We start from the raw sequence: 72,089 nt of genomic DNA, 5'->3' as shown, positions 1-72,089 counted from the left end.
GTGGAAATATCCTGAGCGATAAAAAAAATCCACTCAATCCATATCTCCTCATTCATCCATTTAAGCTTCAATCAAATATCCGCAAAGGGGATCTCTCAATTGTTGTCAAGTTGAAGACGAATATGCAAGTTCAACCCCCGGAGCCAAAGAAGATTCAGATCATCTTCAAGATGAAGGAGTTTGTGATAGATCCTTCCAAGGAACGTTCAGATCACCATCAAGATGAAGGCGACTGCGCTGAGCCTCCTGAAAAACCCTAAAAGATATTTGATTGCCGCTACTATCTAGAAATTTTTACAACTGAGCCAATATAATTCCTGAGAAAAAGGAGGATCGGAGCATGTTCTTTTCTTGAAATTTTCTACATTTTTTTTGTATTTTTGAGAATAAACTCTAGAATTAGGGAAAATGAGAGATTAAACTATTTTTGGAATTTTTTGAGGAATATTTACAAAATAGGGGCTTTCAGAGAATTTTAACGTAGTTCCTTAAAAAATCCTTCAGAAAATGGGTTAGGAATAAAAAATGAGTTTGGATTCCAGCAAATCTGAGAAATGAATGGAATTTTTGATTAAAAATTGACCCGTTTATTCAGAGAATGTGAGTCGGGGCAAAGAAGGAATTTTTGGGTTTTTTGGAAAATTTGGGGTGTTTACAGATGCCCCTCTTTGCTACTAAGCCGGTTATAAGCCGAGCTTAGCGGCAAATAAGACACGCCAAAATTTCTTTAAAAATGCCCCAGTCAGAAGGTCTGAACTGGGTGTAGAAGAATTTTTGATAAAATCCATTTTAAAAAAGCCACATTTTGGAAATTTCGATAAATTGAAGGGTGTCCCTGAAAAAAGAAAAAAAGGAGAGAAAACTCTAAATCGGTTTTCTCAAGAGATGTCTCTCCCTCTTTCTCTCGTATGCTTACCCTCTCGCAAGCCCTCTCGATCCTCCATCGCCCTTCGATCATTTCCACCCTCGATTCATAATCGTTGCTCCCCTTCTCGAACCTCCTTCTCCCCCTTTAAAAGAGGCACGCAGAGGACCCCATGGCTCATCCGTTATCACCCCTCCATCCATGCCTCTCTTTCCTTCTCTCATTTGCCTTCTCTCCTTCTGTTTCCTTTCCATTATTTCCTTGAGTTTCTTCCATCTGACGGAAGGAAACCAACTATTCTAAAGCATCTGCATTTACAGGTAAGTAAATCTTTCCCCTCTGTTTTTTTTAGAAATTCCCCTTTTCCTCTATAGCATTGCCTGCTTTTCCTTTTTTTCAAAGCCTACGGTGGGATCGGCCTGCATATAGCAGTGTCGACCCACCTCTGCTATAGCAATTGGAATATTTCATTCCAACACAATTTTCTTTTCGTTTTTTTTTTCTTTTCTTTTCTTTTTTTTTAATCTATGTTTTGACCTTCTATTTTAGCTTGCGTTCTGCAAGCGAGAGATCTGTTATCACCTTCTTTCTTCTTTTGCACTTCGATTTCCTTCCCTTTGTTATGATTTGTATTTCAATGATGGGGTGATTTGTATTTTCAGAAATGTTAGTCTTGTGATTCGTGTTCTATAGACATCATTCAGTTCTTATTTATTTTCTTTTTTTCCGTGAAACTGTAATATGTACATATCCTGTTCCTTTTCTTATTTTGGTGTTTATGTTTGATTATTTGTTCGCAATTTTGATCCCCAGTCTTGATGATATCTGGTTATATATTGTTTACTACATTCGATGTATTTCCCTGTTAGTGGCATTTCCCTTATTTCTTGGTGTTTTACGGCATCTTCTCTCAAACGTGAGAGGTATCTCTGCGTGATCCATATTTAGCCTTTATCCATTAATATCACTGTTAACTTTATATGCATCACCCATTAACATATCTCTTTTCCGCTCATACAGTTTAGTTTCTGCTTGATCTAAGCTTTTCCATGAATTTTCTGTTGCAATCTATGTTTTTCATATTACATTATCACATTCTACTCATCTCATCCATGGTATTGATATCTCTGAACTCCTTGTGTTTCTAATTGTTAATATTCATTTCATGATCTTCTTTTCTTTTATTCCCGCATGTTGTTCTGGTTCACCTACTACATTTATTTCAATTCTAGTTGAATAATTAATGTCCCTGCTCTTGATCCAGCGTAGTCTTCTACAACTCCCCAATCTTCATAACTGTGTGTCCTGAATCAATATATAGTATCGTCTATCAATAGGGTATCTTAGACAGATGTCCAGCTACACCATCAGAGGTGTTTAATGGGAGTTTCAAGACTTTAGAGTGTAGCATTGTAGTCGCCCTCCACCCTCAAGTGGTAGGATCTACCCAAATATCCCAGGTGAAGGGGCGTAACAAACCCAGGAAGCGTAGGCCTAAACCCAGCATCCATACCAGAATTCCAAGGGGGTCTCAAAGAAACCCTGCCGCAGCATCATTTGAAGTTGTCTAGAGTTGGCTGGCAAATTTAGGTGTTCAGGAAATCAATTTATTTTGGGTAACCCACCCATTGCATGATCAGCTTGCTGCCATTGAGAGCAGGTCACTAACCCACAACGTTACGTTGATATGTGACCAGTTGTTCATCACGTATCTTGAACCAAGATCAACCAGGCGTTAGAAGTTTAAACCCATCAACCAGAAGAAAAATCACCTTTGATTTGCTTGATCTGCTGTGAAGTACCTCAAAGCACTGTGTAAAGTCGATTCATGGTATAACATAGTCACTAAAAAAAAAACTTGGCAAAGAAACTTATTTGCTTATTAATTCAGTGTTGATATGCGTTGCAGTATTGAATCTTTGTTGCTAAGATCAATATATTGGTTGGGATTATCTTGTTGTGATGAGATATTATAAGGTTGTACAAAATCCACTGATTAACTGGCTAAAATCAATGGTTAAAGATTCAAAATCCACCTACTAACCCCATTGCAACCCGTCTTGCCAATACTGTTATAAAATCGACCTCTGATTTATTGATCTACTGTATTGTGGTAGAAAGTGAAGGGCCATTTTGCTGCACATTATTAGTAATTTACAGATAACACCAGTCCACAGCAGGTTTGACACTTCCCAGAATTCACTTTTTATTGCTCGTTTGGCTCAATATGAATTCCCATCTTGAATTTGCAGTAACATTTTATTCACCTTGATTTGATGAAGAGAAGGTTGGTTTTACTGCAAAATTAGGTTGATACCCGTCATGGAATCTGCTGAAGCTATCGTCAATCAAGAATGTTTGGTATTATCTGCTATGATTTTCTGTGATTTCCTGTGTTTTTTTTTTACAGCATAGTAGCTCCATGGCTGCTGTAATCTCTTGTGTGTTCATGGCATAGTAGCTAAGGAAATCACTGCAAGCTCCTGCATATGTATATACCCATAATCCCACAATCACCATTTGCCCTTTCCCCTATTATCGCTACAGTGCTGTTTGCAGCAACCTGAGTGTATCTTGTTCCCCTACAACGGAATCCTTATGTCCAGCTCCAAACGTACCCATGCCTTGTACTAACATCACTACCTGCATGCTTTCTCAACTAATTTCCCTCTCCCTTTGCACATCAACCACCTATTTCAATATTCATCGCTGCATCCCACATATCCACCATATCCAACTTCCCATTGACACTATACCCTCCACCACAACCTTCAGTGTCCCGCCCCATCTACTGCGACCTCCCAATTTACTTAATCCACTTCCAGCATAACCCACTGTTACACAGCAGTATACACTAGCCATCCACCAGCATACAGCAGCAACTTGTTGTGTAACTACAACATTCCCTGTATTCCATGTTCTTCCGGCACTGATGGTACTTTCACCTTTGCGGCATGTGAATGTCATTTAGCTCCCATTGCACTTAGCTCCCCCCCCCCCCCCATTGCTATTACTATTTTCCCCTTTCATCCATACTAAAACACTTGCATCACTCACCTTCCAGCAACAACCTGCTATTTATCCCCTTCAGCCCCTACAAACACCATTAACCTCCAACCTCCACAGCACCAGTTGTTGTCTTCATTCGCCTTCATCAAAACCACTAGTTCACATTTCACCCATCCTCTACTTCAATGCATGCCGCCACTACATCTGTGCACATTCCATCTGCTGCCAACCTCACCACCAGTGTGTAAACTTGCAACACTTCAGCATAATTACCACATCAGCACCCACACCTTTGTCATATATCTTCACTAACTATACAGCAACATCCTGTTTTTAACATCCATAGCATTCTACCTCACACCTGTAGGTTACTAACAACCTATACCACTTCCCTGTACACACCTACTCATTACCCTCACCACTTACTTTTGCACCTACACAACATGTCCATTTATTTCCACCTCTTGATAGCATCTCCCTGTCTTTTCCACGATCACAATGTCTTTTTCATAAACACCCAGCATACCTTCCACCTATAGTAGCTGCAATACACTTACCAGCACTCTCACAATAGCTAAAACACTTCCATTTGCCTACAGCTAACAGCACCTCTGATCAATATTTATGCCTTTCACCCAATTACCATTTACTGTAGTCTGTCTCTTCATTATCATTCATATCCAGCACTTTCATCTGTTGTTTTCATTTTCCTGCATTTTACTTCATTATCATTCATATTCACCTGTTTTCATACTCACTCAATTAACCATTTACAAGTGTCATGCATGCATTTTTAGTTTATATGCAACACATAGGTGTTGATTACCTATGCATCTCTTATCAACTCATGCATAATTCTCAAATGTTACCTATGCATTTTTCCATTAACTCATATGTTGCATTTAGGTACTATAGGTGCATTTTCCCATTTGTTCATGTATTACACCCCATATATATTTTCTGATTTGGCATACACATCCTCCAGTGCTTTCCTATATGCATTTCTCATGTAAAATGAGAATAGTATTTTGTTTACGCATTCTCAATTAGAATTGGCATAACCATTTGCATTTGCATTTGCATTTTCAACCTAATTTCTTCCATTTTCTTTTATCTTTGCATTGTGATAACTTTGTTTTGCAGGAATATGTAAAAGGCTCGAATTTCTTTCTTAGATTAGGAATTTTTCTTATAAATTCAATTCAACCTTAATAGTTAGATATTAATGAGAATTTTATCTTTCCTGCATTAGATTAGAATGAATGAGCATGTAAATATCATGAATTATTCATTGCTATATCATTCTTCTCTTTTATTTCAAATTCTCATGAATGGAAACACGAATGGAACGTGCACCACACTGGATGATTTGCATCAATGGCCATAGTCAGGATGTGAACAAGACTTAAGATTTTCATCTCTTTTAGAATAACACTGGATCCTTTTCAAAATCCATCATATTTTCTTTAAATATTTTTTTTCTCTTTTATAAGAGTTTAGTTTAAAATTAATTCAATACATATATCAATGGCCATAGTCAGGATATATTGAGAATTAATTTCATTTTAAACTCTATAAAAGCACCAAAATATATTTTATTCTTCACCTGAATTCAAACATGATTGTTATATAATATACTCAATGACCATAGTCAGGGATATATTATATCTTCAATCTTATTTGCATTCACTTAAAGAATGAAATATGATTTTTAAAATCTAATTTACATTCTTTTAGATTCATTCATCATATAAAATAGAACTGCATCATATTTTCAAAATTCCCTTTCAAAACCCAAGTGATCTTGAATATCTTTCTTCAAGTTTCTATTTCAATTTCAAATTTTATCTTATTTCCAAAATCCAAAATTCGATTTCAAAGTCCAAATTGACTTTAAAATTCCAAATTCATGTTGTATTCAAAACTTCAATTTCCAAATCAAAATTCAAAGTTTAATTTAACTTTGAAGTTTCTGATTCATCTTCTGACTCAAAATCAAATTTATTTTCTTATCTCCAAATTCAAAACCAAAGTTTTGAGATTGATTCTGAATCTCAGAATTTGACCCTTCTTAAATTTTAAATCTGGGTTTTCAAAACTCAGACCCCTCTTCAAAAGTCCCATTTAGACTTTCAAAATCCAAACCCAAAGTTAGAACCCAATTTGGATCCAGATTCCCAAAAGCAATCTCCATCTTGGATCTCAGACTTCAGATCCAAATTCCATTTTAGGATCCTTAATCCAACTTCATCTTGGATCTCAGACTTCATATCCAAATTCCATTTTAGGATCCAGAATTCAACTCCATCTTGGATCTCAGACTTCATATCCAAATTCCATTTTAGGATCAAGTATCCAATTCCATCTTGGATCTCAGACTTCAGATCCAAAATTCCATTCCAAATTTCGGATCCAAATCCATTTAAGATGCCAAATTCCAAAATCCAAGTTTATCTTGATTTCCAAATTCCAAAAACCAATTCCATTTCTCTTAAATTTTGGATTCCTTAAAATCTCATTTTGATTTCATACTTCAAATCTGGAATTCAACTCCATTTCAAACATTCACTCGGGTTCAAAATTTTAAATTCAAAGCCCATCTCTGACTTTGAAAACTTCATTTCTTTTATCTCAGCTTCAAATCATTCTTTTCAAAATCCAGATTTATCTTCCCAAAACTCTGACTATTTCAAAGACTTAGAACTTCAAAATATCTTTTCTCGATCTATCTCAAAGCTCTAAGTCAGATTCAACCATTCAGAAAGCATTTCTTTATTCCATCATCACATTTTTACTTAGAAAATTCCATATTTCCAAAATCATTCTTTTCAAAAGAGCATATATCCTTGCATTTGCACAAGCATGATTCTTTATGCATCTAGACTTAGAATAAATTCTTAGATAATCTTTTAGCAAAGCAAAGAGGCATAAATTTGATCCTTGGTTTGATTACCCCTGGTAAAGGCGCCAAGAACGGTCGAACCTCGTACCGATGAGCGAATCCCGTCTCCCGATTTTCCCGCAAATATTTTAAAACGGAGGTGAGTAATTTTCTAAATATTTTCAAAATTAAGGTCAAGTGAGACCCTCGTAAAAGGGTTCTTCTCTCTCTTCTTCCTTTTCTCATTCTCTCTTCTTTTCTATCTTTTATTCTCCTTCAAAAAGGGAATAGAGGTTAGAAAGGAAAAAGAGAAGGAAGAGAGAGAAATATCAAGAGAGGAAAAAAATTGCGATGATCACACATCCACATCTTGATTCTGGCATGTTTCTCGTTGAATTTCCCATTGATTTCTTCCAACCTTGCTTGAAACAAACATATGTCTTTCTTACTATGACACCCTGTGGATTTTTTGACCAAGAAAACCTTCTCACACTGAAGCCAACTTTTAGGGCATAATCATTGTAAAATTTATATGCAGCTTCCTCATTATTAAACTGCATTCCTTCTACCGGAACATAGTCAAGTGTACTTCCATGTTCATTCGCAGTGCCTACACTTTTATTATGTGTACTGTCATGATAATCTACCTCATTATTGAATTGCATTTCTTCTACTGGAACATTCAAGTCAAGAGTGGGTCTAATGCTTGCACCCTTCTTATCATGTGCATCATTAGTGCAGATGTTCAATTCTTCAGTTGCGTCATTACTATAGATGTTCAATTCTCCATAACTTTCAATTGATTGTGCTACATCATCTTCATTACAACCTGATGATAAGCTCAACAATGTAATAAGCAATATATCAGTTTGTGTTGCCAATAAAATAGCAAACAAATTGATATAAACTAGCAAAACAATATCTCACAAATCGGTAGTATGTTACTAATACAACGGTTTGAGATACAAAGCATATAATGAGTGAATGTAGGATACCTGATGGGTTGGAGGCCCTTCCTAGCATTTGTAAACAAGCATTCTTGTCAACAGGTCCCAGTGTCTTACCAATATTGATAAGTTTCCAATCATCGTAAGAACAAGATCTACCTGCAGTAACAAAACAATGCCTTAATGACACACAAGACGACATGCGTCCTTCATTGATAGCATGATGAGATGGAAAGCTACTCACGACGCTTTAATGGCATTGGTCGGAATGTTTGTGCGTCATTGCTTTTTCCCGTAATGCCTAACGACAACACAAAAGAAGAGAAGACATGGGAATGTTTTGTAAGCAATATATCATATTGTGTTAGCAAGCGCATACGTTTACTACGATTTAATCAGGATGCATATAACAACGGATACCGATAAGGGTTAGCAAATCAAAGAATCGATTTAAAGAATGACAGTATAAAAGCAACTGCGATTTGATATCTACTTATACTGAGCATCGAGTTGTCACTTACCATGCCAATAAAAGACACAAAATGTCGTACATGTGTGTTGATGATAAGCCTGTGAGTAGATCCAGGAGGCTGTGAAACGAGTTCAATACAAATCGTTGGCAGAGCAGCGATTTGAATGCGTGTAATGATGTGTTTCTAGTGTGTTGACGATAAGCCTGTGAGTAGATCCAGGAGGTTGTGAAACGAGTTCAATACAAATCGCTGACAGAGTAGCGATTTGAATGTGTGTAACGATGTGTTTCTGCAGTTAAGCATTTTCAAAGTCTGTGTACAAATATCTTATGAATACATATTACAAAACATATAATATCTTACAAATCGATATACATATCGAATAATATATTAAAAATCGATACGGCAGTTAAGCACAATAACTTACAAATTGACAATACAAAACCATAATATCTAAAAGGTCGATAAATATATCGCATAATAAATTACAAATCGATACGGAAGAAATTGGGCATATTAGCAAACAAATCGATATTAACTAACAAAACAATATCTCACAAACCAGTAGTATGTTACTAATACAATGGTTTGAGATACAAAGCATATAATGAGTAAATGTAGGATACCTGATGGGTTGGAGGCCCTTCCTAGCATTTGCAAACAAGCATTCTTGTCAACAGGTCCCAGCGTCTTACAAATATCGATAAGTTTCCAACCGTCGTAAGAACAAGATCTACCTGCACTAACAAAACAATGCCTTAATGGCACACAAGATGACATGTGTTCTTAATCATAGCATGACGAGATGGAAAGCTACTCACGATGCATTAATGGCACTGGTTGGAATGTTTGTGCATCATTGATTTCCTCCATAATGCCTAACGACAACGAAAATGAAGAGAAGACATGGGAATGTTTTGTAACACAACGCAGGCACGAGAAGGCGACAATGTGTTGTAAAACAAGATACAAAACAAGGCGGAAACCTTGACTGGAGACGAAGGCAAAGCTTGCGTTGACAATGGGAGCTACTGTTACAGCAGATGGCGCAAGAGTTTAATGAATAGAGAACGTCTACAGCTTAAATAGTTAACATCAAACTTTCTGGATGGAGAACTTTTTTGTCCTTTTCTCAAACCGTAGTTTCACGACTTTTGAATGGAGGATATTTTTGTCATTTCCTCAAACCGTCATTTCAGGGCAAGAAAAGCAAGTAAGGGTGATTAAGTCTTTGCAACAGCACCAGAGTCCAATGCAAAGTTATGTCATCATACACGGGAATACGAGCCCCATGTGCATAAATATGTGGCGCTCATTCGCCCCCCCCCCCCCCCGAACATAGACGTGGGATTCAGTGAATCATCAGGGGAGAACATACACCACCCTCCCGCTTCTTGCTTCCCACTCGATTCTATCACCTTGATTTTGGCAAATTTCTGAGCAACAGATTACACGTGTTTGCACCCGGAAGTACCCAGTCGTACTGCTCAAGGGGTGCACCTTGTCACGGGCAAAAAGTCCTCCTTCCTCGTCGTGGGAAGAGTAAGCTTGGCAGACTCTTTGCACCGTGCTGCACGATCTTTAGAAAAAGCCTTGCCATTGCACTGCACATTTTGTATTTGGAAGAGACTTCTGTAAGAGCTGAAGGAATGGAAACATATACGGTCGTCTGAATTTTTACCAGAAATCGCTGATCGTGAATTATAGCATAGCCTCTAAAAAACTATTAAAATGAATAATGCAAGCTTTTATGTCATTTAAGGAATATTGTGCATCACTATCAAGTTCCACCCTTAGCTTTGCTGCAAAAGGTGTAAATGTTGTCAGATGCAAAGGCAGAGCTGTTGGGGGGGGGGCAGGACTTCAGTCCTGCCTCAGAACCCGAGTCGGACCTGACCCGGATCTGAAACCCAGTAGGGTTTAAAATCACCCCCATTCTCTTCCTCTTCCTCTTCCTCTTCCTCTTCCTCTTCCTCTTCCTCTTCCTCTTCTTTTTCAAGTCTCGTTACGTATTCCCTTTCTCCCCCATCTCTCGCTCCCTACTTGTAGCAGCCGACGACACCGGCGGAATCCAGTTACGGCGTCTCTCTGTCCCTCTCTCCCTCTATTTTCTCCCTCATCTTTCCCCCTCTATGCATGCATCGGGAGGCTGGCGGGGAGCCGACGGCCACTCTCTGCTGCGATTTCCCTCTGAATCGCTATCGCTGGGATGCCGGCAGGGAGCCGACGGGCCTCCTTGTGGCGATTCCCTCCTTTGTGCCTCTATGTGCTGCCTAGAGACCAACGAGAGGTCGATGCCTCCCTGTCGTGCCCCTTTTTTTATAAAACAAGTGATAGCTTACCTGGACGAAAAGGGATTCCTATAAATAGGAGGTGCAGTTCCCCTGTTCGAATCGTGCCCGGGAGAGTTGGAAGCGAGGCAGGAGAGTGAAGGAAAGCGAAAGAGATTGGCTCCCGAACTCCTGCCCTGAGTGAGTCTTTCCGGTTTGGGGATTCGATCCCCTGACCTTCTCCCATCGACAATCGCAACCATCCCATTTTTCGTCGTCTTGTTTGGCCAAAAATTGGCGTGGCTGTTCCGAGCGCGTCTGCTGCTATCTGCTTGACCGGATTTTGATTGTTCTTCTTTCAGGTTTTCCTACTTTCTGTCTCTGTTGGAGAGGAGAGGGAACAAGGAAGGAGGTGCTCTTCTTTCGTTTGCTTCAGGTTTCTTTGTTATTCCCTTCGTTCTTTTTCCACTTTAGGATAGGTGGTTTTCTTTCTTTTCCTTTTCTTTTAACGTTTTTAGTGTTTTTGTTCTCTTCGGTGGAGGGATTCTTGCTTACTTTGGTCAATTTTTTTATTGTTTTGTTGAATTCTCATGTGAATGAAGAGTTGATGTGAATTGTTATGGTTGTTTGTTTTTGTTAGTCGTTCTCGGATTACGAATGAAGCAATTTTTCTCTGGTTATCCAAAAACAAGAACTTCTGAGATTATCTCCTTGAAGGTTTTTGTTGGAGAGAGAGAGAGAGAGACTTTTGAGATTGTGTTACTAGTTCCAACCATTTAAAATTTCCATCTTTTTTATCAATTTAAAATTTTGGTTTAAGGTTTTGAATTTCTTGACATCTCTTCTTTTTTTCTATAAATCCTAAGAAATTTGTTTTCTTCTTCCGCAAATTGATGCAAATCATTTGTTGATGATCCAGGTTTTTCTGTATAACGTTCTTTATATAAGAAAATAAAATTTTAGTTTTGGCGATCTAATCGACGATTTCTCCAAAGCCAAACTACAATTCTCCCTTAATTTTCATATTTTATGGTTTTCGCGGTATTTAATTCATCGTCCGCCTTCCCCTTCTTCTTGACAGAATTTCTAGGATCCTGTTTTCCCTGTTTCCATGTTTTGCAAGGATCGAGTGAGAGAGAGAGAGAGTCTTCGAGTTGTGCCGTCTCTCTGTCCCTCTCTCCCTCTGTTTTCTCCCTCATCTTTCCCCCTCTATGCGTGCGTCGGGAGGCCGTCAAGCTTGGTTAGTTTTTTTTTAAAGATCATGTAATGATGATATTTGCATTATCAAGATAACTTTTCAGCCATCATATATAATAGTTAAGAGTTCTTGTTGTTGTGGGTACATGGTGTTGTAAATAGCATTCTTGCGAATAAGATTTACTTGTGCTTAGTTTTCATGTTAGACATTTGTTTAGGTACAAACTTTCTTAGAAAGAGTATGCTCTAGTAGGTCATGACACAAGATATACATTGACAATCTAATCTCTAAAGTGATGTGGTTGAAGCGTAATCCACACCTAAAATATTTTCCTCATCTAATGTGGACAAGGAGAAAAATGAAACTACTTATTGGCATTGGCTTCTTCGCTTTCTTGTATTGTTTTGTTCCCTTAGCTTCAATTGCATCATTTCAAGCTATTCCATTAGATTTTGGTATTGGAAAGTATAGGCTTTTATGGACTTATCCCTCTTGCTATTGCTTTTATGTTTCTGCATGCCTAGCACTTATAACCGTTGCATTAAAAAATCTTTAAATGTTATAAAATATCATACAGTTACGGATTGCTCATGTAGTATCTTATTTATTTATAGAATTTGAAATGGAAAGAGGACAATCTTCGAGCACTAAGAAAAGGAAAAACTTATTATCATTTTTTTCGAAGTTAGACAACTCTTCAGATGGACAAGTCGAGGAAACTCCAAGTCCTACTCCAACCATTCCTTTATCACTTGAGCATATTTCATCTCTGGATCCAACTTTCAAATCTGATTTTTATATTAAAAGAGATCTGGGTAAAAGAAAGCATATGTGTGATCACCCTGTTAATGAAATAGATTGAATTAGACAGGCTTATCTTAGGGCGGGACCTTTTCAACCAAAACTTACACAATACCCAAGTAGACAATGTGGTAAACAAGTGCATCGATGTCAATAACATTGGTATGATAAGTTTCATTGGCTAGAGTATTCTCCGATAGAAGATAAAGTATATTGTTTTTATTACTTTCTTTTTCTTGATAATAGTCATTCTTCGAATCTCTCATCACTGGCAACAGTTGGGTTTAATAATTGGAAGAGGGTTGGTCAAGGAGAAAAATGTGCTTTTCTTACCCATGTCGGTTCTTCACTGTCTTTATATCATAATGTATGTGTAAGAAATGCAGAGATTTTGATGAGACCGGGTCATCACATTGACAAAGTGATGAATGTTGTATCCCAAGAGGAACGTCAGAAAGCTCATTTGAAAGTAAGAACCTCAATGTTAGCTCTTCAGTGGTTAGCGCTCCAAGGATGCGCATTTAGGGGCCATGATGAATCTTTATCTTCATTGAATCATGGAAATTTTATTTTACTAGTTTATTATTCTGGAAAAATGAATGCAAATGTTGGTAAAGTTGTTTTGGCTAATGCTCCAAAAAATGCAACGTGCAGTTCTCCAGATATCCAGAGGAAGATTTTACACATTATGGCAAACCAAGTACAAGGTATGATTCATAATGAAGTTGGAGATGCACCATATTGTATCCTTGTTGATGAAGCACGAGATGCATCTAAACGAGAACAAATATGCATTGTATTGAGGTTTGTCAATGAAGAGGGAATTTTAAGTGAACGATTTTTTGCAATTAAAAGTGTTAGTGATACTACCTTGTTGAATCTGAAAAATCAAATTTCTGATATTCTTAGTAGTCACAACCTTCAAATTCAGAATATGCGAGGACAAGGGTACGACGGTGCTAGTAATATGCGGGGTGCTTGGAATGGGTTCCAAGCTTTATTTCTGAAGGATTGTCCTTATGCATATTATGTTCATTGTTTTGCGCATCATTTGCAATTAACATTGGTTTCTGCAGCTAAGGATGTTCGTGACATTTGGCAATTCTTTTCTTATTTGGATAATGTTGTTAACATTATTACTTCTTCGCCTAAGTGTGTTGGTGAGTTGAAAGCTGCACATAGAAAAGAAATTGAGCATTTGTTAGAAACTGGAGAATGGTCAACAGGAAGTGGGGCTAATCAGATTGGAAACTTGCATAGGACTGGAGCTACTCGTTGGAGTTCTCATTATGAATCTATAAAGAGCTTGATGGATATGTACGTTGCAACATGTAAAGTATTTGAGTGTCTGATTGAAAATTCTCCAAGTGCTAGATCTCAGGCTGAAGTTGATGGTGCATACACTTGCATTACAAGTTTCGAATTTGTATTTGTCTTGCATTTGATGAATCGAATATTTGCAGTTACTGATATTCTATGTCAGACCCTTCAGAAGAAAAATTAAGATATCTTGACTGCTATGAGATTTGTCTACACTACAAAGACCTTGCTTCAAGCTTTGAGAGAAGATGGTTGGGAAGAATTCCTTCAAGAGGTAACATTATTTTGTTCAACAAATGATATTTGCCTACCTGACTTCAGTGGTTCATATATGGTTGGTCGATCCCGTGGTCGTGAGTATTCCTCAGTTGAGCATCACTATCATTTTGATGTTTTCAATAAAGCTATAGATTTCTTGTTGGTGGAGTTAAATACTAGATTTAATGACACATCAGTCGAACTTCTTTCTCTCAGTGCGACAGTGGATCCTAGAAACTCATTTGAATCCTTTGATATAGTTGATATTTGCAAGCTTGCAGAGAAGTTCTATCCTCAAGATTTTACACCATAAGATATATTTTACTTGAAAGCAGAGTTACAACATTATCAGATTGATGTGGTTTCTGATCCTCGATTTCAAGTACCTACTCTACCTGATTTGTATCAAAAGTTGGTTGCAAGTGGAAGGTCAAAAAGTTATGTCATGCTAACTAGATTATTTCGTCTTGTATTGACATTACCAGTTTCTACGGCCACTACAGAACGAGCATTTTCAGTGATGAAGCATGTGAAGACAGAAATTCGTAACAAAATGGAGGACAATTTTCTTGCTGACTGTATGACATTATACATCGAACGAGAATATACTATGACTTTAGTTATAGATTCTCTTATAGATGAATTTTATGTTGCGGGTAACCGTCGGGGTCCATTTTAGTTGGTACTTTTGTATTTTGATTTATTTTGTCATAAATAAATTTTATGCATTGTTATGAACTTCAAATTATCGCACCAGTGTTATATATCGCCATTAGATAATGTTTAAGAACTTTCCGTTGAGGTTGAGAAAGACTGCAACATATAGTTTGATTTGTCCATATGAAATAGATTTTTATTAATAATTGTAGCCATTTTTTATTTTATCTCAAAAAAAAATTTCTGGGGGCGCTGCCCCCAAACCCCCAACTATCACACCGATTTTTTTTACACCCCTATTTGCGCCCCCCCCCCCCCTAGCATGAATCATAGCTACGCCACTGGTCAGATTGTTAAAATTGCACTCCCAGTTCAATGATTTTAATATAAAGATATGATTTTAATATAAAGATATGATTTTTATAGTCACAAATCTTGTTCTCTTGATATTCTCATCCAAGGAATATCTCTGGAGATAAAATGTAATACCCTGATATGGAACCTCACGAATTCGAGTTCGGTTGGTATTACTTTTCAGAGTAAAAACATAAAGAGTTTACACAAAGAAAACATGGTTAATTTTTTTTTCAATAACTTACTTTCTTTCATAATGTTCATCATTCATAACATAAGAAATAACAAATACATATTTAATGACAAGAAAAATAAAAACTACAAAATGCTCTACCGAAGAAGTAGTCGATCGTGTCATGCTTGTGCTAGTATGCCTGGAACCTACAGTTGTAATTATACATGAGGTAAATTTACAACCTAGTGAGAAATAATTATAAGCAAATAAACACTTTAACTTTCAACTATAGTGGACTCTAAGCCCCTAGTATGAGTTTAGTTTTTGACACACCACATAAGTATGTATGTTTTAATTATTTTCCCATTACTCTCTTAAATACTCTATCACACCAAACTAATCCTAAGTCGATTATACTAGTCATAGTGGTCTATGGGCGTAGCAATATGCGTAGAACACCCTAATTCTACATGTTAACCAGACAATGAACCATACACTCTCAGTGATTCCTGAACCACCAAGTACTGCAGTTAAACAAAAAGAAAACCTTACCGATAGCTAGCTAGAAGGTCAGGCTAAATCTTAATCTCGGTATGGTTTATGCTATATTCTAACCATGATATTTATCAATCATCCATGGTCATCTAGAGTCTTAAGCATTGTGTGAGTATAACCCTAAGTTATAAGCTAAGTTCAACACATTGAACCATATTCTCAAACTCATATTTTACTCGTTCTCTTATGAGTGATATTGTGAAATGATTATGATGGATCTCACTCTTTAATTTCAAGATGACATTAGGGTTTACATTTATCTCATACTAAGTACGCAACGATCTCCATATCGTTAAATCAACGGTGGCCCACTCTCCATGATGGATAAACTATAACTGCGAACCAGGTAGCCCTTATTACAGTTCACCACTTCCACGATTTAAGAGGTTATGTATGCTAATCTCAATATATTCATTCACATAACATGAATAGAATAAAGGAGACTCAGGTCTAAACGCAATCTCATCATAAATGTTATTAACAATTTATCACACAGATATGCTATCACAAAATAATCTCTTTCTAATATGCATGACATATCACAACTAACATATGTATTCAATCATCTCATAATATAATGCATGGTTATTTTATGCACATCATAATCATACTCAAAAGCTATCGTGCTAATCATGTCAATTCACAACATTACAATAACATGAAATTCAAAAAGGTTTATTCACATCTAAAATTATTTATAATATCCCTTACCTCGAATACAAATTTTATGTTTTAGTTGCAATCGAGTCTCAAGCGGCTCTAATAATAGGATCTTATCATTACATAAGTATATTTGTATTAATACACATCACCTCTTATATTTTAACAAAATTACTAAAATATCCTTCTCAAACTGACTCGTGAAACCTCAATTTTTGTGTCCCTAGTTTGACCAAAACCATACACTCTCAGTGATTCCTGAACCACCAAGTACTGCAGTTAAACAAAAAGAAAACCTTACCGATAGCTAGCTAGGAGGTCAGGCTAAATCTTAATCTCGGTATGGTTTATGCTATATTCTAACCATGATATTTATCAATCATCCATGGTCATCTAGAGTCTTAAGCATTGTGTGAGTATAACCCTAAGTTATAAGCTAAGTTCAACACATTGAACCATATTCTCAAACTCATATTTTACTCGTTCTCTTATGAGTGATATTGTGAAATGATTATGATGGATCTCACTCTTTAATTTCAAGATGACATTAGGGTTTACATTTATCTCATACTAAGTACGCAACGATCTCCATATCGTTAAATCAACGGTGGCCCACTCTCCATGATGGATAAACTATAACTGCGAACCAGGTAGCCCTTATTACAGGTCACCACTTCCACGATTTAAGAGGTTATGTATGTTAATCTCAATATATTCATTCACATAACATGAATAGAATAAAGGAGACTCAGGTCTAAACGCAATCTCATCATAAATGTTATTAACAATTTATCACACAGATATGCTATCACAAAATAATCTCTTTCTAATATGCATGACATATCACAACTAACATATGTATTCAATCATCTCATAATATAATGCATGGTTATTTTATGCACATCATAATCATACTCAAAAGCTATCGTGCTAATCATGTCAATTCACAACATTACAATAACATGAAATTCAAAAAGGTTTATTCACATCTAAAATTATTTATAATATCCCTTACCTCGAATACAAATTTTATGTTTTAGTTGCAATCGAGTCTCAAGCGGCTCTAATAATAGGATCTTATCATTACATAAGTATATTTGTATTAATACACATCACCTCTTATATTTTAACAAAATTACTAAAATATCCTTCTCAAACTGACTCGTGAAACCTCAATTTTTGTGTCCCTAGTTTGACCAAAACCAGAGAACACAAAGATTTGAAGTGCACTAAACCTCACCAAACCCCACTCGATTTCAAGTTTGAAGTGCAAAGTTATGCCCATTTTATCAAAACGGATTTTGGGTACACACAAGGGTACTTTGATCATTTTAATAATTATTTTCAATATTCGAAGTTAAATCATAACTCGATCCAAATCTATTTTTCATCTAGATCCAAAACTGTCCGACTGGATCCTAGCCCATTACTGATTTGGATCCAGATTGGTCGAATTGGATCCAGACCAAGTTTTGGTCTGGATTGAGAACTGATTCATTCAGTTGGATCTGTATCCATATTTGATCTAAATCCAGTACTGATCTGAACCAGATCCAGTTCTATTCTTAATCTAGAACAGTCAATCTATATCTAAATCAGATCTCTCTGGATCCAGTTTCATTTGGATAGGTTCAAGTTAACTAGATCCAGAATCGGTCTGATCCAGATCAAACTGGATCTGAATCGAGACTCGAGACCCAATCAGACCTGACTCAGTCTGGTTCAAACATAGACCAGGTCAGTCTATTTGACTCGATCCAAACGGGTTTGTTTTGAACCGATTTGAGTTAAACTGGTTCAGTTTGAACTTATACAATCAAAACTGATTCAGTCTGAACTGATTCAGTTAAAACCGATTTGGTCTAAAACAGTTCAACCCATTTTTTTTACTCACTTGGTTCGATCTGGGTGCGACCCAGACCCTGACCTGGTCCTATTTTTTTTAACTGGTTTGGGTGCAACCGACCTAGCCTTGATAAAAATAAAAAGTGGAAGGGGCTCTGCACCTTTTATCTTTTCTGTTGCAGAGGGGGGCGGCCTTTGAGCTGACCCTCTCCCCTTCTCTCTGCAACAGAGGGGTCGGCTGTCGGCGCCGACCGATCAACCCTCTCTGTCTTTTATTTTTTTTGTTTCTCTACAACTCGCTGGCAACAATGGTTGTTGGCCCTGGATCAATCGAAAAAACAAGAGGAAGGAGGAGGTGAATACTGGATGCCGAAGATCAGATAAGTCCCTCTAAACTCTTTTTTTTTCTGCATCGCTCGCTTAATCGATGGTGGAGGGGATGCACCATGAGATCTCACGATGGGGTGAAGATAACCTCACCTCCCGTCGATCGTGGGAGGTGAGGTTTATCCTCATTCTTATGATCTGTTACGAAGGAGGCGATTTTGAATCGCCTTTTTCTTTTCTTTTTCTTTTTTTTACTTTATCCCCTTCAGTAATTTTGTCGGAGGGGGGTTTTACATAAAAAATGAGCTTCTCTTGGGAAAAAAACCCAAAAAATCTGGCCACATGAAAACCTATTCTCTTGAAAAAATTATAGGGAATTTCTCAGCCAGATGGACAAGAAATGGAGGGCAAAATTTTGAGACAGGAGAAGGTGAAGACCTTATCCCCCACCTCAGCTCTGGTCTATTGTCATCCTTGGCAGCATTCAAAGTTGTCGACCAAGGTAGCTGCAATAACATTGCACAAATGCAATGTGCCACTTGATCACCCTCCTTCTGTTGTACAACCTGCTAGAGTGGGCCAAAACAACAAACCGATGGTGATCAAGTGCAGCAGTACATTGCATTTATAAAATGTGATTGCACCAGATCACATCACCGGTTGTTGCAGTATAGTATTCAATGTTGCTTTGCCAATGCAACATTGAATGCATGTCAAAAAGAAAAGTGGAGAATCACACCATCAAGAAGATTGTACCTGTGTTCTCACATTTAAAAAAAATGCGTTATAATTGCCAGATATTCAATATAGGCTATATGTTGAATATATTGCATTATATTCGTGAATATCTCATTTTGAATATTTATCATGTTTTTTTCATGAGATATTCAAAATATCGACAGGAATTCTGGCTATGATGATTTTATTCTTGCAACTGTAAAATCAATTTTGATGCATTGTGAACTATTGATTTTCATGAAGCTATGAAAAAATCTGCATACACACGATCTAAAACATGTTTCCAACTCAATGAACTGCGTGGATCATACTATAAGGTTTGATCCATAAAAAAGTCAAAAAAGTGTTGACCACAAGGTGGCTTTGACAATTGCATAAGGTACTAAAAAGTGTAGCAACAAAGATACATTCTCACCAAACACAAGCAATAGATTTTGTCCATTTTTAATTGACCCATACCATAAGAACCTAATTACAACCAAAATTAGGATCTAAATATGAGATATTCAAGCTAAATCCAAGTATAAAAATGGACTTGTTAAGGAGGGAGAGCAAATTTCTGTAATGACTTGTTAAGGGATAATGGTAGAGAATAGGTTATGGGGATCTTGTAGAACTGAGAGCATCATATAGAGACCAGATGGAGGAGGTTGAATTGTTGGGATCCACTCTTAAGTGTTGTGGCTAAAAGTGAACAATCAAGGGATTTTTTTTGTGAAAAATGGCATTTTGGTATGCAAATATTCAAAATTAGGATCCTATCCTCAATCCCCACGTTGCCTCATCCCCAACCTTTTTAGAGATAGCAGTGGACTGTGGGAATATGAGGCCCTGCTCCGCCTCTATAATATTGCATATTTTCACACAGCTAAATTTAAAGATTTTCAAAAATTTGGATAAGTTTGGAAGAAAAAACATTTGGAAATCGGCTTTTAGACTGATGTCTTTGAGTCTGGGCTTGGCCCAGGTCCCATCGACAAGGTCATAACAAGCCAATCGAAGCGAGATAAAGAGTTTTATTTTTTACTTTTAAATTTAAACGAAATTTGAGTTATTTTTAGGCAAAATTCAGAATTTGATATTTGTGTAATATGTCGTTGGACGCGTCTCAGAATTCTGAGCACAACGATATTTTAGTTTCCTGAATTCGAGTTCTGGTTGGCCCGAAAATTGCGGTTTTTTAAAAATTGATCAGTTTATCGAACTGGATTTGGATTTGGATCAGATTGGATCCAATAGATTTGATCTAAATTAATATGGATCTGGACTCTATCCAAGATCCATATTAATCTAGATTTGGTCCTGTCCAAAATTTATTTGGATTTTTTAAATAGATTTGGATCTTGGATCCAGATCCAGATCCAAATCCATCCCAATATTTTTCTAACTTTAAATTTTAATAAAAACATTAATTTGGAATTAAATAAGGTTAAGAAGCCTCCTAAGTTAATTTGGCTATTTTTGAAAGCTTTTGGATAATTATTAAATAATTAATATTTAATAATTATTTAATTAATTTTTATTAATTTCAAATTTTAATTAGTGTTGAGAAGGACTTCTAAATGGAGCCCTTGTATATGCCTAAAGAGACTTATGTTAGTTTTGGAAAAGACTTAGAAAATTTTGGAAACTTTGAAAAGTCAAGTTTTAAAAGAGTTGGAAAATTTTTGAAAAGAGAGAAAGAATCCTCAAAAGAGGAAACTCTCTTCTCCAGCCCATCTAAAAGGGAATGGAGAAAGGAGAGGGCATCACCTCCCTCTTGTCCTATTTAAACATCAAAAAAAAAAGGAAGGAAAGATTAAGTATATGTTTATTGGCACGATAAAACAGAAATTTTAATCATGTTAAAAGTTGTTTATTTTGTGTTTGTTCAATGGTAATTGGTTTCCATGATTTACTCCAAGTATAGGTTGTATAGTGTACATGATCCTCTTGCTGGTTTCAATATGTGGAAGATTGCACGAGTTAAATCAGGTGCACGAGATTCTCTCTCTATTCCGACAAGCAGAAGAATTTTTCATGGTCTGCATCAAATATGGGTTTGAGAGAAGAATTAAATTTGTATATATATAAATACAGATTTATTGATTCTGTCAAATCTGGAACTACGTTGGTTGGGTTGAATATTGATTTTGGATTCGGGTTTTGACGGGCCTGAGCATAAAAAAAACTTATAGCAGTTATAATATTAAGTAAGTTTGTTGTGATTATATGTGTTCGGATCAGATTTGTTTGGTTGATTTGTAAAATCTATGGTTATCGAATCGAGTTCACGTTGATCTATTAACCTATATTTAGGTTATGTTTGAGTCCATAAAATTGATTCATATACATGGTGTCAGGGTACACGTCAGTCCTGTATATGACATGACTGATATGGTGTGGTTGTGGGTATTAAAAAACTCATAAAAGAAAAGGGAAATATTTTTGACAGATGTCGTTAATCTGGGCTGAGAAATTGTAAAAGTATGGTGATAATAATACAAAATAAACTTGCTGGGATTTTTTTTGGATTAAATTTATTGGACTTAAATTTAATCTGGATTTTTTTTCCTGGTTGGGTTTAGTTTAATTGTTTCAACTGGTTTTTGGTTGGAAATTAATTTCTTGCTCACGTGGGTTAAAGGCATAAACAAGAACTCGTTGGGTATTATGTTGGATCTGAACCCTGTTGGAAGCACCCTAATGCACAAGGATCCAACAAGGTTTAGATCCTATTGACTGCAGCTAAGAATGACAGCAGATGCAACAAATTGGACATGGTTCAGTGGTATGCACTAATAAACCTAACATGATTAGATCTAGTTTTTTTCAGGTTCACTTACAAACAAAAAGGGTATTACCCATCAAATGGGGATCTAGTTGACATATATAGTTGTTTAGATACACTTTTATATGTATTTGGTTTCTACATTAGTTGAACATCACTATATATATAACCACACAGATCTCTAAAGAGTCCAGATCTGCGTTTCATGTCATATAAGACTAAGAATGGATTTGGCTCATTATTTGAACCTGGAATTCTGCGAGGAACGAGTGTTTAAAATGCAACAAAAATTGGTATGTATATAAATCAGAAACCTGATTTTGGTGGGTGTCGAGTAGTTCCTGTCATCTGATCAAAGCTTAATATATATATATATATATATATATATATATATATATATATATATATATATATAATGACAGCGAATTATAGAAGTTTTGTCCCTATTTAACAAATAAAATAAATATAGAATCCTTTAGTTATATGAAAACTTGTTTTGTTTGATTAAAAAAATGTTTTATTAAATCCTCTACAAGTGTTGAATACTTATATATATACTCATGTGTATTTTGCATGTACATAAATGCATAAATGGTTCACTTGTTCCAAATTGAGATGATCCATTAATGAAAGCATGCAATTAATATAAAGTTGTGAACTCATGCACATGCTTATGTAAATTGTTGTTTTATGCATATTTTTAAATGACGTATATGAATGTGCATTGTGAAGCATTCAAAAGTAATGCAATGTGGTATGCTATTCATGATTTTTGCATATGATGCATCGATGATCGAAATAAATCATCATTGTCGTGGTGGGCCTTGAGCTTTGGTTGGCGCTTTCCTTATTTATTTTAAATGCATCACAGAAATCACATTAATATTTTTTTGCACTGTATTGCATCGTTCTATGCTTTTTCACGGGCGATGGTCCTGTGATGGTTCCCGCAGAGGAATATGTGAGCTTGTGCTTTTGTTTGAGTGCTGATTTACAAATTAAAGAATTGATTATTAATAGTAAATAAAGATAAAAGAACAATGTAATATATGTTCTGAGATCTCTCATCGTTAGAATGAAAATCTTAGAGGTGGCGGACCACGAGGATACAAAAACTTCGTGTGCACTATTGTTACATCTGAACCCGATATTGAGGTTATTTCTCCTAGCCATGGTTTTAGGGAGAGTCTGTCACTTTGCCTGGGGGTGATGTGTAGACACAACTGTTGTTTTGGTATACCAAGAAGTGACACTTGTGGATATTGTTTCCCCTGGTGTTCTAGCATTAGATATTGTTTTCTAATGTTCTGATGGATGATGTTATTTCTTGATATCGGTCGAGAGCTAAGTTTGGAACCTAGCAATAAAATACAAATTATGTGTTAAGATACCCTATAAACCTAACTTGACCTCGAAGATTTTTACCCGTTTAGTGTATCTGTGAGCAGCGATAATTTAAAAGATGAACTTAAATTGTGTGCATTTAATAGGGACATGCATATAAAAAAAAACTACAATGAAAGATAATAATTTACTCATGCATTGCATTGAAGTCATTCATATTCTTGCTATGCATTAAATCATGCATATTTACATATTCTTTTAACTTTTAAATATTGATGAATGCATAATGTTGTTTTCTAAAGCATGTTAGATTGTTGTTTTGCTTAAATGGTGATCTTTGTTGTTTATTAAATGTTCTCGCATGCTTAATAATTGTTCCCTATTACATGAATGCTTAATTCAATTATGTAAATATTATAATTGTATTCCTCTAAATTATTGCATGAAATCTTATTTTTATTCTTTATGCTCGTTTATTTCATTAGAGGTACTTGTATGTAGAATTCCTCAAATTTCTGAAACCCTTACTTTTATGATTTTTGCAGCCACAGAACATCAGTGAAGCGACTAGCTTCTGATAGAGCTATGAGTGTCACACTTTTGCTGGACAGTTTACAAAATGACAGCGTAACTCAGTTTTTTCTTATTTACTTTTATGTCACTTAAATAACTCTGATATGTCACTTGCAACTATTGTTTAAACACTCTTTCTTTCATAATTAATAAATAATGAGTTGCTATGGTTTGAGATCATAAATGTAAGATCTCTTTTAGTGTGTTTGGTTATCCAATTAAGAGTTGAACTGTAAAGGTCAAAATACATATTTTTAAGGGGGTATGAGTTGGGGTCGTTACAGGTTTCGTATCAAAGCAACCACAAAATCTTACACTTTTATCATCTTTTTAGCATTAAGTTTTTAAATTTTGGTAAGGGAGCATTGTCCTAAAGTATCAGCAAGTCGTGCCTCGTGCTCCAGAGCGATCACTTTCACTAGTGAGGTTATTTAACACTTTTATTTGAAGCATGTGATTTTTTTATGTTTGATCGCATTTATGGTTAAATTCTTTTTTCTTGATGTGTGAATTAATAACCTCTAGTGTGATTATATGAATGATTGTGTTCGGGAACAATCCTAAGGGAGTAGGACCGATCAGGGTATAACTTTGCAAAATTTTCATATTTTAAATGTATATCCACACCTATTTAGTACGTTATAATTTCGATGACGAAATTCTTTTAAAGGGGTAGGGATGTAATATCGCATATTTTTACACTTAGCTAAATTTGATGATTTTCAAAAATTTGTTTAAGAAAAATTATTTGGGGACCGATTTTTAGACTGATATCTTTGAGTCTGGGCTTGGCCACGTCTCATCGACAAGGTCGTAATGAGCCAATCAAAGCGACATAAAGAGTTTTATTTTTTACTTTTAAATTCAAGCAAAATTCATGTTATTTTTTGGCAAAATTCAGAATTTGATATTCGTGTAATATGTATTTGGATGAGTCTCAGGATTCTGAGCGCAACGATATTTTACTTTCCTGAATTCGAGTTCTAGTTGGCCCGAAAATTGCGGTTTTTCAAAAATTGAGCAGTTTATCGAACTGAATCCGGATTTGGATTGGATTGGATCCAATAAATTTGATCCAAATTAATATAGATCTGGACTCTGTCCAAGACCCATATTAATCAAGATTTGGTCGAGTCCAAAATTTATTTAGATTTTTTAAAATAGATTTGGATCTTGGATCGAGATCCAGATCCAAATCTATGCCCAATATTTTTCTAGCTTTAAATTTAATAAAGAACTTTAATTTAGAGTTAAATAAGGTTAAGAAGCCTCCTAAGTTAATTTGGCTATTTTTGGAAGCTTTTGGATAATTAATAATTAATTAATAATTAATTAATTAATTTTTATTAATCTCAAATTTTAATTGTGGTTGAGAAGGACTTCTAAATGGAATCCTTGTATATTCCTAAAGAGACTTATGTTAGTTTTGGAAAAGATTTGAAAATTTTGAAAACTTTGAAAAGTGAAGTTTTAAAAGAGTTGGAAATTTTTTGGAAAGAGAGAGAGAATCCTCAAAAGAGGAAACTCTCTTCTCGAGAAGGGAGAGGGCATCACCTCCCTCTTGGCCTATTTAAACATAAAAAAAAAGGCAAGAAAGAGAAAAGAGAGAGGAAAGAAAGGTAGAGGAGAGAGAAAGAGAGGAAGAGGAGGAGGAGAAGAGCTATTTTCCTCCATCCACATTTTTGAGCTTTCAGCACTATTTTTTGGGTGATCTACATCAAAGGTATGGGTTTTCTCTCTTGAATCAAGTGAGAAATTAATATAGATTAGATTTTCATGCAATAATTTGATGAAAATCCATGAAAAAAAGTCTTTAAAATTACGTTTTCGTAAAAATATGTGAAGGAGGATGCATAGATCTTCCTCCATGGTGGTATTCTTGACTCTTCTATCCTTTCAATGAAATAAAAAAAAATTGTACGTATTAAAATAGATTTTTTTTTTGTGGTAAAAATCTTTTTTTAAAAGGTTTCTTTTGCTAGTTTTTTATTTCCATGGATGTTTTGGTTTTATTCATCTTTTCATAAAATAGATTAAGTATATGTTTATTGGCACGATAAAACAGAAATTTTAATCTTGTTAAAAGCGGTTTATTTTATGTTTGTTCAATGGTAAGTTGGTTTCCATGATTTACTCCAAGTATAGGTTGTTTAGTGTACATTATTCTCATGTTGGTTTCAATAAGTGGAAGATTGCACGAGTTAAATAAGGTGCATGGGATTCTCTCTCTATTCCGACAAGCAGAAGAATTTTCATGGTCTGAATCAAATATGGGTTTGAGAGAAGAATTAAATTTGTATATATATAAATGCAGATTTATCGATTCTGTCAAATCTGAAACTATGTTGGCTAGGTTGAATATTGATTCTGGATTCGGGTTTTGACGGACCTAAGCATAAAAAAAAACTTTTAGCAGTCATAATATTAAGTAAGTTTGTTGTGATTATCTGTGTTTGGATCAGATTTATTTGACTGATCTGTTAAACCTATGGTGATCAAATCGAGTTCACATTGATCTATTAACCTATACTTAGGTTATGTTTGAGTCCATAAAATTGATTCCTATACATGGCGCCATGGTACACGTCAGCCCTGTATATGACATGATTGATATGGTGTGGTTGTGCGTATTACAAAACTCACAAAGGAAAAGGAAAATATTTTTGACAGATGTAGTTAATCTGGGCCTAGAAAATTTTAAAGTATGTTGATAATAATATAAAAGAAACTTGTTGGGATTTTTTTATTAAATTTATTGGACTTAAATTTAATCTGGAATTTTTTTCCTGGTTGGATTTAGTTTATTTGTTTCAACTGGTTTTTGGTTGGAAATTAATTTTTTGCTCACGTGGGTTAAAGTCATAAACAAGAACCCGTTGGGTATTATGTTGGATCTGAACCCTGTTGGAAGCACCCTAATGCACAAGGATCCAACAAGGTTTAGATCCTATTGACTGCAGCTAAGAATGACAGCAGATGCAACAGATTGGACACGGTTCAGTGGTATGCACTAATAAACCTAACATGATTGGATCTAGTTTTTTTTCAGGTTCACTTACAGACAAAAAGGGTACTACCAATCAAATGGGGATCTAGTTGACATATATAGTTGTTTAGATACACTTTTATATGTACTTGGTTTCTACATTAGTTTAACATCACTGTATATATAACCACACGGATCTCTAAAGGGTCCAGATCTGCATTTCATGTCTTGTAAGACTAAGAATGGATTTGGCTCATTATTTGAATCTGGATTTTTGTGAGGAACGAGTGTTTGAGATGCAACCAAAATTGGTATGTATGTAAATCAGAAACCTAATTTTGGCGGGTGTCGAGTAGTTCCTGCCATCTGATCAAAACTTAAGATATATATAATGACAACGAATTATAGAAGTTTTGTCCCTGTTTAACAAATAAAATAAGTATAGAATCCTTTAGTTATATGAAAACTAGTTTTGTTTGATAAAAAAACTGTTTTATTAAATCCTCTATAAGTGTTGAATAATTATATATATAAATATATACATATATATATATATATATATATATACTCATGTGTATTTTGCATGTACATAAATGCATAAATGGTTCACTTGTTCCAAATTGAGACGATTCATGAATGAAAGCATGCAATTTATATGAAGTTGTGAACTCATGCACATGCTTATGTATATTATTGTTTTATGCACATTTTTAAATGACATATATGAATGTGCATTCACTACAAAAAAAATGCGACGTAGCAACGGATATTAGCGATGGATTTTTTTCGTCGCAACTTTGTGTCGGATTAGCGAGAGAATCTAATTTGTCGCTAAGATTTGTAATATTGATGGATGTAGCGACCGAAAACCTTTTGTCGCTAAATCTGTCGCTACATAGCGACGGCACATTTTTGTCGCAACACACGCGATGATTAGCGACGGATTTGGCGATGGAAGGTTTTCTGTCGCTACTTAGCGACGACGTCAGCGACGGAAATATTCCGTCGCTAACGGCTCCTGTAAATTTATGATGGCTTGGTGACAGAATAATTCAGTCGCCAAAGTCATCGCTAATTTTTGCGTAAATCCCTAACTAAAGCCCTTTTCCCTCTTTTCCTGTTTTCTCTCTTCCGCCCTTCCGATGTCGCCCTCCGCCGCCTGGCCAGTCGCCCCGCCGCCCGGCGCACTCCCTGACCTGTCGCCCCGTCGTCCCTCATTCCGCCCGGCCCGACGCCTTCCTCTGCCGCCCGACGCACTCCTCGGCCTGTCGCCCCTCGTTCCGCCCGACCCGTCACCCCGCCGACCGACGCACTCCCTGGCTTGCCGACCGTCGCTCCCCGGTCTGTCGCCCGTCACCCTCCGTTCTGTCGCCGGTCGTACCCCGCCCCCCGCAGGTAAAGTGTTCTTTTTTTCAGCAGGGGGGTCGCCCTATGCCTGCCCCTTCTATTTTTTTCCGGCAGGGGGGTCGCTCCCTGCCGCGTTCTATTTTTTTCGGCAAGGGGTCGCCCCTGCCGCGTTCGTTCTATTTTTTCGGCAGGGGGTCGCCCCCTACCGCATTTGGTTTTTTTCGGCAGGGGGTCGCCCCTTGCCATATTTTGTTTTTTCCGGCAGGGGGTCGACCCTCCTGCCTCATTTTTTTTTTGGAAGGGGGGCGACCTCTGCAGCATTTTGTTTTTATCAACAGGGGGTGTGGACCCTCTGGCTCGTTGTTTTATTTGGACAGGGGTCGACCCCCCTGCCTCATTGTTTTATTCGGGCAGTGGGGCGACCCCCTGCCTCGTTTTTTTTTTCTGCAGGGGGTCACCCCCCTGCCTCATTTTTTTTATTCGTGTAGAGGGTTGCCCCCATGACTCTCTTTTTTTCAACAGAGGGGCGACCCCTGCCTCATTTGTCTTTTCGGTAGGGGTCGCTCTCATGCCTCATTTTTGTATTCGATAGGGGGACGCCCTCCTGCCGTTTTTTTATTCGAGCAGGGGGTTGCCCCTCAACCCCCTGTTTTTCCGGCAAGAGGGCGACCTTGCCTCAGTTTTTTTTTTTCGACAGGTGGTGACTTCATTTTAACACAGTGTCTCTTGCAGATTTCTCAACGGAACCCGCTTGTGCCCTGCCACCCATGGTAAGTAAGTGACAAAAATAATGTAAATCGGGTAAATACCCATGGTGAGTAAGTGATGCAAGTGCATCACATGCTATTTAATTTATTGGATGTAACACTTTATTGTTCACACACTCACTTAGTTGTTGATATCTAGAACTGCTTTATTGGAGTTTGGAGATAATGTTGAGCATGATTTTAATATATGAGAATAGAAGTGTTCTTATTTTTGGAGTACGGATTCCATGCTAGGCATGGTAATAATTAGCGGGATATTGAAGTGTGTTTGCTGCAGGTACATGTTTGACATTTGTTTGATATGAATGATTTTGATGTATTGCAATGTTTGATGTGATTGTATTCATGCTTGCATGTAGTTACTTTCAATTTGATTATGACTTCCATGTGAAATTGTATAATGAAAGCATGCTTCAAATGAATGTATCGTGTCATAAATAGTTTGCACATAAAAATATTAAGTTATTAATACATGCATCATAATTCTTGTGATTGTATGACATCATATATTGCATGATAAATTTGATATTTTCTTCATCATAGCATTCTGATGGTTCTATTTTAACTGGTTAGGATACTATTCGTAACATCATACGACAAAATGACTGCAAACCGTGAATGGATGTACCGTAGGATAGTTGACAATGGGTTATTGCATGAGTTACTTAATTGGTCGTGATCACAATCATTGTTTATGTTTGTGTGTAGGTCTGCCATGGTGATGTTAAAGATCAAGGAATATGTGATTTGGAAAATGGTCTCACCAAAGTTGTGCAATGTTACAGTGGGTACATCGTAAATGGTTATCTATTCCATACAAAAGATTACGATATAAACAAATCAATGATGAATAGTGACATGTGTGTCAAGGGTAGCAGCTACGGTGAAAATGAACATGATTACTACAGTGTTATAGAGGAAATAATGGAGTTGACTTACTTAGGCATAAATAATAGGGTAACTTTATTCAAGTGTCATTGGTTTGATCCAACTGCAACAAGACTCGACAAAGCCTCAGGCATTGTGGAGGTGAATCATAAATCAAGGTTTGGAATATATGAACCATTCATATTAGCCTCGCAAGCTCAACAAGTTTATTATACTTTATATATGAGTACAAAAAAGTCAGATAGAAATGAATGGTGGGTAGTTTGCAAGGTGAAGTCCAAATTATACCCTGAGTATGATCAGTTACATGAAGACAAGTTAGCTGAAGACAGTGATTACTATCAATGAGATGATATATATGACTTCTCTTATGGTCACGATGTTGCGCATGATATGCATGTCATATCTCCATTGGTCGATGAAACATTCATAGAAGAATGTGATCCAAATGATATACAAAATGGATGGACAAACAATGAAGAAGAAGATAAAGAAGAAGAAGAAGAATATGAAAGTCAAACAAGTGATGAGAAAGAATTTTGAAGCTAGTGAGCAAAATCTTGTAATACAAACCTCTAGTTGAATGTATTGCAATACTCGATGTGAATGGTTTGAATTATTTGAATGTATTGTAATACTTGATGTGAATGAATGGGTTATATTGCAATACTTGAAGTGAATGATTTGAATTATTTGAATGTATTATAATACTTGATGCGGATGATTTGAATGTATTGCAATACTTGATGTGAATTATTTGAATTATTTGAATATATTGTAATACTTGATGCAAATGATTTGAATGTATTGCAATACTTGATGTGAATAATTTGAATGTATTGCAATGATGTAAATGATTTGCAAGTATTCCAATGATTTGAATTATTTGAATGTATTGTAATACTTGATGCGAATTATTTGAATGTATTGTATGACATTTTTTATTTGTTAGAATATGGTTCGTGGAGCTTACAGTGGTCGTTCATCCAGTAGTAGCCAGGTTCAACCTTCATCTTCATGGGCTCCTGTGATAGGTATATCATTTAACTAATTGGATGATTGATTAGTTAAAATGCACATTCTGAGATTTTCTAACGTATTTTTTTACAGATGATGTTTCGCCTGTACATGACCCACCTACACCAGTTGATCATACAAGTTAGGAGCCAACACAGGATGCAGAGTCTTTTCAGTCTGACACAAGAAGACTCATTCGAATAGTGTATATGGATAATCGACCGTAAGTATTTCATTTTCACTTATTGCATATCTTATAAATATTTTATATTGATAGTTACTGTATACCAATTCATGTGCAGCACGAGGTTTGAGCTACAAGAAGTAGTACGCGAGATTAGGAATTCACTTCTTCAACATCTACCAGGATCGGTCGCTCAATAGAAAGAGATTCCAAAAGAGGTGATAGACAGATTGTGATCATCATTCACAGTATATATTTGTTTGTCATAGTTAATGTGTTTCATATTTAATTTTTTTTATAGTCATGTCTACTAACTTTCTCAAAATATATATAGGCTTCGAATCACTTCGCGACTACGGTGGAGGAACGTGATGCAATGAAGGTGTGGCAGAGGGTGGTTGTCAATCGATTTGCAGACATGCTGCACAATATAAAGACTGCAGCAAAAAAAACATCTGGCGGAATAGATGATCCACTACAGTGGAAGGGTCATGGACCTATTACTATCAGGAGACATTATTGGGAGAGAATGTGCGACAAGTGGGCGGGGGATGCATTTCAAAACCGCTCTGCAAAGGTTGTACAAAATCGAGCGAAAATGCCCGAAGCCCATCTACACACAGGTGGATCTAAGACTTTTGGGAGTCACCTGAAGAAAATGGCAACTCATTAATATATATATATATATATATATATATATATATATATATTATCAATTTTATAAGTATTGTTGCAAACCTGTTAACTAAATCTTTTATTATTTAACTTTGCAGGAAGCAAAAAAAAGAGGCATTGTACCATATAAGTATGTGTTTATTGAAACACATAAACGGAAGACCACGGGAGACTTCGTATCAGAGAACGCAAGAACGACAACGGTATGTATTTATTCTATTAATAATTATTATAATATACAAGTTATCATAAACATTGTAATTCTTAATTATTAATGCATACTGTAAACATTATTTTGTAGGAGGCATATGAGCAACAGATGGTAGAGCGATATGGCGATGACTCTACCTAGCATCCATCATTTGATCCTGCAGCATGGGTGACTGCAGCAAGTGAACCAAAAAAGGGTCATGTGTTCGGGTTTGGGAGTAATATAAACACCTTACCTGTCATTGCTTCCTCCAATCACGGCTCACAGACTTCTTCCATCGACATAAGCTCCAAGCATCCTGTTTTTTCCGATGATGATGTACGCCAAATCGTTAAGGACACAATGTGTGACTACTTCCATGAAACCATCGTCGACGTTCTCTGAGCTGAGTTCAACAGTTTTTTGCTGAACAGGGGAACTTTGATTGCAGGTGCCTCTTAGGTATGAAAGTTTCATGCGATATATTGCATGTCGTTAGATTTCATATAACTTTGATTGCCTTAACTTAGGTGCATTGGATATAATTTATTTCAGTATAATATTTTTACTGCCTTTGAACACATATACAGCACGAGCATGGTAGAATCACATATACAGCTTTTTACTGCCTTAGAGCACATATGAGCATGGTAGAATCACATATAGAGTTTTTTTTACTGCTTTAGAACACATATGAGCATAATATAATCACATATACAGTTTTTTGTTTGCCTTAGAACACATATGAACATGATAGAATCACATATAAAGTTTTTACTTGCCTTACAACACATATGAGCATGATAGAATCACATACACAGTTTTTTTGACTGCCTTAGAACACATATGAGCATGCTATAATCACATGTTCAGTTTTTTGACTGCCTTAGAACACATATGAGCATGACAAAATCACATATACAGCTTTTTTCTGCCTTAGAGCACATATGAGCATGGTAGAATCACATATAGATTTTTTTGACTGCCTTAGAACACATATGAGCATGATATAATCACATATAGAGTTTTTTACTGCCTTAGAACACATATGAGCATGATAGAATCACATATAAAGTTTTTTGCCTGCCTTAGAGCACATATGAGCATGATAGAATCACATATAAAGCTTTTTTGACTGCCTTAAAACATATATGAGCATGCTATAATCACATATTCAGTTTTTTGACTGCCTTAGAACACATATGAGCATGATAGAATCACATATACAACTTTTTGTCTGCCTTAGAGCACATATGAGCATGGTAGAATCACATATAGAGTTTTTCTGACTGCCTTAGAACACATATAAGCATGATATAATCACATATAGAGTTGTTTTACTGCCTAAGAACACATATGAGCATGATAGAATCACATATAAAGTTTTTTGCCTGCCTTAGAGCACATATGAGCATGATAGAATCACATATAAAGTTTTTTTGACTGCCTTAGAACACATATGAGCATGCTATAATCACATATTCAGTTTTTTGACTCTCTTAGAACACATATGAGCATGATAGAATCACTTATACAGCTTTTTGTTTGCCTTGGAGCACATATGAGCATGGTAGAATCACATATAGAGTTTTTTTTACTGCTTTAGAACACATATGAGCATAATATATTCACATATACAGTTTTTTGCCTGCCTTAGAACACATATGAACATGATAGAATCACATATAAAGTTTTTGCTTGCCTTACAGCACATATGAGCATGATAGAATCACATACACAGTTTTTTTGACTGCCTTAGAACACATATGAGCATGCTATAATCACATGTTCAGTTTTTTGACTGCCTTAGAACACATATGAGCAGGACAGAATCACATATACAGCTTTTTTCTACCTTAGAGCACATATGAGCATGGTAGAATCACATATAGAGTTTTTCTTACTGCCTTAGAACACATATGAGCATGTTATAATCACATATAGAGTTTTTTACTGCCTTAGAACACATATGTGCATGATAGAATCATATATAAAGTTTTTTGTCTGCCTTAGAGCACATATGAGCATGATAGAATCACATATAAAAATTTTTTGACTGCCTTAGAACACATATGAGCATGCTATAATCATATATTCAGTTTTTTGACTACCTTAGAGCACATATGAGCATGATAGAATCACATATACAGCTTTTTGCCTGCCTTAGAGCATATATGGGCATGGTAGAATCATATATAGAGTTTTTCTGACTGCCTTAGAACACATATGAGCATGATATAATCACATATTCAGTTTTTTGACTGCGTTAGAACACATATGAGCATGATAGAATCACATATAAAGTTTTTTGCCTGCCTTAGAGCATATATGAGCATGATAGAATCACATATAAAGTTTTTTTGACTGCCTTAGAACACATATGAGCATGCTATAATCACATATTCAGTTTTTTGACTGCCTTAGACATATGAGCATGATAGAATCACATATACAACTTTTTGCATGCCTTAGAGCACATATGAGCATGGTAGAATCACATATAGAGTTTTTCTGACTGCCTTAAAACACATATGAGCATGATATAATCACATATAGAGTTTTTTTACTGCCTTAGAACACATATCATTCATGATAGAATCACATATAGTGTATAATTTATTTCAATATATTTTGTTTATCAATACTGACCTTTGTTTTCTTCTGTAGGTTGCTGGTGATAATTAGCGTAGTGGAGCTGAAGAGACAGATCAAGGCAATGAACAAGAAGACGCACAAAATCTTGGCGATGATTAGATTAATGTGTTGAATTTGTTCTACTTTCTTTTTGTTTCGAAAATATAAATGTTGAATTGTAAATAATTAAAACTTGTGAATTTTAAAGTAGAACGATTAATTGTTTTAGTTTTCTTTTATATGTATTTTTATGTGTACTTTGTTTTTTATTCACAGGAAATATAAATTGTAGCATGAGAAATTTTTTCTTGATATTTAATTTTCAAATATTTTTTTTAATTGTTTCCTTGTTTGTGATGGATTAGCGACGGATATATTCATCGCTATTTATTATTACCGTTAAAGTTAGCGATGGATTAGCAACGACAGTAAATCCGTTGCCAAACTGAAGTTGCTGTTTAGTAACGACGGCCTTGCGACGGAAGTTGTCATTCGTTATTCCGTCATAACTTAGCGACGGAACTGGCAACAAATACAGTATGTCTCTACTTAGCGATGGATATATGCCATCGCTTATTAGCATCAAAAAATTTGTGATGGAAGATATTCGTCGCTACTTCGATGCTAAGCCATCGCTAATCTAGTTAGCGGCAGATTAGCGATAGATTTAGGTCATCGCTAATCCACTGGTTTGTTGTAGTGATCGTGAAGCATTCAAAAGTAATGCAATGTGGTATGCTATTCCTGATTTTTTCATATGATGCATCGATGATCAAAATAAATCATCGTTGGCCTGGTGGTTCTTGAGCTTTGGTTGGCTCTTTCCTTGTTTATTTTAAATGCATTGCAGACATCACATTAATATTTTTTTGTATTATATTGCAATGTTCTATGCTTTTTTACGGGCGGTGGTCCCGTGATGGTTCTCGCAGAGGAATATGCGAGCTTGTGCTTTTATGTGTATGTTGATTTACAAATTAAAGAATTGATTATTAATAGTAAATAAAGATAAAAGAATAGTGTAATATACGTTCTGATATCTCTTATCATTAGAATGAGAATCTTAGAGTTTTAGTTTTGGGGGACCACGAGGTTACAAAAACTCTATGCACTATTATTATCCCTGAACCCGATATTGAGGTTTTTTCTCCTAGCCATGGTTTTAGAGAGTCTGTCATTTTGTCTGGGGGTGGTGTGTAGATACAGCTGTTGTTTGGGTATACTAAGAAGTGACATTTATGAATTTTTGTTTCCTTGGTGTCCCGATATTAGATATTTTTTTCTAATATTTCGATGGATGATGTTGTTTTCTGATATCGGTTGAGGGCTAAGTTTGAAACCCAGTAATAAAATACAAATTATGTGCTAAGCTACTCTACGAACCTAACTTGACCTCAGGGATTTTTACCCGTTTAGTGTATCTGTGAGCAACGGTAATTCAAAAGAGGAACTTAAATTGTATGCATTTAATAGAGACATGCATATAAAAGAAAAATATAATGAAAGATAATAATTTACTCATGCATTGCACTGAAGTAATTCATATTCCTGCTATGCATTAAATCATGCATATTTATATGTTCTCTTAACTATTAAATATTGATGAATGCATAATGTTGTTCCCTAAAACATGTTAGATGGTTGTTTTGCTTAAATGGTGATCTTTGTTGTTTATTAAATGTTCTCTCATACTTAATAATTGTTCCCTATTGCATGAATGCTTAATTGAATTATGTAAATATCATAATTGTATTCCTCTAAATTATTGCATAAAATTTTATTTGTATTCTTTATACTCATTTATTTCATTAGAGGTACATGTACGTAGAATTCCTCAAATTTCTGAAACCCTTAATTTTGTGGTTTTTGCAGCCGCAGGAAATCAGTGAAGCGACTAACTTCTGGTAGAGCTGCGAGTGTCACACTTTTGCTGGACAGTTCACAGAAGGATAATGTAACTCGATTTTTTCTTATTTACTTTTATGTCACTTAAATAACTCTGATATGTCATTTACAACTATTGTTTAAACACTCTTTCTTTCATAATTAATGAATAATGAGTTGCTATGGTTTGGGATGATAAATGTAAGATCTCTTATGATGTGTTTGGTTATCCAATAGGAAGTGGAACTGTAAAGACCTCGGATCTCTGAAAATATTTTCTCAATTGATTTAAAAAAAAAACTGTATTTTTAAGAGGTATGAGTTGGAGTCGTTACAACATCTCCTTGTTTGGACCAGAGATGAAGGACATGAAACGAGGATGAAGGCAAGGATGGAGGTTAAAATCAAAACCCATGCAGTGATAAAGACAGAAATGGAGGGTAGGATTTTGAGACGGAGCGGGGGTGAAGACCTTGTTCCCTGCCCTCGTCCCTACCTCGGTCCACTGCCATCCCTAGGAAGGACCAATGATGTCAATATCGGTATCAGCCCTGGATCGTTTGGCCACCGATTCAGTTGTATCCGCCAATGCCAATGCCAATGCCAATGCCCATACCAATATTCAAGTGAATTGTTCTATATCAGCCAAAAAATAATTAAAAAATATTAATTGTCAATCATAAAGTGACACATGTTAAAACCATTAAAATAATATTAAAAAAAATAAATGTTAGTATATCGATATTTATTAAAAAAATAGTTGATTCAAAGATGCCGATACTGATAACATTGGGAAGGACCACTCCCCCGGATTCGCAACCCCAATGGAGAAATATGTAGTTTGAAAGCTGGTAGGGGTCAGCCTAAACCCAACTTGCCTATCGAAAAAAAAATGGTTTAAGATATTGGTTCATATTAAATATTACCGAATCGCTTTCAATGAAGTGATGAACCTTTATATTTGATTGTGTGCGGTGCATCTAGCACTTAATTTGACCAAAAACCCAAACCCATTTTGTAGTTGTTTTGGATAAAAAGAAATTTCACAAGATAGATTTCTTTTTACATAATCTAAATGAAAAAGATAAAAAAAAAAATGGATAATATAAAGGAAAACCCTATCATCACCCACAACACATTGGCCTTTGTGGCCAGCTCTACTCTGCATTGGCAGATTGAGAGAAGGCCATGAGTCAAGAGAATTGATCGTGCCTCCAATGTCCATTGGGAAGGAGCCATGAATACCACCACGCAACAGGCTGCTTTCAAAATTAGAAAATATATATGAGAAGGTAATTCCAAGCAGTACTTTTCCTTTTTTTTATAATTATAATGAACCAGTCTTAAACCTATTATTTCAGCGCACACCCATTAAACCAATGTCATAAGTATTGTGGTGAGAGGAGCGGACGCGTGGACACTGACAGCGATGGTGAATATTTTATTGTTTTAATGATTTTTAGTTTTATTTTAATAAAATTTTGCATTTTTAATATTAAAATATCAAAGAATAAATTTTTATTGATTAAAATTTTTTAAAAATATCTGTGTCCTCACCTTATTTTCCAAAAAGAAAAATCGAACTTTCGAGTCGAATCTGTGTCCTCGTGTCCACATATCTTTGTGACATAGATTATGGGTTAAAATATTTTATTTTTATATCATATTTTACATGAAAAATAACGATTACGCTTTTGGTGAACGAAGAAATAAGAGAGAGAGAGAGAGATGGCGTTCATGAGAGGCGAGCCCTTGTTGGCGAAGCTAGCGAACATAGCACGTTTCGTCGTGTTCCCGGCGGCCATGGTGGCCTCTCTCCTGTACGTTCCTCCCGTTAGCTCCAAGAAGAAGAAGGAGGAAGAAAAGAAGTAGAGAGCTACTACTCTCTCTCTCTCTTCATTTCCCCTATTTTCTCTGAGGTACCCATCTTTTCTTCTTGCCACCCATTTTATCGTAATTCGGTCTTCCTTTTCATCTTCAGATTGGATTCTTCTTTCTCTTTAGTACTTGGATTTTTTTTCTTTTTCTTTTTCTTTTTTCATTCAAAACCAGTTTACTTTTGCCTGACCTTATTGTTTGTAAGCAGTGTCTGAGACCTTTTACATGTTCTTTGGCAAGCCTGCCTGCATGCTGTTGTTTGCTTTCGAGTACTCTTTTTGTGATGCCTCCATTTACTTGAACAACTTCTCTGACAACAGAAAACATGCAGTTAAGATTATAGCAAATGTTGCTGCTCTTGCAATTTCCTGCTTTCTCAATTCCTTTATGATTCAGTGATACCAAGATGGTGACCTTGTGACTCCTGGTTGCAATTCTCCATCTTTTCAGTTGTGATATGCTATTGCAGTTTGTGGTTATCTTAGTTGCTATCATTAAGGGAGGAGAATGAAGTTCTCAAGGCACCGCGAAATCAACAGAGATTTTGCAAAAAAAAAAAGTTTCCTTTAGGAAAGTTTGATCTTGCCTGCAATGTTCAAATGTTCAGCTATTGAACATGATAACTTTCTCTATATACCAAACGATGACCCTTGTCTTTACTGTTGCCAACAAAATTCGTTTTCAAGAGACACCTAAAACTTATCCTATTCATTGTGTTACAGGTATTCAGTAGCACAGTTTCCACATAGGTAACTAATATTGGGAGCTTATATCAAATCTATAGCATGTATTAAAGCACTTGAGGGTGTTTTGTGCACCAAAATATTTTCCTTTTAAAAGGCAGTCTAACGTGGTTCGTGGTGTAAAATTTGCTGCAAGAAACCTTTTTATCATTCTAGGGGCAATAACAAGGAGAAAGAATATGTGTGCATGCATTGTTTTTTGTAAAGTGCTCATGCAAAGGTTTCGAAGTGAGCTATTGATGCAACTTAGGCATCTTTGATTTGCCGAAGTGTTAAACACTTGCCAGTAATCTTATACATCAAAATGGTATATTTTCCTTTTGGGCAGAACATAAAGTTGGTTTTACTTTTACCTTATTTGTGTGTATCCTTTATTGATACGTTACGTTGTATTTCTTGCTCCGCATTCATTTATATATTGAGACAGTCAGTTTTCTTTTCTTATGGAAAAAATTGGCTTGGCTTTTGCCTTATTTCTTTAAATCCTTTATCGGTTTCTTGGGTTGCATGTACTTGATGTATAGAGGCACTTTTAACTTTTGAGCCCATCGTTTGGGTTGGGCATTTCTGCTTGTGATTTACAATGATGACTTTGACAGTGATCGTTTTCCTTTTGCACCGTTTCTTTGGTGCTTGGTGAAAAAAAAACAGAGGTCATTTTTTATGCAGTGGCGCTGCATGCATGCTTATCATGCAGCTCCACTTCTGATGACCATCTATCTCAGCATTTCTCGAGATGGACACCACACCCATCTTGAGAAATGCCAAGATGGGGGTGGTTGTCAGGCAGGTTGCTGCATGCCCACCATGCAGCAACGCTGCATATAATGTGAAGACAAAAAATAAATGAAAAAACTAAAAATACTTTATGATGGTCTACTGGGGGAAAACGTTGATGAAAGAATATAGATAGCATAAGTACCATGTAGTGCACATCCAAAGGATTTATATGTGGTACATCCCCTTGCTGTGTAATTTTCGATGTATCTAATAACATTCTCAGAGATTATCTTAAAGGTCATCTTTTCATGAATAATCTAACATTCTAAATGAATGTAACATTTCCAATTTTCCCCCTCAAGTTTGTTAGTTCAAATCTTCTATTGTTCTCCATGCATGGTTGTGGAGATGAATTGTTTCTGGGTGTGCCTTCTCCAAAGCATCATCATCCATGGAGGAATAGTCCACAAAGTAAATGCAGCCATGGTGAATGTACAATGATCCTGGAATCCATAGCATGACTCTATCCCCTGCTCTGCTTGTAAACATGATGACTTGTGTCAAATTTGGAGTAGACTTCAAATAAATCATTCCTACACTGCTATTGTTGACATTGATCTTAACAATTTTAGAGACTTTCTGCTACACCATATTAGTGGTCGCTAAGGAATAAATTATATTCCATTCAAACTTGGAGACTGCATGTATTGATGAGAAATGTTTGTAGCCTACAGAGAAGACGTGGCTGTTAGAAGATCCACCTATTGGTATCTTAGTTTTTTAGTGCCTTTTATATCCTCTTCAGCATGAACTCCAGGTTTTTCTGTTATCAATGACGATGACTGTTAAAATACATGTAATCAATATATATATATATATTCAATCACACCCGATAGGGGTATTTTAGTCATTTCACATGTACCTAATAGGGGTACTTGTTTTTCTCCTCTTTTTATTTTTTGCATTTTTTTTTTCTTTTTTATTTTCTTCCTTTTTACCCACTTAAGGGGGGCCCACCATTGAGTCGTTGGGGGCTCCCAACGACTCCATGGGAGCCCTCTTTGTGGCTCTTCTTTTGAGGCCATTTGGCATCCCCCTTCTCTCATTTTATTTGTATAAATAGGGGTGAACCCCTTTGTATATTTTCATTCTTGAGAGCTCCCTCTCTTTCAATAAAGAGGCATTTATATTTTGTGTTGTGTTGTCCCTTTGTGGACTTGGCTATTATCTCTTTTGTTTGTCCGTTGGTGGACATTGTAAGTGCTTATAGCACTATTTGTACTTCCGCATATCTCATTACATGGTATTAGAGCCTCGTGTGTGCTCTTGGTTTTTTATATAACTAGTTGACTAGTTATATTTTTTATTTTGTATCTCTCTTTCTTGGTTTATCTTCTTGAGAGAGGTTTAAATGGAAGGAGAACAAAAGATTGATCTCTCTTTCAAACTTAATGGTTCCAACTACATGATGTGGGCCGCCGCCATGGAGAACAACCTCAAGGGTAAAAAACTTTGGGGATACGTTATGGGCACCATTCCGGAACCGCAACTCCAACTCACCAAGATGGATGGTGATCAAGAAAAAACTCTTGAAGGAAATGCACGCATGAAGGCCATTAAAGATCACCATTCTAAAGTGGAAGATTGGGAAAACAAGCATGCAAAGATTCTTGCTTGATTCATGAACAATGTGGAGCTCAAAATTTGCGCCAACATCGCTAAATTTCGGATGGCTAATGAAGCATGGTTCTTTATGAAAGGTATGTATACTAAAAAAGACCTTGCTCGTCAATTCTTTCTCCAAGAAAAAATCCGGACTATTAAGCAAGGGGAAATGAGTGTAAGAGATTACTTTAGCACTCTTGGACCCTTATGGGATGTGTTATCTTTACTAGAACCAAAGTGGGTTTCTAGTGTAGATGTGAAATTAAGAAGAGAACAAATGAAAAAAATAACACTTTTTCCAATTTCTACATGGGCTTAGGCCCGAATACGAACAAGTTAGATCTTCCCTTCTTCATAGATCTAAGTCTCTTCTTTTGGAAGATGCCATAGCCGAAATATGCCAAAAAGAAGCTCGTCTTGGCATGGTTAAGGGAGGAGATGAAGTTTTGGCCGTGTCTAAACCCGACAATCATGTGAAAACCTATAAGCCTTCACACTTTGGGAGGCAAAATAACTATAATGGCAATTATTGAAAAGTCATTTGCCATCATTGCCAAGAACTGGGTCATATAAGATCGAATTGCCCTAAGCTAAATGAAGCACTAAAGAATAAGGTTGCCTCCGTTGAAGAAATTACTCAAAAGGAGGAAACTATCAAAGGGAAGGAGTCCTTCTCTCTTGCTCGACTATCGGAAGCACTTCAAATTCTACTCAAATTGCCATCAACCTCGGGTGCCGCCATAGCTTCTTCTTCTCCTCCAGGTATGTCTTCTTGAATTCTTGATTCTGGAGCTTCCTTTCATATGACCCCTCTTGAAAATGGGCTTTCCGATTTGTGTAATAACTCTAAAAACTCTTATGTTTCAACCGCCGATGGTACATCTTTACAAGTAAAAAGTTTTGGAACTTTAAATTTTTCCAAAGATTTCTTTGTGCCAAACATAAGAGTGGTACCTCAACTTAATTTAAATCTTCTCTCTGTTTCTCAAATATGTGATCATGGATGTGAAATCTCCTTCTCAACTAAGGATTGCTCTATACAGGATCTCTGGTCTGGGAAGCAGATTGGGCAAGGCCATAGGAGGGGGGATCTCTATTATATGAGCATTTTGAAACTTCCCACTAACTCTTTTTGTAATCATGTCCAAGATAAAAATATTGAAACTTAGCATCAAAGACTTGGACATCCAAGTTTCTCAAAAATGTACTCCTTTCCTTTTGGAAAGAAATTTTGTAATAAGAAACATTTTGTTTGCAAAAATTGTATTTTTGGAAAAATGAAATCCACTCATTTTCCAAATCGAACTTTTGTGTCCAAAAGACCTTTTGAGTTAGTCCATTCGGACGTTTAGGGCCCTTCTCCGGTCATATCGAAAGGAGGATACTCCTATTATGTTACTTTCATTGATGACTACACTAGATATGTGTGGATCTATTTTTTCAATTTAAAATCCAAAGTCTTTGACTTCTTCAAGAAATTTCATATGATAGTCAAAAATCAATTTTCAAGTAATATCTCTACTCTTAGATCCGATTCGGGTGGAGAGTATCTATCAAATGAATTTCAAAATTATTTGGAAACAAATGGAATTTGTCATCAAAGATCATGTCCTAAGACTCCTCAACAAAATGATCTAGCCAAAAGAAAGCATAGACACATTTTGGAAACCACTAGGACACTTCTTATTTCCAAAGAAATTCCAAAAAGTTTTTGGGCCGAAGCTGCTTTAACTTCAACTTACTTGATAAATAGAATGATATCTTCGTCCTTACAAAATACATCTCCATATGAAAAACTATTTGAAAGAACACCCAATTTAAATAGATTAAGATTTTTTTGGTGTAAATGTTTTGCCCTTACACATAAAAGAGATAAATTATCTCCTAAAGCTATTGAATGTGGTTTCTTAAGATATGAAGAAAATCAAAAGGGTTTTAGATGTTTTGACCTTAAAAATAACAAACTTTGTGTATCCAAAGATGTAACCTTTTTAGAAAATGAAAATGGTTTTGAGAAAACTAAAGATATTGACGAAAGCGAATATGCTTTCTTTGATCTTCTCTTTCAAGAAGATGGGACTCCTCAAGAAGAGGGAATCTCTAATGATTTGTTGAATGATCTAGAGGATATTCCTCTTAACAATGTTGAAAATGAAAGTGATAGAACCATCCAAACCTATGTTAGGCGTGGTCAACAAGCTCTAATGAGTGCCTTAGAAAAATACTCTCAAGGCTCCAACATAGAAGAAACCTCTTTAAGGAGATCCGGACGAATCTCCAATCCTCCTAATGGGTTTGTTTCCTATGAGTCTCTAACCCCAAAGTATAGAGTGTGTCTAATTGCGTTACACTCTTTTCATGAACCTTCACATTATCATGAAGCCAAAAACATTCCCCAATGGGTTGAAGCCATGAACTTAGTGTTAAAATATAGTATGTGTATGGATCTGGATCCAGATCCATACGCACGTTAATAGAACATGCAGAATGATGTTTCATTAATGGTAATGTTGTAATATCATCCCATTGTATTCTTGCTTATGTTTATATAAGAATTAGGGCTTGGAGGTCGTGTGAGTCCTGCCGCCCCAGTTTTGTGCTTCTCTCTTTCTCTATGTTTCCTGTGCAGGTGAGGCGTGAAGCAAACCTATCTCTCACTTGTTTTCTTATATGGTATCAGAGCCACGACTGTGGAACCCTACCAGCCACACATTCAACGAGATCTGAAAAGGCAGTCGTGAAGACTCCTTCAGCCGTGAAGACTCCTTCATCTTGTTCTTCGGCTGCATCTCTTCCTTCTTTCATCAACATCGTCTTTCAATATCTTCAACATCGGCATCTCTTCTTCTTCACCATTGTATGTCAATATCGTCTGTCAATATCTTCTTCAACATCGGCTGCATCTCCTTCTTCTTCTTCAACATCGGCATCAACTTCCTCTGTCCTTCTTCTTCAACATCGGCATCGACTTCTTCTGAAATCTTCAACATCATCATCTGATTGTATCTCCTTCTTCGATATCACTTCCTTTATCCCCAACTGCACTTACTGTGTTCTATTTAACGTGCATTAATATTTTCCTAAGTCTGTGCTGTGAATACTCCTTGATTCATACTATTTTGTTTATTTTTGATTGCCATAGTCTAGCATTCACCATCGTATCAGATTTTCTCGAATTTGTTTTGATGTTTTCCATCTTTTTCAATCAGCAGTGAAATCAGAGTTTTCTGTGCAACATCTATAGGTAGACTGTAACAGATTACATTCTCGTTCTCAAAAAAAAAAAAGGAATTCTCTTTCATGGTATTGGTTGCACAAGTACATATTCTTATTGCAGCCCCGTTGATTGATTAAGTGATCTCAACTCAGTTTGCTTTCTTCAATCCTTTTTTGTTCGCCTATTCATTGTTGCCATTGATATGGATTCATTCTCGTCATCCAGTCCCTCTGCAAGTTTCTTAAATCAGCTTGTTACAGAAAAACTTACTCATTCTAATTTCTTAACATGGAAGAGACAAATACTTCCGTTTATACGAAGTCAGGATCTCGATGAACATCTGGATGGTTCCATTCATGTACCACCATAGCTTATTTTGCAGGAAACCAAGGATGAAAGGGGTGATGCATTTACCAAATCTATTAAGAATCCGAAGTATACCACTTGGAGAAAACGGGATCAATCTTTGGTTGCGTATATTACGTCCACACTCTCTCAAGAAGTGTTGGCTACTTTTTCAGATGATTGCACTGCGGCAGATTTATGGAGTAAGCTCTCTCAGATATACTCTCAGATATCAGAAACCTGAGTTATGTATTTAAAGAATGAGTTTTCAAAGTTTAAAGAAAGACTCCATGACAGTTATGGAATACATAGGCCGCTTGAAGCGTATTACTGACCAATTGACTGTTATTGGGAGTGCTATTTTAGATAAAGACAAAGTACAACAACTCCTTAATGGGTTGGGCTCTGATTTTGACATGTTTACCACAACTTTGACATGTCTTCCTCACTTGCCCAATTTTGACGATCTTCAAGCGAAACTTCTTTGGCATGAGATGATTATGAAACAAAGGGCAGAAGGAAATGAATCAACTCGTTTTCATTCAGTTTTGGCTATAGAGACTTCTGTAGGTTTTGGACGAGGGAATGCAGGGCATCAAGGGGGCAGAGGCCGAGGCCGCTTTGGACACGGAGGACGTGGTATCTTACCTACACCTAATATTTCGGGTGTCTCTAATGCAGGGAATGAGAGGAGAGTGCCCACTTGTTTCTTATGTAACAAAAGATGACATGTGAAAGCCGATTGTTGGTTTAACCTGCAGAATAGAGGAAAAATAAACAAAATTGAAAATAAAACTTCTACTGTGGACATGAAAGTGACATCTACAGATGTGCAACAACTTTTGTTATCGGCATTGTCACAGATAACGATCAAGCAAAATGAGCAAAGCGAGTGGTACGTTGATTATGGTGCTGCTACTCATGTCACGGGTAATGCAGGTAAGTTATCTCACTTATTGCCTTATTTTGAAAAGGTAGTATAGTTACGGGAGATGGAACTTATCACTCCATTAGTCATACTGGCAGTGCACATATCCCTATGTCAAAGTCCTCACTTCATTTGTCTGATGTCCTCCTTGCCCCCAATATTAAAAAGAACATTGTTTCTGAGGCTAAAGGAGGAGGGTTGCGGTAGTTATACACTGCCGGTCCCAAGCCCGGATAAAGGAGGAGGGTTGCGGTAGGCCTGTGACAGCCAGCATAAAAACTTTGTCATATCCTATGAAAATGAACCAATATGAGAATTTAGTTGGGGCGTTCCCTACTGAGCGACGCGTTGTACTCTCTAGGCCCGGAGGCAGTGATAAATGTGCAAGGGTTGCTAGGTCGTCGCCCAGAAGCGACGCGTCACACCGGCGCCCGGGTGTGGTGTCAAATAGGCAAGGGTTCCCTCGCTTTGTTGGACGGGTGGGGGTAAAGAAGTTAGTCCAAGACCATAAAATTAGGTTAGCCACTTGGAACATAGGGTCTTTAACTGGTAAGTTGGTAGAGTTAGTAGATGTTATGTGTAGGAGAAAGATTGATATTTTATGTCTTCAAGAGACCAAATGGGTAGGTGAGAAAGCTAAAGTGATAGAACCTTGGGGATATAAGATTTGGTATACAGGAATAAATAGGAATAGGAATGGTGTAGGGATTGTTATGAGTCGTCAGTTTATAGATAATGTAGTTGAGGTCCGTAGGAAGGGTGATAGAATTTTACTTATTAAATTAGTATTAGGTACGGATATTATTAATATTATTAGTGTTTATGCACCTCAAGTAGGTTTAGATGATTCCATTAAGCATCAATTTTGGGAAGATTTAGATGGAGTAGTACAAGAGACATCTTATGGAGAAAAGCTTTTCATCGGCGGTGACCTTAATGGACATGTAGGCATTAGTAGGGATGGATTTGAGAATATCCATGGAGGCTATGGTATAGGAGAAAGAAATGAAAGTGGAGAAAGGATTTTAGATTTTTGTTTGTCCTATGATATGATCTTAGCAAACACTTGGTTTAGGAAGAGGGAGTCTCACCTAGTAACATTTAAAAGTGGGGTTAATACGAGTCAGATAGATTTTTTCCTACTTAGAAAGAGAGATAGGGGTTGTTGCATCGATTGTAAGGTTATACCAGGAGAAAGTGTAGCTACACAACATAGAGTCTTAATTTTAGATCTTAGAATTAGACAATGCCGCAAAAGGGATAGACATAGGATAGATCCTAGAATTAAGTGGTGGGCACTGAAAGGAGCTAAACAAGGAATGTTTGTAGAGCAGGTAGTTAAGGAAGTTGATTGGTGTCTCGAGGAGGATTCAGAATCAATGTGGAATAAGATAGCGGGTGGTATGAGAAAAGTAGCTAAGGAGGTATTGGGTGAGTCTAAAGGCGGTGCACCACTAGGTAAGGATACATCATGGTGGAACGAGGATGTCAAATTAGCTATTAAGGTTAAAAGAGAGTGTTATAGAAATCTAAGTAAGAGTCGTGATAATGAGAATTTGGAGAAGTATATGATAGCAAAGAAGGAAGCTAAAAAAGTTGTTCGAAACGCGAGGGCTAAGGTATATAAGGAGGTTTATGACAAGTTGGATACCAAAGAAGGCGAGAAGGATATTTATAGGCTTGCAAAGATGAGAGATAGGAAATCGAAGGATTTGGGTATGGTTAGATGTATCAAAGATGAAACGCAAAGGGTTTTAGTCAAAGATGAGGAGATTAAGGAGAGATGGAAAGATTATTTTGATAAGCTATTTAATGATAGTCATGCTCAAGATCTTGGAGACTTCTCCATTCCTTTTCATGAGATAAATCGTGACTTCATGCGCAAGATTCAAAAGAAAGAAATTGCAGAGGCTTTGAAGAAAATGAAATCAAGAAGGGCAGTTGGCCCAGATGGTATACCTATCGAGGCTTGGAAATGCTTGGGAGAGAAAGGTTTAGAATGGTTGACAAATCTTTTTAACTTGATTTGGCGAACAAATAAGATGCCTAATGAGTGGAGGAAGAGTACTTTGGTGCCTTTATATAAGAATAAGGGTGATATACAAGATTGCACAAACTATCGTGGTATAAAACTCATGAGTCATACTATGAAACTTTGGGAGAGGGTGATTGAGTCTAGGTTGAGGAAGGTTGTCATGATATCGGAGAATCAATTTGGTTTTATGACTGGAAGATCAACTATGGAAGCTATACATCTTCTTAGACAACTTATTGAAAGATATAGAGAGAGGAACAAAGATTTGCATATGGTTTTTATTGATTTAGAGAAGGCATACGATAGAGTACCTAGGGACGTTCTCTGGTGGACAATGATGAAGAAAGGTGTTTCTCTCAAGTACATTAGTATAATTAAAGATATGTATGAAGGAGTAGTAACCAATGTCCGCACTTGTGGAGGGGTGACAACCAATTTTCCGATAACGGTTGGGTTACATCAAGGATCTGCTTTAAGCCCTTTCCTATTTGCGATAGTGATGGATGAGCTTACGAGATCAATTCAAGAAAATGTACCGTGGTGTATGTTGTTTGCTGATGATATTGTTTTGATTGATGAGTCTAGAGCTGGGGTTAATGCTAAGTTAGAATTATGGAGACAGACATTGGAAGCTAGAGGTTTTAAGTTGAGTAAGAGTAAGACTGAATATATGGAATGTCGGTTTAGTAAGCAACGAAGTAGTGATGGGAGTGTAGTGAAGCTTGGTGAGCAAGATATACCGGTAAATGATTATTTCAAATATTTGGGATCCATCATTCAAAAGTATGGAGAAATTGATGGAGATGTAAATCATAGGATAAAGGTTGGGTGGATGAAATGGAAAAGTGCTACTGGAGTGTTGTGCGATCGTAGAATGCCATTGCGGTTGAAGGGAAAGTTTTATAGGACGACTATTAGACCCGCTTTACTTTATGGTACGGAATGTTGGGCTGCCAAGAGACATCATATTCAAAAAATGAGTGTAGCTGAGATGCGGATGCTTAGATGGATGTGTGGAAATACAATAAAAGATAAGATTCGGAACGAAGAGATACGTAAGAAGGTAGGTGTTGCACCCATTGAAAATAAGATGCGAGAGAATCGTTTACGGTGGTTTGGACATATTCGGCGAAGGCCTAATGATGCTCCAGTTAGAAGGTTGGAGAAATGGGAAAATATATTAGTTAAAAGAGGTCGGGGTAGGCCTAGGAAGACTTGGATGGAGATGATAGGAAAGGATATGAATGCTTTGAACCTCACCGAGGACATGGCGTTGGATAGAAATGATTGGAGGAAAAGGATTCATGTGGAAGACCCAAAATGAATTTCTTTTTTGGTTCATATCGCTGACCCCAATTGTTTTGGGATGAAGGCGTAGTTGTTGTTTGTTTGTTTGTATTGTTTCTGAGGCTAAACTTGTTGATGATATGAATTCTTCCGTCGAATTTACTCCCTCTTCTGTTTATGTTAAGGATCTACGAACGAAGGAGACGTTCGCTAAGGGGGAGCGTCAAGGAAACATGTACGTCTTCAAGGAGATTCCCTCAGTGTCTTCGTCTTCAGTCTCAGTTCTCCAATTGAAGTCGTCCAAGCATTCTTCAGTGTCTTCGCCTTCAGAGCCTTTGTTTTTTCCTTCATTGAAAGTTTTTAATTCATCATATCATTGTAATAAGCCAGACATTTGGCACAGTCGCTTGGGACATTGTAGTCGGGGCTTTGTTGAAAATCTTGTATCTGATGGTCTTCTTCTAGAGTCTAGTTTATGTTCATTTTTAGAAAGTAATAAATGTTCCTCATGTGAACTCTGCAAAAGTCATGTTCTTCTGTTTCATATCATTAATAAAAGAGCTTCAAGGCCATTTGAGATTATTTGTTCCGATGTTTGGGGACCTGCACCTATTCCTTCTCTTTCTGGCAGTCGTTACTATGTTATCTTTGTTGATTCTTATTCTTGTTATACTTGGATATATTTCTTGAAACATAAGCATGAAGTTTTCCAAATATTTTGGGAATTTCATTTGATGGTCAAAACCAAGTTTTCCTGTGATATTGTGCACCTACAATGTGATGGTGGAGGAGAATATTCATCGAACGAATTTATTGCCTTTCTTCGGGATAAAGGAATAAGTCGACAGGTTTCTTGCCCTCATACCCCTCAACAAAATGGGGTTGCGGAGAGGAAACACATGCATATTGTCGAGAGTGCGATGAGCATGTTACATGATAGCAATGTGCCCGTTAGTCTCTGGACAGAAGTTTTTCACACATCTGTTCATGTCATAAATCGTCTTCCTTCGGAAATCTCCCTATTATACTTTATTTGGGCAACATCCCTCTTATGATGAGCTACGTGTTTTTGGTTGTGTATGTTACGTACATATTGATTCATCACTACGAAATAAGTTTCAGGATAAGGCCGCTAAGTGCAGATTTGTTGGGTATGTGGATGAATACAAAGGCTATCGATGTTATGACCTTACTACAAAACGTATTAGGACCTCCAGGAATGTTGTTTTCGATGAACAAAATTTTCAGATCAATGACTCTGATGAGTTGCCATCTCGAGAATTAGAGGTATATGATCCATGGATGAGCGCAGATCTTGTTGCTAATACAGGAGAATCATGTCAGGCGAATTGTCCTTCATTCGGCTTGAGTAGAGAGTTGGATGACTCACAGATACATATTGAACCATCTTCAGTTGAGCCACCTCCAGTAGAACGCTTTTCTGGACAGATATACACTAGGAGGGACAAAAATACAGGGCCAAGGAATGTGGAAAGCATCGCCAATGATCCGGCTCAAAGGTTGTCACGCATTAGGCATCTTATTCAACGATGGGTGAGTTATGGGACCTTTTCCCTTGACTTTCAGTTGTTTATGTCTCAACTCACAAAACAGGAGGAACCCACTTGTTTTAATCAAGCCCTTCAATCCCGTCATTGCACTGAAGCTATGAATGAAGAAATGGAAGCACTTTATGAGTGCCAGACTTGAGAAATATTACCTCGACCGGAAGAAAAGAATGTTGTTGGCTCAAAATGGGTTTATAAAACAAAGTATAAACCCGAAGGTAGTATTGACAAATATAAGGCGCGACTTGTTGCTCGAGGGTTCACACAACAATATGGTGAAGATTACGATGAGACCTTTAGTCTGGTAGTCAAAATGGGTACAATTCGTGTCATCATATCCCTAGCAGTCGATCGAGGATGGAGGCTTAGCCAGATGGATGTTAAAAATGCATTCTTGCATGGAACTTTAAAGGAGGAAGTATATATGGAGCAACCACCTGGATATGCCAAAAAGGATCCTACTGCCTGGGTGTGCAAACTAAGGAAATCTCTGTATGGGTTGAAACCATGGTTGCCAGTTGAGGAAGCGGGAGCGGGAGCGGGAAGCGATACGAGAAGCGGGAGCGGGAAGCGAGGCACTTTCAAAATTTTAGGAAGCGGGGAAGCGTGGGACCACTTAGGAGCGATTCGGGAAGTGTCTCGGAAGCGACCTAGGAAGCGTCTCGGAAGCGACCTAGGAAGCCTCTCGGAAGCGAGGGGGAAGCGAAAAAAATAAAAATAAAAAATACAAAAAAATTGAAAAAAACAGGGGAAGCGTGGGGGAAGCGAGGGGGAAGCGTGATGGGAAGCGCGCTTCCCATTAAAGGGAAGCGCGCCCCCCCATTAAAGGGAAACGCACTTCCCAAAAAAGGGGGACGCTTCGGAAGCGCGAGGTTTCGTGCTTCCGAAGCGCGCTTCCCCTTTTAGCTAGGCGCTTCCGGTAACCCTGGTTGAAACAGGCGTCTCGTTCTTGGTTTGAAAGTTTCTCTATGCAAATTCAAGGCTATGGTTTTAGAAGATGCTCTCTGGATCACTCGCTCTTTATTTATCAAAAGACAGACGTCGTTATACTTCTTCTTATATATGTTGATGACATTGTGATCACTGGGAGTTCAGATAACCATGTGCAAGACGTGAAGCGATTTCTAATGAAAACTTTCAAGATGAAAGATTTAGGAGAGTTGAGGTACTTCCTTGGTGTGGAAGTTGACAGACAACAGGACACATTGAGACTCATGCAACAAAAATACACTCTTGATCTTTTGGAAAGAGCCGGGATGACGAATTGCAAACCAGTTAGCACTCCCAGTGTATTACATCAAAGGCTGAGCTCTGAAAATGGCCATCTTTGTGTCAACCTTACAACGTATAGAAGCCTCGTGGGGATGTTGCAGTATTTGACCTTTACCAGACCTGATATAGTTTATGTTGTCAATTAGGTATCCCAGTTTATGCATGCTCCAACGGAAGGTCATATGGAAGTTGTGAAGCGCATTCTACGCTATTTAAAATGAACTATAGGAGACGAACTTGTTTATCGCAAGAACAATAACCTACATAAAGGGCATGAACTCATCACTTATACAGACGCAGATTGGGCAGGAGATCCAGATGAGAGACGGTCTGTCTCTGGATATTGTGATTATATTGAACACAATTTAGTGTCTTGGAGCAACAGAAAACAAAAGGCAGTGGCACGAACAAGTACAAAGGCTGAATACAGGTCGATGGTTGCAGGCACGGCAGAAGCTACATGGATTAAACACTTATTGAGTGACCTTGGGGAGACAATTATTCGATTATTTCTTCTATGTGATAATCAAAGAGCAATAAACATTATGCGTAATCCTGTTCAACATAGCAGAATGAAGCATATTGAGATTGATCAACATTTTATACTACAGAAAGTCGAGATGAAGGAGATAGAACTACGTCATGTTCGAACAACAGATCAAGTGGCAGACTTGTTTACCAAAGGGTTGACAGGATGCCAATTTTGGCTATTGAAGAGCAAGTTGTACATGCTTCAAAACCACGTACAACTTGAGGGAGGGTGTTAAAATATAGTATGCGTATGGATCTGGATCCAGATCCATACGCACGTTAATAGAACACGCAGAATGATGTTTCATTAATGGCAATGTTGTAATATCATCCCATTGTATTCTTGCTTATGTTTATATAAGAATTAGGGGTTGGAGGTCATGCGAGTCCTACCGCCCCAGTTTTGTGCTTCTCTCTTTCTCTCTGTTTCCTGTGCAGGTGAGGCGTGAAGCAAACCTAAGCAAACCTATCTCTCACTTGTTTTCTTATACTTAGAACTTAGTGCCCTTGAAAAGGCAAAAACTTGGGAATAACTTCATTACCCACTGAAAAGAGATCTATTGGATGTAGATGGGTCTTCAAAATTAAAACTAAAAGTGATAGATCATTAGAACGCTATAAAGCCCGGTTGGTAGCAAAAGGATACACTCAAGAATACAGTATAGACTATGAAGAAACCTTTGCGCCCATAGCTAGAATGACTAGTGTTAGGACTCTTACTGCGATTGCATCAGTTAAAAAATGGTCTATTTATCAATTTGATGTTAAGAATGCATTCTTAAATGGTGAATTAAATGAAGAAGTTTACATGGATCCTCCACCAGGAGTATATATTGGTGAAAATAATATTCTCTAACTTAAAAAGACATTATATGGTTTAAAGCAAGCTCCAAAGGCTTGGCATGATAGATTTAGCAATGTAATGATAAGTTTGAATTTTCGTTCATGCTATACTGACACTGCTTTGTTTGTGAAAAGTGCAGGGTCTTTAGTAGTTATTCTACTACTTTATGTTGATGAGATGATCATCACTGGAAGTGATGAGCAAGGAATCAATGATATTAAGAAAGTTTTAAAAGAAAACTTTGACATGTTTGACCTTGGTTTTTTAAGCTATTTTTTAAGAATTGAAGTAGCGTACTCTCCTCGAGGGTACATTCTCTCTCAGATGAAACTTGTTGCTGACATTTGTTCAAAGTCTAGTATCTTCGATGATAAAAAGACAGAAACCCCAGAAGTTATCCATGCAAAGTTAAGGTTGGAAGATGGAACACTCTTCGAGGATCCTACTCCCTACCGCCAACTTGTTGGGTCTCTGACCTACTTATCCATCACTCGGTCAGACATAGCTCATGTCGTCCACTCAGTTAGTCAGTTTTAACATGCACCTACAACTGTGCACATGAGTGCAGTCTTAAAGATAGTCAGATACATCAAAAACACCATAACTAAAGGAGTTTTTCTTTCCTTTTCTTCATCACTTGATTTAATTGCTTATACTGATGCTGATTGGGAAGAAAATCCCAATGATAGAGTCTCAACTACTGGTTTTTGTGTTTTCTTAGGTGACTCTATGATTTCTTAGAGATGCAAGAAGCAACACAAAGTATCATTGTCCTCAACAGAAACAGAATATCGTGCTATGACCACTACAACCATGGAGCTTGTGTGGCTAAGAAGTCTCCTCAGTGATATGGGCATAGTCATCTCTACTCCTTCGAAATTGTGTTGTGACAACAAAAGTGCAATCTATATCGCAAGCAATCACACCTTCCATGAGCGTCGAGATGGACTGCCACTACGTTCGTGATGAATACCTAAGAGAAACCATAGCACTGCCTTACATTACTTCTGAGTACCAGTTTGTGGACTTCTTTACTAAAGCCCTTGCAGCTCCTCGTTTTATGTTCCTTCTCAACAAGCTTTCAGTTATATTCCCATAAAACTTGAGGGAGGGTGTTAAAATACATGTAATCAATATATATATATATATATATATATATATATATATATATATATATATATATATATATTCAATCATACCCAATAGGGGTACTTGTTTTTCTCCTCTTTTTATTTTTTGCATTTATTTTTTTATTTTCTTCCTTTTTACCCACTTAAGGGGGGCCCACCATTGAGTCGTTGGGGCCCCCAACGGTCACATTTGTGACCGTTGGGGGCTCCCAACGACTCCATGGGAGACCCCTTTGTGGCTCTTCTTTTGAGGCCATTTGGCCTCCCCCTTCTTTTATTTTATTTGTATAAATAGGGGTGAACCCCTTTGTATATTTTCATTCTTGAGAGCTCCCTCTCTTTCAATAAAGAGGCATTTATATTTTGTGTTGTGTTGTCCCTTTGTGGACTTGGCTATTATCTCTTTTGTTTGTCCGTTGGTGGACATTGTAAGTGCTTATAGCACTATTTGTACTTCCGCATATCTCATTACAGATGACATGGCTGTGAAACACCTTATTTTGGTATGCAAATGATTTTGGCTATATGCAGCGGCTCTTATATTCATTGTGCATTTGTTTAAGGTCAATCTTTACTAATATGGTTGTCAAACACCTTTTTTTAGTCCATATATTGGAAAGGTAGTGCCATCATTTGCATCCTCCATATGTATTGGGACCAAATAACCAATCTTTGATGAGTTCCTTCAGTTGTCTGAATCAGGCTCCTTGTCAATTGACCAGAGTTGCACCATAATAACCACCATACCTGCCATGTCTAAAGCTTACTCGTCCTCTGCCACATGAACTGTTGAATCATTATTAATAGAGCCATTTGATAATTGATATGACTGTAAATGGCTTCCATTTGGAGGAGCATGAACCATGGTTCTCTAAACAGTGCCAGCAGTATATGGATAATACGGATGTGCAAAAAAATTTAGAAGGCCAGAAGCGTGTAAAAATTCATAGACTATTCCATTTGTGTTCTTGAATGTAAGCAAATTTATTTTTTCAACTTGGCAAGGAATTCTGTGATGGAATGGATTCCTTGTTTGGTGTAACATGTAACTCAAAGCAACACAACGTGGTGGTCTTCAAGGGTTTGTGCATAGTACATGTACAACAAGTCCATAAGTCTAAGGCCATCAGATTTTGTGGAGCTTTGAAAATAAGATGAGAGAGAATCGTTTACGGTGGTTTGGACATATTCGGCGAAGGCCTAATGATGCTCCAGTTAGAAGGATGGAGAAATGGGAAAATATATTAGTTAAAAGAGGTCGGGGTAGGCCTAGGAAGACATGGATGGAGGTGATAGGAAAGGATATGAATGCTTTGAACCTCACCGAGGACATGGCATGGGATAGAAATGATTGGAGGAGAAGGATTCCTGTGGAAGACCCAGAATGATTTTCTTTTTTGGTTCATATCGCCGACCCCAATTGTTTTGGGATGAAGGTGTTGTTGTTGTTGTTGTTGTGGTTGGCAGTCTGAATTTGATCTATGCATACGTGGAAAAGAGGAGAAGTGGAGAATAGGAAAATATTGACAGAGAGCTCTTGAAAACTTGACATATTCTGATGTTTAAATGCTTAAAGTAAAGATGCAAGGTAAAGCACATATAGTGCCGTTGATTCGGTCAATTCCAATTTCTCAACTATATCACAGTTGCATTGTAATAGAATGGTGAGATATTTCGATATTTTATGGGTTCTTTTGGTTTTTGAACGGTATAATGTGGGATTTCTTAGTTTCCTACATTTTTAAAATCTATTATTTATTATGTTGACTATACAGTTGAATAGAAGGTAGCATCTAAAGGAAGAAATCAAGAGCTCAAACAAAATACACCTGAATGAACCTTTTTTTTCTCTTTTTGAAATGCGCGACAACTTCAGTTGACCCAAGGTATGTTGGTGGTTGGGTCAAAATGAAGTTTTCTTTTGTAATTTCTTGTTTATTATTCTAATGTTTTCTTGGTCTCATCATATTCTTTTTAAGTTGTGGTTAACCAACTTAAATGAGACAGCAGACATATGACTCGTTAAATAGGAGGAAAATAAGATTTTACTAGAGAACTATGGTATTTGTTATGGACTCTTCCTTGATCCAGGTCCGACCCACCCCAACATTGGATCCGTTCTAGATAGGATCCAACCCGCATAGACCGCCCAGCTCCGGATCCACTCCGGTGGGACACCCCCCTTGGACTCCCACTTGGCTTTGGACTCTCTCACATGGGGTGCCCCACCCTTAGACTCCCACATAGATAAGGTGTGTGTTATTTTTCCTCATTTACCCTTAGTGTAGCCTATAAATATGTAGCTTAGCTTATTGTTTTTTTAATGAATTTTTAAGAGGTTTTTCTCTCAAGAGTTTGTGCTTGCTTATGGTTTGTGCTTGCTTCCAAGGGATGAATTGCTCTCCCTCCCCCATTCATTTGCCATCACCGATTCGTTAGGACGAATTGCTCTCCCTTCCAACTGTGCCTCCGCCGCCACCTCCTGCCTCATTATCCGTACGGTGAGACTCTCTCTCTCTCCTTGTTTTTTCCCTTGGCCGAATTCCTCTTAGGACTCGCCCAAGCCCGCACGGCTTCCCTGCCCTACTCAGCTCCCCTGGTCGTGCCCCGCCGGACACACCCCTTCCTCCCTTCATCACCATGGTTGTGTCCCCTCCTTTGGGACACGCCCTGCTGCACGCCGCCCTAGGTGCCCCCTCTGACCATGTCCCTGCCCTGAGACACGGCCAGGGCCCTTGCCTAGCCACACGCCCCTGCCGGTCCGTGGTGCCTCCGCCCTGCAAGCACCCCGCTTCCGTGCCTTGCCCCACTCCTTGCGTCAGAATCTGCAGAGCTGACTCCTACGAGTAATAGGACTCTGACAGTATTGTACTATAAATAGGGGGTTCAAAATTGGGAATAAATGAGGTAAATGTGGGAGTGTTCAAGCTATTCATGTAAAGGTGGGATGGAGAGAAGGTGGAACTAGCATGGGCAAGATTCAGCAGGAGAAGATCGACTCCTGAATCACTAATAATATTAGGGTTTGAGGAATTAGAGTTTGATGGAAGGAACACGATTGAAGGATACTTAGGAAAGTTGGTTAGTTGAGACATGGAATTTCATTTGATGGTGGCTTCACTTGATTGTTTTGATCACCAATTTACGTGCCATGTAAGTTTTGTTCCATGTTAGCAAAAAATTTCATGCTAGGGATGGCTGGGTGAGCAAATTGAAAAGGGTGGACATGTTTATACATTCAAAGCATTTATATTGTTAGGTATCCTTTCATGTTTAGGGAAGAAATGCCATGCTGGAAAAGCCTAATTACAGGAGGATAAAGTGGCTATTTGCATTCATATTATATAAGAATGAACTTATATGTTGCCCCACCATTTGAGGCATGAAGTTTGTTATGTTTACGCAGGATCATCATCGTGTTGGGTGTTTCATCTCAAATATGATCGGACCCCAAGTGTTAACCACATGGTTTTCTTTTTTCTTTACCACCATTCAAGAAAGACCAATAGGTTTTCATCAACACCCCTGATCTTTTCAAATATTATGATAAAATACTGGGTAACTCCTAGCTCTTGCAAATTGTTCATTTACTTCATTTTTACTTCCTGGTCAGGTTATTTTGTTGTATTAACGTGGCAGTGATGAAGCCTGAAGGTCTATTTAATCATGTTATTAACAAATGCCAGTCAGAATTTCCAGTTTTATATGCAACTGAGAACTTAATAAAAACTGCTATGATTCTGAAACCCACAAGTCTGATCGAGTAACTAGATGAGTCTGGGAAATCTAGTGCTGCCTTCTAGCAAGTAGCATGGGAAAAGTAGGTTAACAACCGACTCATTGACTCGCTGAAGCTGAATTGCCGAAACTTTTTGAGTCTTGGAAGTTGGCATTTTTCTCTGCAAATAAGGTTTGCTGTTTAATGCATAAAGGTTCATTCCACATTTTATGTTTTGCAGGTTTTACCCTCTGGAGAGTGGTAAATCATTCAAGTCAGTCTCCAGTGCAATGGTTGGCGTGGGCAATGTTTATTTCAGGATCCAATATCTTGGCATCCTTTCCCTTGTCAGGACTTTGATTTCTACTTTTGATAATAGAATGTAGCCACCTTTTGTATCTAGTATGCGAGTTCTATACAGTATACATGAATGTTTCCCTCTCTCTCTCTCTCTCTCTCTGCAAATGCTTGCGTGCTTGTTTCTTTATCATTGCGTTGCAGCTAGTGCACGTCGCCTTGTGTTGGAACTTTGCAGGTTCAAAACCCAATGGTATAGTTGTATAACTGGTAGGGTCTGCCTATAACCCTAGCTTGCCTTTCAAAAAAAATAATTAGATGGTGACATCGGAAGAAATATTTACCATTTTTTATTGGAAGCTGGGGGGACTGACTCTCATGTAGATCGGTCGGATCCTTCAGCCATCCAACAACCCAAAACTGCTTTTGTCCTTGACCGGCCAATAGGTCGGACCTAATCCAGACCCTGACCCAAATTTTAAGTGCTGAATGGGCTCCATATCCAATCTGAACGTACTGTCCTCTTCAAATGGTGTACTTTTGGAAATGCCTTACAATTTGCCGAAATCTTTCTTATGTCTCCATCCCAGCTACCAGATTTCAAACAGGGCCTCAGTATCTCCAAATGATTGCATCGCATGGGCCTCCTCTGAGGACGGTGGCCACCTGCTATTTCTCTCCTACTGATCATGGTGTTGCTCCTCTGCCTCCCAAGTGTTTATGGTGTTTTGGTCCATCTGCTCGGTAGAAAGTTTTTGCCTGGCTTACCAATGCAGGGGAGTTGGTCCGCTTGTCTTGCAGTTAGTGCACGTCATATGTTGGGACGTTGCAAGTTTGAATCCCAATGGTACAATTATATAACTGGCAGGGGTCTGCCTAACGAGATCAATTGAGCGGCAAAGTGCCACAGCTACGGTGTCATGTGATTGCTTGTGTCAAATAGCCATGACACTTAGCCGCTCTCTGGATCCCTGCTTCTGCCTAACCCCAGCTTTCTTTGTCAAAAAAAAAGTTCTGGGCTGGCTTCTCCTGCAGGATAAAGTACAGACCCACAGGCAAAAATGGGTGAGGTGTGTTGTTTCTGCAATTTCAGGGAGGAATCAAGTTTCCACATCTTCTGGGAATGTTGTTTTTTCCAGTACATTTTCCTGGTTTTGTGGAATCAGCCTCTTCTTCGGATTAGCCATTCATCCTGGGCTCGTGATCTTCTGCTTAGCCCAACCACCTTCCATTCTAACTCCAGCTGGAGATTCGTCTGGAGCTGCTGGATCAAAGCGTGGCGGATCATCTGGAAGAAACGATGGCTTCATGAAGGGTTTGTTAATGATCCTAAATTAATCTGTAAATTTTTTTTTGAAAGGCACATCTATTTTTTCCAAAGGCTAAATTAATCTGTAAACATATCTTAACTGATATCTACTGTATGGTGGGTTCTAAGTGGGGTTTAAAAGATCTATATTGGCCAAGGCCTCTATTTCAGGTCTTTCAAGATTTGTTCCATTCTCTAAATGCCGGCATCTCGAGGAATTTGCATTGAACTGAAGGGTATGTTTGGTTTGATCACAAGAGATTGACTTCCTAATACACTTTAGAAAGTGAATCTTATTTAAACAGTACCCCAAAGCAATCAAACATAATACTTTTTTGACATAAAACCTCAAAAATATGTCCTAAAAAGTGAGTTGGCACATAATCTAAAAGTGAGATTTAGAAAGTGAATATCATTTGTGTGAGATTAAGTCTCGTGAGATTTTGAAAGTGAATCTCTTTTGAAAAGCATTTTCACTTTTTAAAAACACAACCTAACCCCAACATTATTATAAAAAAAAAAACTATTGTTTTTTGTTTGCGTTTTCACTTTGTAATGTACTAAGGCATGTAGTATAAAAAATAGAGCTCTTAAGACACCAAATGTTTTTTATATCATATTTTAAAAATAAACATATTGATGATTACAAGTCATTTTTTCGTTATCTAAGGGTTTGGCACAGGTGGTAATGATAATGATCACATCGAATCAGATCACACCTCTGGTATACTTTGTATTAATAAGATAATACTTACCTATAAATATTACAAAAACCACATTAAAGGTTAAATAATAACTGTCATGAGCTTAGAACCAAAGCCCCAGCGATGTAGCATATTGGGCCCCTCTCTTCCCCAGTCATGGGTTTGCAAAAATAACATTCATACACATAAATGCATGTATAAATAGTGATTGAATTTTTGATTAAATCTTATATGTGGTTTATATGTGGGCTAATACAATTAAAATTAATTTAGACATTTGGTGGTGGCACATATGAAAGCTGCGCTTATGCATTTGAAGAAGTGGCAACTGCCAAATCCATTCTTTAGTGTAAATACATCTTTCAAAGTTAAACAAAACTGCTCCATGTGTGCCCTATGGAATTGAAATATTTACAAGTTGAGTGAAAAAATGCGATGTTATGTTTTATTTGAGCAATTTAGACTATCCTTCTAAATCCTTATCCAAAAAAGATAAATTAACTCATGACCATAATTTAATATTATTAGATTAAATAAAAAAACTACAAAAAATCTAATATTCACTTTAACCACTCCTTATTCAAAACCTAAGGCTAAACCAACCCAAGTCCCATAAAAGTCTAAATCATTTTTAATTTTATTAGTCCACATCTAAAACATCTATCAAATTTAATCTATGATTCAATCACTATTGAGGTGAGAAACAAAATCTTGTGTCATTTTTACAAACCAAAAATAATAATTATCATTCAAAAGGTATCATTTTCTCACTCTAAACAAACATAAGAAACGGAATCACATCAGATTTCAAGTCATATGATGTTGACTCTCACGAGATTCTTTTTTTTCATTTTGAAGTAACAACCAAACGTACCCGCATTTAGTACAGGACATGTATTTTTCACAAAATAAAAAAAACCAAGCAATTTAATGCAAATAATAAAAAAGTTAAGCACTTCTTTGTAAAGAAGTAATAAGCCGGAGCATTTTTTATCATTTTATTTTTTTATTATTTTATCTGTAATAGCCTGAGATCTAGATTAACCTTGAAGATTGGCCATCTTTCAAATTCTTCTAGGCCAAACACGAAGTTCTCATCATTGTTGTCTTTTTTTTTTATAGAAGTCATTGTTATGTCAACACGCGTGAGTTGAGTGCAAGCTGAACCCTTAGCACCAACAAAGACTACTGCAATGAACGCTATATGTTGCCCTAGTTCTGAATTATTGTAACAACACTTGTTGGGATTGTGTCTCAAAATTATGCATCATGGTTACATTTGACTAGTCTTTGACCAAGTGATTTTGATTTTTAAAATTATTTGGTAGAGGTATTGATTAGTGATGGTAACACCCTTAAATGAGTTAGTTGTTACATGACCATTAACACTTTTATCTTACAGTTAGCCACTAGCCATTAAGATACGGTCGTTATATATTTAATCTGTAAGAACATTTATTCGTAACCGTTAGACATTTATTCATGACAGTTAACATTTATTCACTTAAGTTTATATATACACCAAGAATCCTTTGTGATTTGCATCCTTTCATTCTCTTCCCTTGTGTTTGGGGTCTGCTCACTTTTTTTTATCAAAAGCTACTCGAAGGTGATGGTGTTTTGGTAGTGCAAGTTGAGGTTGTGTTTAATGTAAGAAATCGTGGCTTAGTTGTATCTTGAAAGCAAAATTGCAGTCAACCGTACTGCAGTGAGAAATCAATCCTAATGGGGTAATTGTTGCTTAAAAGAGTGTGTTTACATGTGTGCCTCAAAAAAAAATCCTTATGTGTGTGTGTATAATTTTAAGGCAACAGTTTTGTCCTATGAAAATCCACGTACTCTCTCGCTCTCTCTCTCTCTCTCTCTCTCTCTCTCTCTCTCTCTCTCCAAATCCTTATCTGCATACCAAATCCGACATCCCCCACCTCGTTCCCTTCATCCATTCTAGCATACCAGCTTGGGAGACTACCTCCCCCGCCCCCACTACCTTGAACGCCTGATGCAGCAACTTGCCAAGGCGAATTTCAGTCATTGTGGCTCCTTCTTGGTGTTGCTCTCCTGCCACACCCAACGAAGATGTTGGCGATGAGGATGAGGAAGATGACCAGCAGCTCCACGAAGGTTGTGACGCCCATCTTGCCCCCTTTCGTCACTGTCATACCACGTTAGCACGAACAAGATGACGATGAGACCAAGTAATTATGTGTGTCATGAGTTTGTTGATCGAATATGTTAGAAAAATTAGCTGAAATATATACTTAATCAAATAGGAAAAATGGTTGGATCCATACATATAAGTGCTCTTTTTAAAGCAATAGTTACCCCTCTATGATCGATTCCTCTGTGCAATAGGGTTGACTGCAACTTTACTTCCATGATACAACTAAGCATTCACGCATTAAACACGACTTCATCTTGCACTATGAAGGCCGCCTACCATGACACGAACACCTTTGAGTGGCTTTAGTTAAAAAAAAATAAGGGGTGAAACACAGCAAAGGATTCTTAATACATATAAGCTTAAGTGAATAAATGTCTAATAGTCATGGATAAATATTCAATGGCCATAAATAAATGTATAACAGTCATATTTCAATGGCTAGTGGTTAACGTCAGATAATGGCCAAAATAATTAAGTGTTCAATGGTCGATAACGGCTAACTCATTTAATAGTCTAATGGTCAACAATCAATTCTCTAACAACTAATTTAGAATAATATAGAAAGTCAAAATTAAAACAGGCACAACCATGAGCTTGGCTTAGCTATGTGGCTTGGTAAAAAAAAAAAGTTAATATGATCAAGAGTTTAGGTCAAGTAAATACATAATTTTGAGACACAATTCCAGCAATCCTCTACTTTGATCAAAATTATAAAGAAAATAAAGCTACTTATGAAGCTCTTATGCATAAATGAAAGTACCTTTTGGGCTTGAACTTTCACTTAGTTTTACTTTGTCATAATAAGTCTGAAACCTTAGTAGTTTAGCTTTGAAATAAAGATCCTAATGGACTTTTTAGACGTCATAACACACACATTTACTTTAGGTGATAAAGTGTATATATCATATATAAAGCTACACATTAAGGGTCCTACGCAATATCCTAGATTCATGAGTGTTCTAGAGGCAAGCCTAAGTCGTATAAAAGGTGATCATACCTTCACACTCATACACGTGAGTTCGTCAGATGTAATAAACTTGTTTGAAACACCTCAGCCATAAGACATACTGATTTTATTAAGAATTTAATATAAACTCATCCTAATAAACACAGATTTTGAGTACTTGACATCAAGAATGGGATAAAGATATTCTTTATCTTTATATTATATAAGTGTTCATCCAATTACTCCGTTGACTTGTTCTTCCTATTAAACCATTAAACTTGGTTTGATCCATATCATATGGTTGAGTTTTCATCACAAGTAATTATTTTTAATAGGCTTTAGCCCATTTCTGGTGTATATATATCATCTCTCAAGGGCCCTTATAGTGAGAGTTTCATTTTATGACAAAAAATTCAATCACTCAAATTTTTTTCTTTGAGAAATTTATTCTTTGTCAAGTATTTTTCATCATTAGATAATCATTTGTCTAGATGCTTCCATTTCTGTTGTATCAATGTACATTATCAAACATCTATCAATAACTATATTTGCCTAATATAGTATATTACAACAATTTGCATCACTTTCTCTCAAGAGTACTTTTCATCAAAACTTGAAATAATTTCTTGTCTTCGATATTCACACAAGTCATCCTTCATAAACATTTTCATCAAGGTTGTATATAGTTTTTAGCCTTGGGTATTGACACTCTTCATGTCATTTGATATACTTACCTGCTTTTAAGATTTAAATTGGATTTACTTGTATCATAAAAAAAAACGGAAGTAGATAAGGTCATACTGAACATGAGCGTTTTTGCTCATGCCGACATCGTGGCCATCCGATTTGCATTTTAAAAAACTCAAAAGTCAACAAAACCATGTGGCATTCATCCAAAATCAAAACAGACGGCCACGATGTCCACATGAGCAAAAATGCTCATGTTCAGCATGACCTGATCTGGTTCCAAAAAAAACATAGGTGCATCATGTAATATCTCTAGATATGTCATGCTTAACCCATTCACACGAAGCAAAAAAGCAATATTATAAATTCTAAGAGAATTAGTCAAGATCAAGTTCAATAATATAGATTTGAATATGAATCCAACTCCAATCTCTCACTAAAATGCCAAACCCACTAAACCAAAAACCTCGAGCAATTAAATCCATTAAAGGCACATGTCATGTGTAAATCTCAAAGAAAACATAAACATGTCAAGTTGGAATCAATTTAACTCAAATCCACATACATAAGCAATTTACAAAACAACTTAGATCTAAATGCATCCACTAGTCATAGTTAAATAAAGAAACTATAAGTATTACATGATGTTACATACTTTACTATATGTCACACATGCAAATATATGAACATGTATCATACTTCCTATTAAAAAATATTATAGTCCAATAAATGGCTACTCAATATGAATTTGATAACCAGGATAACACAAATGTATAAGGTTATTCATAATTTTATTAAATTTATTACATAAATCATGAAAAAATATCAATAATTTAAATATCGGTACAACCCTCATAAAAAATCATATATATCTAAATATTCACAAATTTGTGCTCTATAAGTTACCCCCACTATTTATAATCATGAAAACACTAAATACATACCCTCACTATGTCTTTGACTTTGAGGATATAACAACCATTAAATAGGTTTTCATATTACACAAAATATAAAATTTTCATTGTGGAGTAAAGTCTAAATTTACCTCTTTATCCTTGAAAGTTAATGGTATATTTTTCAAAAACTACATATCAAGTTTTCAAAAATATTTTTAAATTATTCTAGTAAAAGATAAGATTGAGAGATATGATCCTTCAAGTATCAAGATTTATTCATGTAAATGGTCATATGTGATCAAAAGAGCTTAGTGATATCTAGGCATGCCTTTATCCATCAAACAATCATGCCTGAAAATCTTAATAGGTACCTTATAAAATTCTAAGTATGAATGGAAATCACTTAAGAAAATTGAATATTTGATAAAAGAAAATACTGCAAGTTTGACAATTATAATCAATAGATCACTTTCGTGCATTTCATGTAATGAAATACTTCAATTTTTTAACTTATGAATATTGAAATCATGCTACTCAAAAATATCAATTCAAAATCTGAATATTTTTAATTCAAAAGAAACTCACAAGATATAATTTATAAGGAGCATGTTATTTCAATCATTAACATGTAGTCAGTCTTTAAAAAAATATATAATGATAAACAATTTTAAATTTAATTTATATGAATCTTTTATTTGAGCTCTTGTGATTAAAAATCATAAGACCATAAATCATTATTTGGTCGAACAAATCCATAACACAATATGGCCAAATAGTTAAACTCATCACAAACATATATTCATTTCTTGGAATAGGATATCTCAAGATATATATCATTTCATGATGGAGTTTTAAATTGTATCCCATCTTAACTCAGAAATATTACTATGAATTTTGTCTCAAACCTCAAAGTACTAATCAATATTAAGTTATCACAAGCAACCCAAAAAATAACTTCAAAACTCATGAATTTGTCCCACAAATCATGAAATTTATTTTTAGATAGATCCAAACAGACTAATATAAAAAGTTTAAATGCATACCCCATGCATGTGAAAGCAAACCTGCTCAAAAGTTCCACGTGTAGCTCTAATATGGATTTTGTATTCTATTATATCCAATCTTGTCCAACTGTGTCTAAAAGAGTCCAGAGGGTCCAACCAGCTCAACTCAAGTCTAGCATGACCCAATATAAACTATCTCAACCCAAAAATTTGGGTCTAGCTTGATCCAAAGTGAGTTTACAATGATATATCTAATTTTAATCAAATTTCATTAAATCCAATTTGGTTCCAAATGACCCAAATGAATCTGGTCCTAATCTTCATCCAATCTAAACTAAGGTCCAAGATATAAAAGTATTATCTCATTCTCAATTCTCTCTGTAAGTGGTGGGTGCCTGGTTGCTTGCTGATCCAAACTTATCTCCATCCACAATGCACGTAATAAAGGTGGCAAGTTATGCATTATGAGTGATGTTAATGGCTAATAAATTAAACGGAAAATGATTGTACTGTATGGCAAAAATGATGCATTTTCAAAAATGCCCCACAATTTACCAAATTCATAGAATGGGCAATATCACAAGTTCTCAAAATTTTTTGGATGCTTTTACCCCTCTCAAATGTGAATTTTTTATTTTCGCACATCATGAAGCTAAAATAATATACCCAAAAAACTCGTCAACAAAATCACATTGGAGGTTGCAAAATTCCAAAAAAGATTATGAAATTTAAAAAAAAATGCAAAACTCATGACGAGTTTCACGGGATCACCTGCAAAAATTATAAAATTTGCAGAAGTCTGATAATTGTGAAATTACATATGAGTATCGTAAGGAACATTGCAAAAATCAGTTTAAGTGTTACGAAAGTCCGTACCTTACGAAATTCTAAACGAGTATCGCATGAAGTATTATGAAAGTTTGATATTTCGAAATTGCAACGAGTATTGCACATCGTGTTGCAAAATACCTTTAAATGTTGTAGAAGTCCATAATTTGTGAAATTCTGAAAGAGTATCACACGACGCATTATGAAATTACAAAAAAAATATGAAAGTCCAATATTGTGAAATTTTTTATTCGCATCAGTATTGTGAAATTATTTTATTGCAAAATTATGTCCCATAGAAATGTATGTTTACATTCTTTTTCTTTTTCTTTTTCTTTTTCTTTTTCTTTTTCTTTTTCTTTTTCTTTTTCTTTTTCTCATTTGTATATGAAAAGAACAGTAACCCCAATCCTCCTCCCTCTAGAACCCCAACCCTTTTGGCAATTCTTGTGAAAGTTCACTCTACCTCGTGCAAGGTTGCAGTATCCTTCTCCTCTACTTATCTGGTTGGCTATTAAGGTCAGTTTCATACAATATATCTATTGTTTTGTTGTTTTTTCTTTTTCTTTACAATGTAGTTTTCTTTTCTTTTTTATTGGTTGTTGTTGTAAACTTATTATGTATATTTTGCTAATATGGATGTTTATCTATATAAATATGTAATATTTGCCATTGCATTTACCATTTAAGGTTTACAATCTTTAGGGATTTTCACATATAGTTACTTATTTTTGTCTGTTGCTTGTCAATATTTGATGATTTTATCAATATCTATCAATGTTTGATTAGAGTTAGGGTTGACTGCATAGAAACGTTGAATAGGGGTTGTGAGGGTATTGTGGTTTATTATGGGTTGTTGTTAATTGAGTGATATGTTATATTGTTGATGTAAGCAGTTATGATGGCTACTGAAAATTTTAACAGTTGATTTGTTAGAAACAAATATAACTGCTTGGATGAGTGCAGATTTTTATGTTACAGATCGTTGAGGTTGTATTTGACAGCCAAATTTTTGGTGTTAGAGCATGATCCCTCTCTATCGGAGTGGCAAGCTTATTGTAGGTGTCAAAAAGTATCTCATGAAACACCATGTAACCGACAAATCCTAGAGGTCCTTCAGGCTTAGGCTTAGTGTTATTTTTTTCCTTTGTGATGGCAGGTGTAAATTATGTATTTTTTTCTTCTTTGGTGTCTCATAATAAAAAACTTAATTCCTAAGTTAACAAAAGGGGTACAACCATAATTCAAACAAAACAAAGAGACAATTTTTTATATTCAAAACGCAGAAACAAAAATGACATACATGTAGTGTTTCCAAATATAAACAAAATCAAGGAAACTCACATGCAATATTCTACCCATCGCCACCAACTGAAACTCACATAAAATTATCCAAAAAATAAAAAAATAACATTGATTAAACTAGATAATATGCATGCAAAAATAAGCCAACTAAGGAACATAACTGATACATACAACCAACCAATTTAAAAAAAACTATTTTTACCAGAAAAACAGCACTGAAAATCTATTCATCGAAAAACCTAGCCGTCAGTAACTTTACCGTAAAAAAACTCAGTTGAGGGATGCTGATAAAGTCATTGTTGATGGTTTTATTGGAACATTCTCAAAAGATTTGCCAAAAAATCGTCAAAAGGGGTTCAAAATTTGGGGTTTCCATCGTCGGTGAACCGTTGTTGATGAGAGATTTTTGCAAAGTCGCTATATGTCAAAATATTTGCCTGAATATCATCAAAAGATCACCAAAAGGATTACGAACCACAAGAACTTAGGGTTGTAAAAATAGGGCATCCAGATGGAAAATAGGGGTTCAGAAATGAAGCATTATTTATATGTGGCAAAATTTCACAATACCAATGTGATGCGAATAAAAAATTTCACAATATACTTTTGCAAATTTTTCATAATTTTGAAATACTTTGTGCACTACTCTTTCAAAATTTTGCAAATTATAGACTTCTGCAACACTTAAAGGTATTTTCACAACACGATTGTGATACTTATCAAAAATTTGCAATATCAAACTTTTACAAATATTTCAAAATTTCACAATACTTCATGTGATACTCGTTCAAAATTTCACAACATATGGACTTTCGCAACACAAATGAATTTTTGTAATGTGCCTTGTGATACTCGTCTGCAATTTTGCAATTATCGAACTTTCACAAATTTTATGATTTTCGCAAGTGATCATATGAAACTCGTCACGAGTTTTATAAATTTTTTGAAATTTCATATTTTTTTTTGGAATATCGCAACCTTCAATGTGATTTTGTTGACAAGTTCCATGGGTGTATTATTTTAGCATTATGACACGCAAAAAAAATAAAAATTCATATTTGCGAGGGGTAAAAGCATCTAAAAAAATTGGAACCTGCAATATTGCTCATTCGACAAATTTGGTGAATTATGGAGTATTTGTGGAAACATGTTATTTTTATCGTACAATATGATCATTTTCCATAAATTAAATTGGATAACACATACAAAGAAATCGCAAGCGGGTTACTCCTTGATTAGATAACTACATGTCTACCAATACAAAGCAATTTAAAATAGTAATAACTACCACACCATCAATTTGTTATGAAAGTTATCAAAAACATAATAAAAGCATATAGGATATCATGTCCATGCCTCTATGATACAACATCCCGTTGAGTCTTATGGAGCCCACCTCATTCTTAATTGCCTTAATATATACATACATGTAAAGCAGCAAAAGGGATGCTAAAACAATCATATTAACCTACCCATTTTTCAAAGGTGTAGATTCTATGACCAGAATTCATGCAAAAATACTATAGATTGGTTACATTCATTTGATCAAGGTTTTCCTTCTAATATGGTAATCCCAACACAATCCAGACTAAATCAAATCCAGAGCTAATTAACAAGCAAAGACAATAATTTTAATTGTCAAATTAGAAGGCAGCATAAGAAAAGTAATGAACCAAGTAAAACATGTAACATCATGCTATGACTGGATCAAGAATATATGATATCCATGTGCAAGAATCGGATCTGGATTAGATCCAACACCAAAACAAACTGTAACCAAATCAAAAGGTTGGGACTTGCATCATTAGAGATCAACATGAACTTCTAACAATCAGTGTCCTGCAATAGTTTTTAGTATCACTTTGTGTCCAAAATGGGTCCCCAGTGCAGTATTGGAACTAGTGCAAGGTCCATGTGGTACAATCCATATTAATGGTTTTTATACATCTAAGAAGACAAATCTCTGTTTATATAAAGATGGACATATCTATACATCAATCTCATATTCCCCAGTAGGGATATGAAAGGACATGAGAAAGCATGAACATCCTAGCCAACTAATTGCAAAAGCTGGAGATTATGAATAAAAACATACATTTCCTTGTTTGGATTATCCAAAAAGTTGTTGGATTTGGTAATCTAGTTGCTCCCCTTCACCAAGAAGGATCACCATCCCCTCTCATCATCAACCAACGTTTATTTGTTTGAGTGGGTTTGATGGTGAAGGATTGGTAAAACCCAATATAGAATTCTGTTGAGTGTGCGATGACTTTCAAAGTAGATTGAGTATATGCTCATTGCCGAAGGATAGAACTGCTGATTTAAAATTGTTGAAAAAATAGTTGAAACACATACTTGATCAAATCAGAAAAGGGTTGGAGGCACGCATATAAGCACTACCTTTAAAGCAACAGTTACCCTTTCTAGGATCAATTCATCGGTGCAATAAGGTTGACTGTAACTTTGCTTTTAGGATACAACTAAGTGATGTCCTCATGTTAAACACGACTCCATCCTGCATCATGAAGGCCACCTACCACCACATGATCACTTTTGAGTAACTTTAGATAAAAAAAAAAGTGAAGGTGAGATACATAAGAATAAAAGGATATAGATCACAAATGATTCTTAGTATATGTAAGCTTAGGTGAATAAATGTCCAACAGTCACCTATAAATGTTCAATGATCACGAATAAATGTATAACAATCATATTCCAATGGCTAGAGGTCCACAGTTAGATAACTGCCAAAACAATTAAGCATCCAACGGTCCAATAATGGCTAACTCATTTACGAGTCTAACGGTCAACAATCAATTCTCTAACAACTACTACTACGCCTTCATCCCAAAACTAATTGGGGTCGGCCATATGAACCAACAAAGAAAATCATTATGGGTCTTCCACAAGAATCCTTCTCCTCCATTCATTTCTATCCAATGCCATGTCCAAACCACCGTAAACGATTCTCTCTCATCTTATTTTCAATTCTCTAACAGCTAATTTAAAATAATACAGAAAGTCAAAGTCAAAACAGACATGACCATGAGCTCGGCTTAACTACATAGTTTGGTCAAAGAAAAGTTAACATGATTAAGAGTTTAGGTCAGGTTAATGCATAAGTTTGAGAAAATTCCAACGGAATCTCCAAGAACTTGAACTAAAAATCTCTCTGCCATGAGAATGAGCTTCCTATTAGCTCTTGTTCCAGTGTCATAGTAAAACAAAAAAATTGCAAAAATGAATCCTCAATTCACCAAAAAATTCCTCAACAGTAGCTAGTTTACAACATACCCCGGAACCTTGATGAATTTGACCATGTAGATGCTGATGTGAAAAAAATAAATAAAAGATAAAAGGCAGCAGCACCCTGTTCCTAGTCCCCATAACTCATGTCTTCATCGTCGTCAACCTCCACATCTGCTTCATCTGAGCCACCTAGTAGTGTTAAGAAAATGAGAACAGCAACAAGCTGTGTT

At 36.3% G+C, this 72,089-nt stretch overlaps 1 protein-coding gene and 1 long non-coding RNA gene across 2 annotated transcripts in view; one reads left to right on the top strand and one right to left on the bottom strand.

The window, feature by feature from the left end:
* Window positions 1-38,294: 38,294 nt before the first annotated feature.
* On the top strand, window positions 38,295-58,914 carry LOC149815352 (uncharacterized). The gene is made up of 2 exons (XR_016427917.1): window positions 38,295-38,511; window positions 58,715-58,914. It is a non-coding gene; the product is annotated as an uncharacterized LOC149815352 (long non-coding RNA).
* Window positions 58,915-71,735: 12,821 nt separating this feature from the next.
* LOC149815351 (mitochondrial outer membrane import complex protein METAXIN-like) overlaps window positions 71,736-72,089 on the bottom strand; it is a 15,526-nt gene continuing 15,172 nt past the window's right edge. The window contains exon 6 of the mRNA XM_089988662.1: window positions 71,736-72,089. This exon is cut by the window's right edge and continues 82 nt beyond it. Coding sequence (XP_089844788.1) covers window positions 71,987-72,089 — 103 coding nt within the window. The 3' untranslated portion in view covers window positions 71,736-71,986.

This window comes from Nuphar pumila, chromosome 15 (assembly GCF_984573655.1).
Source record: "Nuphar pumila chromosome 15, dmNupPumi1.hap1.1, whole genome shotgun sequence".
Lineage (NCBI taxonomy): Eukaryota > Viridiplantae > Streptophyta > Magnoliopsida > Nymphaeales > Nymphaeaceae > Nuphar > Nuphar pumila.
This window is presented reverse-complemented; position numbering and strand designations above follow the sequence as displayed.